Below are 72,089 nucleotides of genomic sequence, written 5' to 3'. Positions count from 1 at the left end.
AGCCATACCCACACAAGTGAGTACGTTTGACTATAGAGCTGATTTATTTTTAGGTGGATGAATTGTACTCCATCAGCCAAATTTAGAAATGTGCGCCTTCCTGACAGACATTTCTACCATTTAGAGGAACTGCAGTCAAGGCGTGTGAGTGTACTGGAAGTTTGCCGTAAGGTTACATCAAAAATAGATAAGCCGGCCGGCAATGTTTTAAAAGATTTTTTTATTTTCAGAAACAAAACCTCAAAGTGGATTTTTTTTAAAACAAAACAATGAACCCCTTGCTATGGTAGTCCCAGCCCATGGATTAGAGGAGTGTCTAGCATTTTTACTGCTCCTTACCGCCAGGGTTTTCTTGAAAAAGACCTTCAAATTCCCCCCATCTAAATCAGGTGGGTGGAAATGGAGGTCTTCCTCATATCCACAGTGCCATCAGAGGTGTTTAATTATGGCGGAGACATAGCATTCCCCTCCGTGATTAAAACTATGGTCTGCCTGGCCTGGTGGACCACTATAACGGCAAGAAGGAGGGAAGACTGTCACTACTGCAACAGTGTCATATCTCCGAAAAAATATAAATTAGGACCTATGAGATGTTACAGGGTGTCATTTTAACTATGGCCCATGTACTGACTTTGTAAAAAGAGCCAGAACACTTAGGGTCTGATTATGACTTTTGGTGGTGTGGGAGTGAGCGGCACAGCACCCCAATGACCCTGCACCTCATGCCCATCCTAATGGAACATGAAAGTGGTCTGAAGGGTGGGCTTGGGGCAGTCACGTGGCAGTGCCTATTTCAAAGGAGGCGATGGGACTGCACAACAAGGTTCCTGCATGACATGGACTTGAAAGTCCACGCCATGCAGAAACTGGTGTGCATTCACACAGGGGGCACATGTTATGCCTGCCTGTGTGCCTCTCTGCCACGGTCTAAATTGAGTAAGAACTAACCCTGGGCAAACCACTACACTACGCTCGCTTAGTTTGCGCTACTTCGCACTACGCAAATTACACGTAGCACAGTGTAAACACGTAGCTTAGTGCAGTGGTCATTTTTTGCTTGCTCGCGGTCCTCCACGTCAAGTTGTCGACTGTGAGCAAGCAAAATGACATCCTGGTGAGAATTTCTCCTCATTCGCGATCAGCCACATCAAGTTGCCGATCACAAGCTTGGAAAATAAACCTCCTGTGCAAGATTCTCAACGCGGGGGTCAGGTTTCTCATTGCAAGTGGTCACGTATGCTTGCGACTGGTCGCAATGAGAAACTACCAGTCCGCATTGAGAAAGCTGCCGCTCGAGTAGAAATCTACTCGAGCAGCAGAAAACGACATTCCGGCGAGTGTTTTTCCTCATTCGTGATCAGCAACATCAAGTTGCCGATCGCAAGAGCGGAAGGTAAACCTCCAGGCGGGATTCTCAACGTGGGAGGACAGGTTTCTCATTGTGAGTGGTCGCGTATGCTTGCAACTGGTCGCGATGAGAAACTACCAGTCCACGTTGAGAAAGCTGCCGCTCGAGGAGAAATCTACTTGAGTGGCAGAAAACGACTGCTTGCACTGTGCAAGGTGCAATTTGCACTGATTGCACAGCGTGGACAAGCATTCAGCACTGTGCAATCAGTGTGAACAGCATTTTGCACAGTGCACTACGCAGTTCGCGTAGCTATGAGTAGCTCGTGTAGTGAGAAGTGCACTTCACGTAGCACTACTTGCAAAACACACCTAGGCTTAGTAAGAACCTACATTACACTGACAGAGGAAACTGGTAATATGCTTGGCAGGACTGCAGCAACCTTTTTATTAGTATATTGCGGACTCTGACCACCGCAACTCCACCAGGGAATGGTGGTTCTCTGGCAGTGGCAGTGGTCCCAGGGTGGTTCAACTCATAATGTGGTGATTGCACCGCCGTTGCAGCGGTAGCTGGACGGCAACTCCCCCCGAGTCTGTCAGTCCTTGGACAGCCAGATTCAGCATCAGGGCCTAAAATATAGAATTGGAACTATTGCCGTATGTAGTCAGCATATCAAAATATGTAAAGCACACTTATTGACTCTGTCAAAACGTCGCCAGTAACTATAATCAAATTGATATTTCATGAATTCCCACAGGCAATGATCATAAAAAGTCTAGGTTTTATAAAAAATATCAACATTTGAGTCCTTCTTTAAACATTCTCCAGCTCACAAAATTCAGCCATAAAAACAACCACAAGAGGGATTGACACTCCTGCTGAAGAGCTTAAAGCTCTAGCTAGGAGTACTTTAAAAATATTGTAAGCTATCTTGGGGTGATGGATTCGATGACCCAGGAGACATGCTGTTTTTTTTTGTTTTAATGTTGCTGGGAGGCTGCCACGCTCCCTGCTTAGTGCAGGATCAGACAAAATCGATAAAAGAGCCCTTGCAGGGAATAATGGGATGCTCAACAGCCCCTCGCGGTGGGATGCCTGGCTTTCACCTTGTGGATACCCTGCCAGGTTATCTCACAGGGGAATACCAGGACAGGTTCCCGAAGCAAGCGCTTAGATACCGGGTCGGTGATTTGCGCTATATAATTACATGTTAATTCACATTTGTTTGGTGCAGATTCTGCAGGCCATTTATTATTCCTATTTCTTTTGTTTTCATTTTGGGGTGCCCCGATGCCCACGCGGGACACCCATATTATCTTTTATGCTGTTAGCCATAGGGGTGCACTAGAGCACACACACCTGCAAGTGGTCCCTGAAAACAGCCCCTTTGTCCATGCAGGAGCTGGCAGTGTTTGCCTTTTTTTAAATTGTGGGATGCCCATTGGAGGCCCCCCAAAGCATTTTTAGTTCTGTCTCAAGGCCCCCCCCGTCCTAAAGCTTTACTGCCTGCACCCATCCTAGTTGCAGTGGAACTAGGTATTGCTCCCACCCGGTAGGAGCAGTTTTCTTCTGCTTCTGCTGGGTGGGAGCAGTTCTAAGATCCCCTGCCACAGGGATCATATGCATGGAGAAACGTTTATGCTCCCACCTGGCAGGAGCAGCTTTCTGCTCCTATTGGGAGGGGACCCATTACACTACCGTATACCCTCTCCCAAGGCAGGGAATCTATGGTGCCATGGTGATAGGGGTCCCCTGAACACCATAGTGGAGCGGATCTCAAGAGATTGGGTCCCTCGACCTCATGGAGGCAGGTGGAGCAGGGCCACACACCATCTCCCCAATTAAGAGGTGAACACCATAAGATGGGTCCCCAAAGACTCAAAGAGGCTTGGGACGGAGAGTCTCATGCCCTCTCCCCTTTCTTTTAACATATTGGACTCAGTAAATGAGTTCCCTATAGCTTCATAGAGACTTAGGGAGGGGGGATGAAAACCCTGTCCCCTATATTTAAGCAACTTGCCCCCTCTCCTATTCAATACATTACACACCCCTGGGCCGTAGCCAATCCTACAATAAAAAAAAAGAATTATAGCAGATCCACAGATCCACAGCAAATTAGTAACATTTTTATTATTATTATTTTTGGCCCCAGGGGCCATCTGAGATCTCCACACCAGACTTAGAGGTCAGGGAATCAGTTCCCATTTCAGGATAGGGGTTGAGTCCCGAAGTGGCTGCCATCATATGGTTGTTGGTGTGATGGCAGCCACTCAGATCTTATAACGAGATCTGTTGGCTCTGTGGCTGAAGTTAAAGAACATTTATTAGGAAAGTTTTGTGAAGAATTGTCAAATGGCACCAAAGTTACAAGCACACCAAAAATTGCTTTTTCTATGGAAACATGTTCCTAGCTTTAACTACCCAGTCGTAGGAAAGGAAATTACACGCATACCTCAAATTACCTGCAGAAGAGTACAATCTATGGGGGAAAAGCTGATAAGGAGCAAGGTCAAAGAGGAAAAAGGAAGATGTTTAATAGCCAAGGATGGTTTTACAAAAAAGGCAGTAAGTGTAAAGTCTGCCAAAATGATGTTAGATTGAAAGCGGTCATTGCACCCTTCAATTGCAAAAAAAGGATTTAGACTGCCCTGATTTGTAAAACTGAGGGGCATATGTACAAGCCCCTATCACCACCACAACATCACTTATAACATTGTTGTGGTGGTGATAAGTTAGCCTTATTAACTTAAAAATAAGGCCCCTTTCACGCTATGCTTAGCATGAAAGGGGTGGGCAGGGGGTGCTGCGGTGGGCGTTCCACGGCAACACCCATTGATTAGGACGCTGCCCCCTATGTACAAGGGCAGCATACATAGGAGGCAGCGGCAAATTTAAGACCATGTAAAATGAGAAGAAATGCATTTTTTCTCCTCGTTTTTGCTTTTTCCATGTGTGCTGCCTTGTGCAGCACACATGGTAAAAGCAAAATGCCTAGGATTGTTCATGTACAGGAAGGTCTCCCTTCCGGTACATAAAAAATCTTTAAAAGAAAGATGCTATTTTTTGACCTTCATGTGTGCAGAATGAAGCAACACACATGCAAGTGACAACATGGCATTTTAGGATTGTTTATGTGCAGGAATGGACACCTTCCTAAACATAAACACTCCTTACCTCACGCAGACACCCTTGCACCATGCTGCACGGGAGCCAGCACTGGTGCTACACTTTTAAGTGTAGCAACAGCGCAGGGGGAAACATAAGGCTACACCATATCCTTGTCAATATGGTGCAGCTGTGTGTTTCTAAAGTGGCAGAGTGACGCGTTAATCCATGATGGCTAACACCTCATTTTGCCACTTCCTCGTAGATATGCCGATGAGTATGCAAAGTAGTTGTTGATGTGCCCCTGCCCAAAATCATTTATAAGACGTACCATCTTGCCAGTGCCTAAATGTATCCTCCAAAACTTAAAGGCAACAAAAAAACTCAGAGACCATTTTTCCGAAATATCCTGAGGGAGATGAGGGACTTGTATACATTAGGTGTGATTGATGGTGTACCCAAAATGATAAATGGGGGAGAAAGAGAAAATGAACTCAGATTATAGGATTCAAATATACGTTGATATTAGTGCTTTTTAATAGGGTTTTTTCTGAGTTCCTGCTAGGGCAGATAAGGTGATGAACATGGATAATGTATTGAGCCATTCTTGAGTTTGTGTTTTTGAGACATGTTGAGTGAGAGAAAAGGTATAGGGAGAGGTACATGTTTACAAGGATGCCAATACTAAATCTTCCTTAAAAGGGAAACATTGGAGGACTGGTGATTCAGTAGAAATTGTGAAGTTGAAAAGAGTCAAGCCACTGGGGCAGGTTCGGGGGTGATATTATGAAAGGACATAAGTATTTGGACTTCATTGCTCAAAAAGTATTTGATGCATTTTTATAATTTAAAAACATTTTTGTATGTATTCAGTTTAAAATGCTGTTCGGTGTTCAATTTAAGTGAGTATAAATAAACACTCACAAGCCATATGGCTGAGATACCCGCCACCCCCTCTCAACACAATCCCCAAGAATTGGGAAACCGGAAACAGTTCTTGAACTTTTGGAAGGCGGGAAGGGAGTCACCCTTCCCGGCCGTATTTATTAAAATATGAAACAAAAATAAAACATTAAAATAACAGTTTCATATTATGTACAATTTCATTTCCACATTACGATGTTTGGCTAACCTTAACAGATCTCTAATACAGAGGTTCTCCTAGCCGAACTAACATCCTACAAAACATTTGACTTGAAATTGTACATCCTAACGTTAAGGGCCAACGGCAAGGTCGTAACCGGTGTCAGATCCCTAAACCAGACATACCCCCCTCACTTGTGAGAGGAGCGACCGCACAGAGGCGTACCTCAAGTGCATCTACCAATTTCCCTTTGTACTTGATGGGGGCCCCAATAAACTCGAAGCCATTTAACGGTCGTTCGAGGACTCGTGTGAGGTGTCTAAAAGGTAGCGTAAACCCCATCCCGCACCCCACACAACTTACCCATCTGCCGTCGCAGATGTCCTGGCCCCGGGAAATTCCCCAGGAGGGGCCGTAGCCCCTCCTATCCAGGAAGGGGCCTTGACCACCTTTCCTTTCCTTCCGGCGGCCTCTCCTTAGACAGGACCGCCTCCCCGTTGAGGGGCCAATTGGCCACCTCCCCCGCGCGCTCCCATCCGTAATGGGTGACGCCCCCTCATAGGGATCTTCGAATTACTGCTCACCGATCATGACCTTACTGCCACAGGCCGGATAGTTGACCGGCTATCCGGACCCCCCACTACACTCCTACCTAAAGGTCATGCTGCAAACCCTTTAACCAGGCTAAGAAGTCTCCTATGAGTAACTCGTTCCCCACCCGGGACAAATGAACACCGTCCCCCAAATACATACTGTCCCCTTTGATACAACCATGCGAAACAGAATGCAGTGTATTTGAACGAAACAATCTACTCACTTTGTTATTTATCTTCCTTACTGAATGATTCAAAGCAGTAACTGAAATAGCCCCCCGCCACACTTTCCGTGGGATCATATGGGACCATGCAATTGTGCACCCTGGAACTCTTCTTGCCAACCAACTTACCGTGGAAAGCATTGCCTCAAGAAGAAGTCGTCTACCAGTGGCCACGAGATCGTTACCCCCAAGATGGACTATGATTATAGACGGCGGTGACCTCATCCGCTCTAACAAACCCTCAAAAAAGAATTGAAACTGGTCAATACAGAGCCCGCCCTTTCCGTAGAAGGACACCCTGTACCCGTATTCCCCAGCCACGTGACTCATATCACCTGCTTTGAATACGTCCGCGGCACGCCTCACGTATGAGTGGCCCACGACCCACACCTCCTTATTCGCAGACGGTGATTTCTGACCGCTGTCCCCCAGGAGTCGGGTCGACCGCACAGTCCGCCCCGCTTCGTAAGCTTGCGTAACTGAAAATCAAACAGAGACAAGAAGCGTGAGTATACATTACAGTGTCACAACATGTGCAACCGCACATACCTTTTGTAACAGTTAGAGGACCAACGCCCCACACGCTTCACTTGCTCCACACTCAGACCCCTGGCTGTAGCCTCAGTAGCAGCCCCTATCCGAAAGGAATGGGTCCCGAACTCGCCGGGGTTCAAGCCCGCGGCAGAAGTAGACATTGCAAGCACCCTCCGGAACTGAAACCTCGTCAGTGGGGTGGCGTCTGCGTGTCTCAACAAGGTCCCCCCCCATGCTGCTACCCTCTGTGCTAAATATTCCTCTACGCACACCACAGGGCACATGGAAGACCCGGGGACCCTCTGAATGATTACACAGTCCCCGATTGCATCCTGATCGGATTTGGACCTAACAAACAAGACCGTCATGGTCTCCCCCCTGACCTGAATGTGTTCTCGGCACAGCCCCCCCATCGTATCCCGCTTGTTCTTTGCCACTAATTCGCTCACCCGCATAGCCCCATGGAATGCTAGTGCAAATGCGGCTCGGAACAACACTGCTTCGTACTGGGATGAACACGTTGCCGGAAGTACGGACAACAACAGGGTCAACCTATCCAGACCTATCGGGTGCCTATCGTCTACTCTGCGACCCTCAAGGCGTTGCCACCCACGTAGCGCTTTCTGCACAACGAAAGACGCTGTCGGGTCCTGGATCCCATGAGCCTTTGCCACAAAGGAAATGGCGGCCCGATGCCTCTGGGCCGTAGCCACTGATTTACCTGCCTGACGTAAAGAGAGCAGGAATTTCACCACAAACTCTTCCTGACCCCAAAGCTCCCCCCCGGTAGCACCCAAAAAAGCCCAATATGAACGGAACGCCCCTTCATATGCCTTCCTCGTCCTGGGTGCTAAACTCTCTCCCACGAGGTTTTGTAGTTCGGGGCACCGAGAGACCAGAGAGCTTCGGGAAAGGGTGCCGCCACCGGGTCCGCTGTGGGCAGAAAACCCCAGAAAGCCTGCATACGGAAACGGGAAAGCGCATCAGCCGCTTGGTTCATCACCCCCGGCACGTGTCGTGCCCTAAACAGTACATTCAGTTGCATGCATAACAACACAATTTCTTTGAGCAGTCTCAGAATCAATTTGCATCGTGCTGCCTGACTGTTGATACACTCAACCACGGTCATGTTATCCGACCAGAATACCACAGAGTGATCCCTAAACCCTTCCGGCCATGTTTTCAACGCCACCAGAATAGGGAACAATTCGAGAAAAGCAATGTTACTCGTCAACCCGCACTCATGCCACCATGACGGCCATTTTTGTGCCGACCATTGTGTACCCAATATGGCGCCAAAACCTATACTCCCCGCCGAATCTGTCCAAAGCCCCAACTCCTCGGAAGACACCGCTGGTTTGTTCCAGACAATTCGACCATTGAAATCCGCCAGAAATGCGATCCAAATGCGCATGTCCTGACGAACCTCTGCCGAGAGTCTAGTGCGGTGATGTCCTTCCTTCAAGCCGACCATGGATTGCGCAATCGAGCGGGAAAAGGGGCGCGCCATTGGTATCACTCTTAAGGCAAAGTTCAATTGACCCACCACCTGTTGCAATTGATGCAGGTTTACTTTCATTGAACGAATACATGTCACAAGGGATGACCTGAATTTTAACACTTTTTCCATGGGTAATCGAAAACAACCTTCCACTGAGTCGAGCTCGATCCCCAGAAACTCGATCAAGGTCGAGGGACCCACAGTCTTACCTGGCGCCAATGGCACACCAAACTGATCCATTAGAACACAAAATTCGTGCAAAGCCTGTCCACACTCAGGATCCCCGGCTGCCCCCAAAAACAGAAAGTCATCGAGATAGTGCATAACATGTTGAAAACCTGTCTTCCTTGTGAATACCCACTGCAGAAAACAACTGAATTTCTCGAAATAGGCACATGAAATCGAGCATCCCATTGGCATACATCTATCCATGTAATAGCGACCCTGAAATTGAAAACCCAGGAGACGCTGATCGTCTGGATGTACCGGGAGCAACCGGAACGCTGACTCGATATCCGATTTTGCCATCAGCGTCCCGGGCCCCAGGCGATTTAACATAGCAACGGCTTCATCGAAAGATGCGTACCGCACCAAACACACTTCCGGGTCTATCGCATCATTCACGGAAAGACCACGTGGGGCTGATAAGTTATGTATCAGCCGAAACTCACCCGGGTCCTTCTTGGGGACCACCCCTAGAGGGGAACAAACAAAGTTAGCAACTGGTGGCAAATCGAAGGGACCGGCGACACGACCTCGAGTCACCTCTTTCCCAATCTTTCCCTGCACCACCGCCGTATGCTGCAAGACCGACAGTTGGTTCTTACAGTTCGGTACACCCCGAAAATCCCCCGCCGGGATGCTTCGTACTGGGATGAACACGTTGCCGGAAGTACGGACAACAACAGGGTCAACCTATCCAGACCTATCGGGTGCCTATCGTCTACTCTGCGACCCTCAAGGCGTTGCCACCCACGTAGCGCTTTCTGCACAACGAAAGACGCTGTCGGGTCCTGGATCCCATGAGCCTTTGCCACAAAGGAAATGGCGGCCCGATGCCTCTGGGCCGTAGCCACTGATTTACCTGCCTGACGTAAAGAGAGCAGGAATTTCACCACAAACTCTTCCTGACCCCAAAGCTCCCCCCCGGTAGCACCCAAAAAAGCCCAATATGAACGGAACGCACCTTCATATGCCTTCCTCGTCCTGGGTGCTAAACTCTCTCCCACGAGGTTTTGTAGTTCGGGGCACCGAGAGACCAGAGAGCTTCGGGAAAGGGTGCCGCCACCGGGTCCGCTGTGGGCAGAAAACCCCAGAAAGCCTGCATACGGAAACGGGAAAGCGCATCAGCCGCTTGGTTCATCACCCCCGGCACGTGTCGCGCCCTAAACAGTACATTCAGTTGCATGCATAACAACACAATTTCTTTGAGCAGTCTCAGAATCAATTTGCATCGTGCTGCCTGACTGTTGATACACTCAACCACGGTCATGTTATCCGACCAGAATACCACAGAGTGATCCCTAAACCCTTCCGGCCATGTTTTCAACGCCACCAGAATAGGGAACAATTCGAGAAAAGCAATGTTACTCGTCAACCCGCACTCATGCCACCATGACGGCCATTTTTGTGCCGACCATTGTGTACCCAATATGGCGCCAAAACCTATACTCCCCGCCGAATCTGTCCAAAGCCCCAACTCCTCGGAAGACACCGCTGGTTTGTTCCAGACAATTCGACCATTGAAATCCGCCAGAAATGCGATCCAAATGCGCATGTCCTGACGAACCTCTGCCGAGAGTCTAGTGCGGTGATGTCCTTCCTTCAAGCCGACCATGGATTGCGCAATCGAGCGGGAAAAGGGGCGCGCCATTGGTATCACTCTTAAGGCAAAGTTCAATTGACCCACCACCTGTTGCAATTGATGCAGGTTTACTTTCATTGAACGAATACATGTCACAAGGGATGACCTGAATTTTAACACTTTTTCCATGGGTAATCGAAAACAACCTTCCACTGAGTCGAGCTCGATCCCCAGAAACTCGATCAAGGTCGAGGGACCCACAGTCTTACCTGGCGCCAATGGCACACCAAACTGATCCATTAGAACACAAAATTCGTGCAAAGCCTGTCCACACTCAGGATCCCCGGCTGCCCCCAAAAACAGAAAGTCATCGAGATAGTGCATAACATGTTGAAAACCTGTCTTCCTTGTGAATACCCACTGCAGAAAACAACTGAATTTCTCGAAATAGGCACATGAAATCGAGCATCCCATTGGCATACATCTATCCATGTAATAGCAACCCTGAAATTGAAAACCCAGGAGACGCTGATCGTCTGGATGTACCGGGAGCAACCGGAACGCTGACTCGATATCCGATTTTGCCATCAGCGTCCCGGGCCCCAGGCGATTTAACATGGCAACGGCCTCATCGAAAGATGCGTACCGCACACACTTCCGGGTCTATCGCATCATTCACGGAAAGACCACGTGGGGCTGATAAGTTATGTATCAGCCGAAACTCACCCGGGTCCTTCTTGGGGACCACCCCTAGAGGGGAACAAACAAAGTTAGCAACTGGTGGCAAATCGAAGGGACCGGCGACACGACCTCGAGTCACCTCTTTCCCAATCTTTCCCTGCACCACCGCCGTATGCTGCAAGACCGACAGTTGGTTCTTACAGTTCGGTACACCCCGAAAATCCCCCGCCGGGATGCGGAAACCATATGAAAAACCGTTTCGTAACACCCCAGCGGAAGCATGATCCGGATATTCGCTGAGCCAAGGAATCATTGCCATGGTATCAATCGGGGTAGGTAAAGGCGCCCCTCGGACTGTATTAGACCTGTTTGGCGCCTCCCTTACCCCCGTTATCACCCGTTTTGGCTCTGCACATGGACTCAGGATGGGATGACTGCCCACACCCCCCACACTCATGTCTGAATTTGCATGACCCCTGGGGCCTTGTACATTTCCCTCTGTTAAAATTCCAACAGATCCCCCTTTTACCTGTGCTGCCACTCGGCTTCGAGTGGTACTCGCTACCCGCACCCGTCCGAAAGGGTGTCGCAGAGTTTTGGCGGGAAGATTCCCCCCCATTACTCCCTACCAATGGTACTTTCAACATTCCCGTACTCTCCATTTTTTGCCATGACACGGAGTCATAACAATCCCAAGACAACAATGGGTTGTGTTCTTTAGCTTTTCTAAACAGATTGTCATAGCAGAACCACTGATTGCCCCCATATGCCACAAAATACTCCATAATACGTGACTGATAAATGGGTAACTCGGTCAGCAACTCGGGCCTGCGCTCACCCATGATGGATGTAAAAATTCCCCACGCTCTGCCCCAAGTACCAATGTTCTCGTCGACCTTAAAGGCGGCCATTTTTGCGCGCCAAACACTCGGATGCATGAGCTCCTTTTGACTCTTTACATGCTCTATCTCATAATGGTCGGTAAGCAATGAAAACATATTTATATACTTATCCGCCCAAATCAACTCTTTAATTTCTAGCGGGACATGCTGTGCAATCTTTTCCTTTCGAGAAGGCACAGACCCCTCCCCCACAATCGGCAATGGCCGCTTACCTGAAGTAGACCCCGTGCTTGTCGCCGAACTTGGGCCTGCTGTACTTCCAGCCGCTGGAACCTGTAAGGGAACAGAAGATGTTGCCTTCGCAGTCTCCCTCGATTCCCGCAGCTGCCTCATTACTGCCCGTGCGTCGTCAGCCGTGGCGCCCTCGCTATCTTTTCCCAACCACGCTGCCAATTGTGCCGCTAACTCGGGGGGCATATCCTCCCTGTTCACGGGGGTGACCACCACAGGAATTGGATTCCCTTCTTTCGGCACCGGGATTGGCTCCTCACGTGGGGTATCAGGAACCGGGGTGTCTCCCCCAAGTGCTCCCCTTCTGGGCCTCTTGCTTTTTTCACCGGGAACCGCTCCCTGTAAAGGCCGTTTCGTTCCTCCCGGCCCGTCTTTAGCCTCCACCTTTTTCTTCAGATCGGCTATCTCCTTCATGAGAATGCGGAGCATCTGCTCGGTACCGACCCGCTTTCCGACTTTCTTAGGCATTCTCAGACGGGATATCTGTAAGACAAAAAGAAAGATTACAACGCTCAAAATTGGCTCTTCGTTCCGTCTCGAGCTCACGTGCAGCGGGGAGGTGCAGCTTCCGAGCACAGGAACAAGAGGATGCTTTCTTGGCTTCCGCTCCTTTTATCCGTCTTCAGGGTGGGCGTAAACCCGCCCCCGCCTGCCTCCGAGGGCGTGGCCGGCCGCGTCGGTGTCTAGGCCAGCCCACTCTAGGGCGGGAAAAAGGCGCGCCCCGGCTACGCCGCTTCGGGCATACCAGCCGAGACACGCCTCCCGCCCAAGATGGCTTCCCGGGGGGATCGTGGTACTCCACCATACGTTCGGGGGGACCGAATGGTCGCCCCTTTCCAAATGGAATATATTTAGGTAGAAGACATTCTGATAGATGTATGATATGGCACCTGAAATTGGAATAGGAAAATGACAGCATTATGTTTATATTGTCAACGTCTATACTCTTCAAATGTGTTCCACTTGAGAACTATGGGGCATATTACCAAGCAATAGCGATAATTATCGCTATTGCTTGGTTAGAGACAAACATTTACCGCTGAGCTGCGGCAATTTTTACCGGAAATAAACCTTGGTATTACCAAGGTTTATCGCAAATGCGATAAAAATCGCCGCAATGCATGAATATCGCTGAAAAGTCAGCGATATTCATGCATTACTGAGCTAATGCTCTTAGCCATGTTATCCACCTCCCATTGGATAACATGGCTAAGAACTGCTCAGGGCAGGTGTTAGCTTTTGGAGATATTCGCGCTTAGCGCGAATGTCTCCAAATGTTGGTAATAGGAGATAGCGATGTTAGAGACTGTTTTCAGTCTCTAACATCTTGGCACGCCCGCTTTGCATGTCATTAGTGATAAATATCACTGACATGCAAAGTGGGGCCCAAGATGGTCGCTATCTCATACTAGCTGTCGCTAACTGGTGTTAGCGACAGCTAGGTAATAGGGAGATAATTTTATCTCCGCTTTCTTGGCTTTTAAAGCCAGAAAAGCGGAGATAAACCCCCTTGATAATATGCCCCATTATTTTGTTAATAACAAGTGGCACTACAGCTAAGATGACAAAAGGATTGATGTGCAATACAGTGTAGTCAAATAACCAGTGTTGTGATGTAATGCTAAATTCTTACTTGAGACCCCTTTTCCACTAAAACTTACAAGGTGGCCAGTAAATATAATCAAACCTAGATGTAAATGATCCAGACACTCACAATGAATACACACAACTCATAGACCCGGTCCCATACTAATTTCACCAGATACCACACATCCTCAAACCACAGAATTGACATTTCATCTCATGCTCATTACAGCACGCTCTGCGGTACTCAAAAACACCAGATTTTGCAGACCTCACCAACCTTTCCCAAGCTTAATGCTCTCTTCATTAAACAAATATGGTTCATGGCCACATTCTTGCACATCCAAGATGACCTTCTTCCTTCAGGCTACATATTCCATCATGTGGATTTATTACATAAAAAATGAAGGAGGCCTGGCTGTCATCCATAATTCTTCCTGGTCCTCTGCCATAAGCACATCCATCGAGCTGTTATCATACCATTTCCTACTCTCTGCAACACATTCCTCCCCATCCACTACTTTTACATGCCTCCAAGGCATAACAATGACTTAATTGACGAATTCTCAGATCTCTTCACCACCTCGTACACCCTGCATTCCCACATCACCCCCTTGAGTGACTTCAACCTCCCAGACAACACAAATGAAAAAAAGACAAGATACTTTCCCCAATCTCATCAACACACTCAGGCTCAGATTCTCAGGGAAACACTGAATGCAGCGCAACAGGCAAAAATTGTATGCTGCATTTCGTGACAGGGAGCGAGCAGGAGAGTTCCATATTCACAGCTATGGCACTCTCCTCCCCTCTCCCTAATTACAGTTCTGTTTTCAGCTGTTGTGAGCTAGCCACACACCTTAGTACCATTGCTAAGGTGTGTGCCTGAGTCTCCCATAGGTTTTGTACAGGAGAGGTATACTTCCTCTACAAAATAGTATGGCTAGACAAGATTAAAACCTTTTGCTACTTTATATGTGTGCTGTAAAGTGCAGTATAAATGTAAAGTCGGAAAAGCAAGAAGAAATAAAAACATTTCTCCTTTAAGCGCCTGCTATTCAATGCATTATTGTATGGATCTAAACACTGTCTTGTAATGTTAGTAGATAGGGTTTAGTATCAAAAAGCATAGGTGGTTGCATGGGAACACTTATGTATCCATGTAATTCCTCCTTGACACTAAGTAACACAAAGCAGTGCCTCATGCCACTTTGTATTACTTTTGGGTACTTTACAGCACAAAACATGTTTTGCACTGGAAATTTAATCAGCAAAAAAATAATGTTGTGCTGGTTAGCATCACTTTAGTGATGTTCACATATGGCAAAATGTTTGAGAATCTTCTCTTCAGAAAGAAGACCATACCTTCAGATTGTTCAATACTTGTCTAAAGGCAACCTACTGCTTGAAATCATCTCTCACACAATCAACTCCATGTCCGATGACCGAGCACTACTAAACAACTAAAAGCTTCTAAGGAAAACTATGTGAACGTCTATGTCACAAGGGCACTTAAAAGCCTTCAGATATCTGGCACCCTATACTAAAGACCATGACAAAAATTATTGATTCATTTGCATATAGAAATAAATTATCTATTTGCATACAGGAAAGAAAATGGATGAAAAATAAAACTTCTGATAACTTCATGAGAATGAAGTCCTTCAGTGAAATGCGCAGAGCACTCATTACATCATCCAAAAGAAAATAATATAGCAGCACAACCAAAGAAGCCACTGAGAAACGTGGTTGTTAGTTGGCTGTGGTGTTTGCTTTGCTCAAGCAAAATCCACAATCCATGGCTGCTTGTACTACAAAAAGTCACAAAATTAATCTGTGCTTATCCCTGGGTAGTTTGTCACAAAAAGCAGTCAGGCTAAATTCAGAGGCAGTGTGTAAAGTATTTATACAGCACACACACAGTAATAATGTGGGAAAAAACACACACAAGAACAATCCCACACCAATTTAGTAAAATTGGGAAAAAAGGTATACATTATTTGACACTAAAAAGACAAAAATCCAATTAGTAGAAACAGAGTAATTCATTTTTTTACTTTTTAGTAAAAATTAGCACGTAAAAGATCAAAGCGCCAACCGTATACATCACACTTTGGAATCACAAATGGAAATGGTCAGGTCAAATTAAAAGAATATGGCCAACGTGATGGAGTGCAGGTCAGATACCAGATGTGGATTGGGCAAGGCCAGCGCTTACCTTCAACCATAGAAGGCATTTTTGAAAATATATTCTAAGAAGAGGCAGGAGGCTGTTTCCGATTAGAGTTCTGAGAGGCCAGATACACATTTGGCGAAGTACGGCTGAGGTGAAGAAGGTAGGACGACCGACGATGCATCTCGGGACGATCAACAAGCAGGTTGGTCTCTGTTTTCCCCACGTTCTCAGAGCATTATTTACTCAAAAACTCCCAAGTTTGGGGTTTTTATTATCTGGGCAATTTTAGCACCACCAAAACGGTCCAGGTCTGGTGGGGCACCACTTGGGAAGTTAGGACTCGCTCAAGCTGGGCCCAGGTGTGGGTTTAAGATGGTGGAAGCATTTTATGTTCCTGTGGTTCTGCTCAGGGGGCCAGCAAATTACCTTTGAAGTCACTATGGTAGTCCTGGGTTCAGGTGAAGATGCAGGGCTCAAGCAGCAGAGCACACCTTTGGGGGTTCAAGGCAGACTCCAGGCAGCAAAGTAATCTTTCCAGATTCAACAAAGAAGACTTGTGGAGTATACAGCAGGCAGCAGCAGAAAGCAGTCCTTTGAAAGTCGTATCGCAATTCCAGAAAATGAACTGAAGAGTGGGTCTGAGGATTCTATTTATATGCCTTGTGCCTTCTTTGATGCAGGAAACATTTCTAGAGTTTTCTCTTTGAAGTGCTTGGAATGTCATGACTCCCCTGCCTTTGTTCCAAGCTGGCTGCAGAGAAGGCAGAGCACTGACTATTCTGTTGCAAGTGGGGTTGTGCCAAGCTCTACCCCCATTTTGCCAGCAGATGGCCCAATAAGGCACTGTGACTGTCTGTTAGGAATTCACAAAGTCTAACTGTCAACTCTACCCAGTCATGTGACCAAGGCAAGGCTGCAGGCACCAAATAGCAAAGGGCAGGAAAATGCCAACTTTCTAAAAGTGTACCTTTCTAAATTGTAATCCCAATTCTGACTTTCCATTAAAGAGTTTTTTTTAATTACAATGCCATAGATCCCTAACACAAAATGGCTTCAAACCCAAACTTTCACCAACTGCTAAATCACTGGGATTAACCTTGGATACCAACCTCACTGTCAACAGACATAGTCCCATGAAACAAAGACAGCCTATTACCAGTTCTCACTTCTGAAGAAAGAGAAATAATTTGTTACAGAAAGCAAATTCATACCTGCTTTTCAAACACTCATTCTCTCATCTGAGTGCTGATTGGTTTGCTCCATAATGTCCCAGACTCTCCACTGGTATCCCTTAGAGACATACCACACACTGTAGTAATACTATACAAGATGGCCGTCAGATGAGGAGCTCCGGTCGGGAGCTCCCTGCCCAGGGATTTCCTTTTTGCCCCATGTCCCCTGGAATCTACCCCCTTTGGACCTTTTTTTAATCACCTGAGGTTCTTATGGACTGTGGCCGTTCAGCTCTGCAGTTCCCGTGACCCAGTTTGAGATCTTCCAATGAGCCTTGATTAGTGTGCTGACCGCGGAGCCTCGATCATAATGGCTGATTGCCCGGTGGAGCTGTTTAGGCAGCTATAGAGTAGATTGGCTCTGGCTCTTTCCCTCATCCATCACCTACCCAGCCGGAAATTGGACATGGTTTGTCCTCGTCTCTCCGCTGTGTTTTCCTCTCTTCCCCCGCCTTCCGACAAGTTGCCGAGGATCTGCTGGCAGCAGAGCCATTTCAGCGGCTGATGACCAGTGGGGTATGCCTGGGTGATTGGGGAGGGGATCAGCAGGGATCTACCCTCCTGGCCATCCCCTACCCTCCAGGTTTTGCTGTGGTTGCCTGTCCTCTTGCACTGCATCCCTAGCAACGATGGAGATGCATTAGTCCTGCTTCTCCTGGCAGGGGTTTTGCGGCGGTGAGGCCCTGCTTACCAGTGCCCCCAAGCTTGTTTTGCGTTTTGAGTTTTGGGGAGTCCCCGCAGCTGCCTCCACCTCTCCGGGGTTGTTGCCTGGCACACGAATCTTACTTCCCCTGTCTTTTCAGCATTCTGAATGGTGATGCTGCTGCCCCTGGAGCCCCGGGTGTGTGTACGTCGATGACCCGCTTTGTGATCGGCGGTGTCCTGACCTCCTCCCTCCATGGTTATGTGGCTGCCTCTCCCTTTCCGACCCTGCGTCAATCATTCGAGTCTGCTGCCTTATGGTTTTCGTGTTGGATTTTTGTAGGTTTGTGTGTTCTTCCATTTTGGGTTGATGCTGGTGGTTCCCATGGCCTGGGTCCTTCATCTTGGCAGTTTCAACCTATCCTCATTATTTCTGGACTGCTCCTTGTTCACCTTTCTGTTCTTTTTCTCAAGTCCTCCCCCTCTTTGGTCTCTTACTCCCCTCGCATCTTATACTATAACCGATTCACGGGATATTTTCGATTGTTAGTCCCCAGCCGGTTTGTATGTCTTTTACTGTGACTGTTTTGTAAGTACTTTCCCTCTTGCCGGTCTGCCAATTATGCATTCAATACCCCTTTTTACCATACCCCCTTCCTTCAATGGCCCATTTGACATGTACCTTGGCTATGTTATGCGCTAATAACCCGTGTTATTGTGTATTTACTGTTTTTCTCCTTTGTTACACCTGGCTCCTATAACTGATGTAATTTTGTAACTTGTAACTCGCTGATCCTCATGTAAAGCGCTCTGATACCTCCGGGTCTAGCCAGCCCAATATAAAACTCTGCAAATATAAAAAATAAAAATAAAACTCTCATCCAGACACTGAAGCAATATGATTACAGCACCCTTATCCTAATGGAACTCCACTGGCTCCCCTGGCAGGCTCATAACATCTTCAAAACAAGATGCATCAATTACAAAGCTATCCCGGCCAACACTCTCACTTATCTTGCTGTAAATCTAATTATTTGTGGTGGTTCTCAGCATGTCTGTAGCCAGGACACAATCAAACGGAAGTCTCAAACATGTATAAAAGAAAAGGCAAGGCGGCAGGCCTATTTCATCTATCCACCTAGGATCTGGAACAAGATGCCTGAATCCATCAAGAGGGCCTCAAAGCTGTTCCAATTTAGGAAAGAGTTGAAAACTTACCTCTTTAAAGAACACCACATAACAAAGTATGAACCATCTAGAACTAGGGCTAGGTGTGTGCTACAGAATCACGATAAATGTAGATACAATTATACAAATTTAGCTTCCCTAAACAAATGAAAAATGTAATGAGTATTTAACACAGCATTTCAACTTTGTTTTAATGTAAGTTGAAAAAAAAGCTTTTACTATGACAGTGCTGCTTTTAAACATTAATCAACAAATCTGACTGACTGATCCATGATGCAAGCATCTACTAAGGAATCCTCTCCAGAATGTGAAAATATATATTGTAAATGCATAACCCTGTCAGTAAAAAGTTACTCTGCCACACATTTCACTTTATTTTCCGCTGATATAGCTTGTTGAATTACTTCAAGTCCACAAACTCCATAGGATGCAGACAGAATGTCTGGATTATTTAATCAATAATGTCATTTGAGATGGCATCAGTGATGTCATATGCATGCTACTAGTGATGCAATATGTGAGGCCATAATCAGTGCACGATGGGGTGCCCAGCTATAACAAGCGACTTTCAGCGTTTATCTGTTTTTACACATTCGTTTTATCTCATTTCAACACCTAACTGTAATGTCACTTTAACCCTTGACTTTGTCAGTCAATTTCAGGTTTTTTTTAACGGAAGGAAAAATCTTATTACCATACTTAACTATAATGTCACTTTAATCTTTGTTTTTTTTTTACAAATTGCTGTTATTTTATCATATTTTATTGTGAGCATATGCATAGGCGGAGCTTCTGGGCCAGAGGCAGAGCTTGCGGCTTGGAGGCGGAGTTTCCGGCTCGGAGGTGGGTATTTAGCCATGGCTGAAATCTCCACCTCAGGGCCGGAAGCTCCGTCTCTAAGCCGCAAGCTCCGCCTCCGGCCCAGAAGCTACGCCTCTGGCCGGGAAGCTCCGCCCCCAAGCCAGAAACTCCGCCTCTGGGCCGGAATTTACGGCCCGAGTGCGGACGTAAAGTTAGTAGTCTTAGATCTATTCTGTGAATACCGAAAGTAGTAAGTTCATTCTGTGAATCCCGAAAGTAGTAAGTTCACTCTGTGAATCCCGAAAGTAGTAAGTGCATTCTGTGAATACCAAATAGTAGTAAGTTTAGGATTTAGTCTTAAGTTCATTCTGTGAATCGGGCCCATCATCATCTGAGTCCATGGGAAGATGGGGACCGCCAAGGACGTGTTTTAATCACAAAGGGGACACATGCACATGCCTCCAGGTAATAGGTAATTTTCCGGGGTTTGGCGGAAGGACCCCACTTGGTCCCAATCACAGCCACTCTCCCTGGGGCCTGGTGGGTCAATTCTAAAGCTTTTGGTGTCCTTTTTGGTTCCTGGTTGTCCACTCCTTCTAACCGGAGGGTTCTATTTAGGCTATGTGGCCTTCCCCAAGGCCTGAGAAGATGTCACCACCCGTAGGTTTGTGAATAGCATTTTTTAGTATGTGAGCAGTAATACCATAGTACTACTAAAAGTACTACAACATGCAATTTGCATAGTTGTTCTGCAGTAGGCGTCAGTGTACTGCATAACATAGCATCTGACAGGTATTTTCATAACTAATACTGCTGAGATTTACATTTGTTTTGCTTTGTCTGCTATAGTTCTATTTGAAAGGGTCTATTGAAACTGGCTAAGTCATTCACTTAAGGGCTATTTTCCTTTCATGAGTGTGCACATGTTGCACTGTTTACATTTTAATGTTTATGCTTGTGGATTTTTATTGACGGTTATACAGTGAAAAATAATTTTGAATAACATGATGTAAATGTGTCTTACTGTGATAATCACGCCTGTAACGTACACTAATCCCTCTACAAATGCATAGAACAGCAAAGGGCAAGCACTGGAGGCCTGGAAGGTTAGACAAATATGTACTTTATTTATAAGTGTAATTGCTAATTCCAGATTGCGACTAGCAGTCTTTGTTCAGCTCTGCAGTGCTACTAATTCGTCAATTAACATGAATCATCTCCTGAACAGTTACGGAAAAGGAGGAACAAAGCAGATGCCTCGATCAAGAAAAAAGGCAAGGTTATTATCTACCTGCAATGCAGTGCAATGCTACTGATTTAAATGCAGTTCTTCACTGTGGCACTAACTGTTTTCTTTCTTTGAAGATAACGTATACATTCCCTTGTAAAACATGATTTGATATGTGGAGCTAAGGACTCGCACACATCCAACTGGTGAAGGTATCTGTATAAAGTGAGCAAATATCATTCTCATAAGTAAATAATATGTTTATGTATTGGGTATTTGCTACACCTGTGACTTTGAAACAGACCACCTTGGTTTGCAGTTTAGCAATTTTCTAAACATAACGAAAATAAATTCTATACGTGCCCTACAGCAAATGGTTCAGAGTAATCAATATTTTATTTTATTTATCATTTGGATAAAGCCCAAAGCAACCGAATAGGTATCAGCGTGTTGTCCTGAAGAACAGGTGGGTTATATATTCCTTGCATACAAATACCAAGTAACCACTAAAGGCAAAAGGTCGAAAAAATAATGAAACCAGTTCAAGTCAGTGACAGTATTGTGCATAGATTAAAGAGTACAGTTGGGGGGCATGGTGTTTCCAAAACGTCATTTGAACACGTTTTCTTCGATACCTTCTTTGGAACAATTGACGTAAAATTAAATCAATTAAAGCCCTAGCAGTAGGCATTTCATCAATCACTGACCCACCTGAACCATGTACGCCAAAATAGACGGGAAGGGGATTTGTTTATAGCCAGGAGTGTACCAGTCCACTGTAACAGCTCTATTAAGTCACTTTTCTCTCCAGCTAGCATTTACTAAAACTGACAACAAAATTAACTATGTAAATTTTCAGAGGTCTTCATAATTCCTCACACGGTCTCCCAAATGGTGTTAATCTCTTTTTTGTAATGTTCTAACCTGACCCTCGATGCTCTAATGCTGCTGTATTAGACAAACCAACAAAGTGGCATGACCCTTGATAACTATACAGGCAGCTCATTCATGATACAAGTTTCAAGCCAGCGTTTCTTAATCTTCTGTCTGGCAACCTATGTGCTCTAGCAGAAAGTCCTTGGGACATATTTACTGAACTCACATGTTTGATGTCTAGGCAGTACTCTTTAGCAATTTAAAACATAGGAAATCCGACATAAAATCCCCTTTGACATGTCCATCCTTGCAGGGACATCAGAGGGCTTCTCCTTCGTGCTGCGCATTCTTTCATTATTTCCGCTTCCAGGCCCAGTGTCTTCTCATCTGTCTCTCTATTGTGCCAGGGTTTTGAAGTGGGATGGGAAAGTTGTATAAATAAGGCACCGATGGCCAATCCTAGGGTGCGACATATTATTTTTTTCTGAACCAACCTTCCTGCACAGAATCCTGGGGCAATCGAATGTGGTAAATTCAAGATGGGTGCACTCATATGTGCTTCAAGTTGTGTGTGCTTATATGTTCACGAATAACTAGGCCAAGGCCTCTTAACATTAGCTGCACCGCCACAGCCTTACATTGAAAGGCAGAACATGGCGGTTAGCACTCTGAGCCCACTTACAGTGACATCCTTCACAGACAACCATCCTTCAAACAATTGGCCAAAATAAGAACTTTAAAGAAAAAACAAACAAAACAAAAAACTTAAGAAAATGTGGCACCTGTAATGAGTACAGTCCCTACGGCTCACCCTTTTTAAGTACAGGCCATGCATGCAAAATGGAAGTCAGAGACTGTGGAGGGTGGAGCACAGGGCATCACTCATAGACTCACAGCCCCTCCCCACTGCACCTGGTGCAAGTCTTTGTGCATTGGGAGGGTTGGATGTCAATGGAAGGTGGAGACCAAGGCCGGGTACGCTACTCCCACATGCATGACCTTTAGCCCTCTTTGTCTCACTTCACTGAAAAAAATTTGAAGACAATGCACTGTGGAGGTTGGATACCTGTGAAGGAAGTGTTGCAAGGTCTATCCATATCTCAGGCCTTATGCCCAACGATGTGGTTCACACATTCAAAGGATGCCTGGTGACACTGTAGCTCAGATTCTGGCTTGCAGTATCCTATGGTCTACCCATGCTGCATAGAGATTACGCATGTTGAGGTAGGCCATTGCCTAGGTTTGGAAATTGTCTGCATATCTCATCGTTAATGTATGTACGAGGACTTTGAATAAATCATGCTATTTAGTCATCTCCCCTTCACATTTTTTATGTCCTGTCTTGTAAGAGTTAAACTGACTGATATAAGTTTTGATGGAAGAGAGTTCCAATTATTCAAAGCCATATTGCGTGAGCCATAAACAGAGATTGTTGTGCAAAAACTGGTCTAGGTTGAATCTGATAAAAAAATGAAAACTTGATTTCACTGGCAAAACAAAAAGGGTAAAGTGACATTATGGTTACGTTTGCTTATAACACCATAATGTATGTTTGAGCGATTTCCAATTGACTGAAATAAACAGTTAAAGTGCAGTTATATTTAAAAAAACAAAACACTCAAATTTACCAGTTATGGGTCAGAAAAGTACTCATAACCTCTGCTCCATCATGCAGTGTTTAAGACTTCACATATTACATCATTCATGACATATTAAATTACATACCTGGTGATATTACTGATTACATCATCAGGTGATGCAAAGACTCTGACAATGGACATGTACAGCAAGGTTTAAACCAAAGACCAGACTGGGTTCCTAACCCTCAATGAATGAATATCCCAAAATGCACACAGATGTTGGCAATGTGCTGAAGAGAGTTGGTTAGGAAGACTCCTTTTAAACAAGGCCACATTCACAAACCACTGAAGGTGGTCAACATACATTACTCCCCTGTGCACAAAGGACCGGCAACCACATCCTAACCATATCGTCTCTGAACTTTCTCTCCAAAAAAAAAGAATTGTGCACAGGTGTACTGCATAGCATGGCCGGCTGCCATGAACAGTGGAAAATGACCTTTTGCCAAACACTGCACACGATTCTTCTCTGGTAAAGTCTTCATCCATAACAGAATGTTTTCTTTGCACGGCTTGGTCATGTGCGAGCCCTCTACAGACAGAGGGTCCCACTCTGCACAATCTGTGTTAGTGTATTGGAGGCTGGCAACAATCCTCAGCTTTAAGCTAAAACCTGCATTTAAATATTTAATAGCTCCTACCTCACAATAGCTTTTAACATATGCAGCAGGGATAACTGTCTGTTCCCAAACCTTTATGTATAGCAAATCCCTGCTACAAAGAGTCTTCAGCCAACAGATGAGGTTGGTTTCACCTTGGCATGACCAACCTTTGCCTCCACTCCACTGCAGGTCACCAAATGAGGCAGTATGAAATGTAGGTCGAAGTGTTCCTATCTTGTTTTTATATTTTTTTAGAGTTCATAGAGTAATATGAATAGCAGTGTAATGGATCAAAACACATTGTAAAAATAGATATTACTCATATTACATGTAAGATAAGTGAATGAATATGTCATTCACATTATTAAAAACAAATGAACAATGTCAACATCATTAATGTGATCAGTGAAGCCATCCGTTATGTCATTTCACATGTTATTAGTGTTTTCTTCAATAATGTCATTGAACTTGTCATGTGTGATGTAATATGAGTTCATGGTAGGGGTGCGAGGTATAGTTAGATCAGTAAAATATAACTGGTGATTTTTTACCCCGCTTTATAAGTTATTTTTAATATTATTGTAAGACTTGACTATAATGTCACTTTAACCTTTGTTTTTTGTGAATTTTTAGAGTTTTTTTAAACATAAGCTAAAATCTCATTGCCTTACCTAACAAAACCTTCATTTTAACCGTAGTTTTTTTTAGTAAATGTAAGATTTTTTTTTCACTTCAAGAATTTTTTTATCACTGTATCTAACTATAATGTTACTTTAACCTTTGGTTGGTTTGAGAGAAGTTCATATTGTCTTGATCATTTCCATCCAATTATTTAACTGAGCATAGCTTTAGGCCATGCATGACATGGTGTTGACCCAAGAACCTGGCCGATGGCCAGGCCCAGCATCCAACATCCAGTGACCAGCTAAGCTGTTGCGTGGGTTTGGCTAACACCATGGGGTTGGCTACAGGGCTTGGCTTGTATCCGAGCCCTGTGCCCAAACCTAATCTGTGCATAGCCCCATGTTCAACCACCCACAGGCAGGTGCCTCTGCGGTAGTCCCACAGTACCACTGTTGAAGTGCTATCCGCAGTAGCGCAAGATTGTGCAGGCTTCACTTGCGTGAACTCATTTTGGCATGGCTCCTATGAGAGTTCTGCAGTATGACATAAGGGGGTCATACTGGGACACCCCCCGAATCAACAGGGGGTCAAGGTATCACTATCCTGCCCCAAACCATTTTACTTTTTTTCAATACTCAGAATGCAGGACACCGAAACCAAGGGCCAGATTTAATTTTCGACTGACATGTTACCCCAACACAACTGTGATGAATATCCCGTCTGTCGAAATATAAATCCTATGGGATCTCTATTTAGGAGGACAGGATATCTGTCACCATTGTGTTGGGGTAACCCATCCACAAGATCTAAATCAGGCCCCAAATCCTAACATGCTAGCTGCTACATTTCTGTTCATGTTGTGGCCAGCCAATTAGATTGCTCGGTTAGTCTCCTGCGACAATAGTGACTAATAGTAAAAAATGCTCTCACATTTCTTTTAATTTGTAGTACCCTAAGAGTATAGTGGAGTGGTGTGGCTCACTGGTTAGAGGCGGCAGACCCGAGAGCAGAGAACGGCCCGGGACCAGGGTTCGATTCCCAACGCAGCAGGGTCTTGGACCAGGATCAGCAGACTCGATAATTCTCGCATCGGTGCCTACTCCAACCAGAGATCACACTCTGCAACTCTGGGCATTAGCTTGCCTCATCTCCACAACGGCCCCTCACAAACGCCGGGGATGCCTGGTTTCACCTTGGAGACTCCCAGGAGGGACTATCTCACAGGGAAAGCCAGGACGGGTTCCCCAGCGGTCTATAGCGCTACGAGGCCTGGGGTGCGGGTAGCAGTGCTCTTTACAAGACACACACAATTACAATTAGTATCACCGGATTCCAGTCGGATCAACTGTTCAGATATCACTGTGTCTTGAACCTTAATTTCTCAAACATGACTGAATGAATTTATATCAAATCACCAAAAGTATGCTGTCTGAGTAGAGCTCTTGCTTTATGTCCAATATAGTTTAATTCTGTTCAGCTTTTTTTCTCAGCCCCCACTTAATATATCTACCCAAATTCTCTATTAAGGAGCTAAGGTAGATTACCTTTAAAAAAAAAGATGAATGAAGATTCATTAAAAGAAAATACACTGATTTACCCTGTATTTTTAATTCATATTTTTCAAAATATATTGTAACTACCACAGTACGTTTTAGGTACTAGCCTGGTATTGTGTACATTTTTCTAAAAATATATATCTAAATAAAATTCATTTCCCTACCTCTTCACATTTTAAGAAAGTGAAAATATGTAAAGAACAAACTACATGGCTGCATATTACTTTTGTTCTCCACTGCTTTATGATTGGCACGTTCAGCGTACACAGCAAAGTTACCACAAGTTCTTCACCTATTTACACCAGTACCAAAAATTACTCTTACCAGCCCATAATATTTATTCCTGCCACATTTTATCAGCATCTATTCATCCACTTTCACACTTTCAATTGTCTTTAAACTGCACTCTACTACATGACAAGCTACATCATTTTACGCCACTACAGTCAATACTACTCTCCACTCTACTACTCTCTACACCACTCCAGTCTCCTCTGTAACTCTGTGACTCCACTCTACCATACACTACTCTACACCACTCTACTGTGTGACACTCTAATCTATGCTATTCCACTCTATACCACTTGTCTTTATGCCACTGTATGTCACTCAACTCTACTATATTCTAATCTACTCCACTCCACTCTATGACACTGCACTCTACAACACTCCACTGAATGCTACTCCATTTACACTACTCTTTTCTATGCCAATCCGCTATACGCTTTTTCACTCCACTCCATTCTATGTCACTCCATGCTACGATATTCAACTCTACAGTGCTTCACTCATGCCACTCCACTGTATACCACAACACTATACGCTATTTCACTATGTACCACTCCACTCAACATCACTCCACTCAATGCTATCCACTGTACGTGACTGCAATCTACAGCACTCTACTGCATCCCCCAGAGCATGCCATTCCAGTGTACGCCACTCTAGTCTAAGCCACTCCACTCAATACTATTCCACTATACGCCACTCCACTCCATGCCACTCCACTGAACACCACTCCAGTGAATGCAAACCGACAGTATGCTAATGCACTGTGTGCCACTCCACTCCACAGTACAACACTTAACTGTATGCCACTCCTCTGTACGCCAGTCCATTCTGTGCCACTCCATGCTACACTATTTCACTGTTCACTATTCAACTCAATGCCACTGCACTCTGCACCATTCTTTGCCACTCCACTCTACGCTATTCCAATCTACACCATTCCGCTCTATGGCACTCCACTCTATGCCACTTAACTTTACACCACTCCACTCTACACTAATCTGGTACTTTTCACAACTTCATTGTACACCACTCTACTCTTCACTACTGTATGTCACTCCACTCTCCGATACTCCAATCTACACTGCTGCACTCTATTAAATTGAACTCTACAGCACTTCACTGTATACCACTCCATTATATGTGACTCCATCTATGCTATTCAACTCTGTTCCACTCCACTGAGTTCTAAACTACTCATGCTACAATATCTCACTCTATAATTGGCCCTGGTTGTAAACTCTGCCCCACTCGCAGAGTTTGCGGAATTCGGGCACTTAGCGCTGGAAGGTTGAGCATGGAGTTCCTGAAATTGACGCGAATGCACCACTCAAGCACCTTTTGTGCTTGAGAAGCAGCTGAGATGCTTTTCAAGTGTATTTTCTTCTCCAACAGTGCCTGCGACACTGTGAATGGTTGTAAAGATAGGTTCCAAGGGTACCCACATGGGCCCCATTCGAAGGGCCCTGAGTAAAGAGGGGCCTGCTAAGGGCCTCCAAAGTCATATTCTGACAGCCAATCCATGCCAGAACATTCAGAAAGGCTGTCCAAATCTGACATCTTAATTGCCTGGTCAGAAGCATGGACGGTAGACATCTACAATTCGGCTCAGACCGACTTAGTTACTCCAAATACCGTTCAGAACCGTGTCAGAAAGTCCGAGAGGTTTCTAACTATAGTAATTGGTCATTCAGGAAAAGTGTCCGATTCAGTCAGAAAGGCGGTTTCCGAATTGGACTCGCACAAACTGAATGCCATCGGAGCCTCTCCGAATCCATCATAATCAACCCCTAAATGTTTTTCTTGCTTGTCTGCTTTCAGGTGCACAAGAGAAAAGACATCACCTGCAATATTGCCGAACAGAAGGCCTGTACAGTCGCACAGTAGTCCTCCAATCTCTTCCATTTGTGCAGCTTGGTGCAAATGCAAACTGAGAGCTTTAAGATGGCCCCAAAGAAAGATGCTTCCAAGAAAGTGGCCAGGGAGAAGAAGCAGTCTTCCACCTGTGGCATGTCGCCCCAAATCTTTTTTGAATCCCCACATAGTGTGCATGCCACACCGGACACTGGGGAGCACCCCAACCTAAGCTCAGAACCATGTCTGTAAGCCAATGCAATCCTGACGACGCCAATGAACAGTGACACTGAATTAGATTTTTCCCTTCTGCAAAGTAGTACCCAATCGTTTCAGGAAACAGAGAAAAGTGGTCGGCAGCTGCAGCCAACAATAATACATTTTCCTGTTGTTGGAAAAGGGTAGGAGGTTGAGCTTCCTTCTGAGCAAGAACTTCATCTTTTAGAATCACTGACTCTAAAATCTCCAGCAAGGAAAAGAAGGGATACTTCTCCACTATCTTCTCCAAGTACCACCTCTGATGAGGATAGAGACATGGAGTGGACCCATGCAGAGTCCAGGAGACAGCAGTAGAGGCAAGGGAAGAGACAAATTATTGGAAGCCTTAGATGTATGAAAGGTGATAATGAGGGGATTATGAGGAGGGTGACACAGAGGATGATTGTAACATTGCTATTTAACTAGTTCTAAGGGATGTGGCACATGTAGCACCACCATGTCTCATATTTGCAAAGCCGCGGCTGAGACCTGCACCAACCCCTACCTAGGGAGAAGTATTCATTGCAAAAAGGCAATCGACAACATGCCCACCGACCTCCAGTTCTTCTTCGGGCATTGGCACAGTAAAAAAGTACTCCTCGTGAGTTCAGAACTTTTTAACGGTTAGCACACAGGAAATGCTTTTGCAACACACATGCTCATCAAGGTAAGCCTGGTCCACATTAAGATACTGGTGGCCAAATAACCCATATGAAAAAACAAGACTCAATCTGGTGGGAAAAAAAAGCTGAACAGGGTTGCGGTGGTGAGGAGAGCAAGAGAACATCAGCAACAAGTCCAATAACGGTGGGAGGTGATGATGAGGAAGAAGAGGGTAACGTCTTCAGGCAAATCAGCCCACTCCACATAAGTGCGCCAGCAGATTCACCCACCTCAGTGACTTACCAATGGCAAAAGAAGACTCAGAGTGAGATGGAGCCACAACGGCATACAGTGAGTGCCCCATTACAATGGACATTGAGTCTACCAACATCTACTTCTCAACTGATGCCTCTGTCAGTGGCCCCAGAAAAGAAGAAAATCCAGTCTACTATTGCGGAAGGGGTCCTACAAGTGGAACCGCACATTTGTCCAATGCAAAGCTGGCAAAAATGTTAGCGCTGGACCTCTTTCCTTTTCCTTTTGTGGAATGAATGGGGTTCTTAGAATTTGTGGCAGGCATCTGCCCAAAACGTGAGGTACGAAGTCAGACCTTTTTTGTCAGAGTTACTGTACCAGCACTGCATCACACTGTGCTGCAGTTGGTTAGACAAGCTTTGCAGCAAAGTGTTGTTCACCTGACAACAGACATGTGGACCAGTTGTCAGGCAGGTGACTGAATAAATGTGCATCATTGCACACTCGATCTCTTTTGCTCGGGTAGCGTACTAGTAGAGCACCAGTTAAAGCCCTGACACAGGAGGTGCCAGTATGTTGGAATTCGACCTATTACCTGTTGTAACTTCTGTTTTAGGAGTACAAACAGATCAATGACTGTGTCATTCAAAGAGGAGGGGATGCAGTTGAAAAAGCAATAACCATGGATGCGGCAACTGGGGCCTAGTCAAATGCCTGACACTGATGTTCCTCCCTTTTGAAGTTTTCATATGGGAAGTAAACAAGGAAGATGAGCCAAGCTATGTCGTTGCTGCATCTGCTACAGGACCAGTTAAAGAAAGTGTCTGAAAGGTTCACCCCTGCAATTGTGAATGAAAGTACAGAAGTGCATGCCTAGGTTGATAGCTTACTCTTACACTTGGCCTGTAATTGTAGACCGCAAAATGGCATCATCTTGTCCAAACAGTACATCCGAACCACAATTCTTGATCCATGTTACCAAAAAATATTGCCGCCTTTTATTCCTTTTTCTGAAGGAGATGTTTCAAAATACAGGAGGTGGATTGTTGAGCAAGCCAGAGACCTGGAAGAAGAAAGGCTGGGACTTAAAGTCTCACCTGGCAGTTCTTGGTTGCTGCCTTCAACTTCCAGAAAAATAAGTAAGTCTTGTCTCACAGCAGCCAACAACATCATCAAGCAGAACACCATCAAAAACAGCAACAGAAAGACGAGACACAACCTCTGTAACTTTCAATTGTGAGGTACAGTGCCGAGGCGATGGCAAAAGAGTTTGAGCAAGTGGAAGCACCAATGACCACTCACAGGATGTTCGAGGAGTATCAAAAGGTATAGGAAGATGTGCCAATGGCCAGAGCTCAGCAGGCTGGCAATAAATTATGTGCCTTGCCCTGTAGTCAGTGTGTCTGCTGAACATATATTCAGTTCAGCTGGTACAGTTGTTACAGTTAGAAGAACCAGTCTCTCACCTCAAAACGTGGAGAGAGGAACTATGATCAAAATGAACCAACATTTCATACCACACAATTATACCATACTTGAAACAGCACAGAAGGAGGAGTAGGATGATTGGTCAGAATCAAGTGTGTTAGCTGAACAACCTCTGGATGAACGTCCTGAGTTTGAGAAGAAACTTAACATCCCGGGTTTGATTATGTAAGTTCTCCCATGGAAGAGTTAAATTATTTCTCATTGAACTTCTATCTTTGCAAAAAAAGTAGCTGGGAACCAATATTATTTTTGCGTCAGATTTATGTTGCCCAAAGAAGCCTCCACAACACCTTCATGACATTTGAGACAATGCTTGCCCCCTCACATGCCTATCTTTTTTTGCAACACTTAGCACTAGCAGGGCTGCCTCAGAAGATCATTGATTTACATGAGTACTAATACCAAATTCCAATGAGCTGCCTGCATCACAGCAGAAGTGTGTACCTACTACCTAACCTACCAGTGCTTGGATTGGAAGAGGTAACTAAAACTATTGCAATGGCGAGTGAGTGATTGTGTGAGTGATAAGTGATTATTCATGTGGTGACAGACAGTGAGAGAGCATGTTGAACTGTGATTTGCGAGCTTGCAGGAGATGATTTGCAATGTTTGGGGCCTGAATGATGGGCAAACATGTATTCCCTGGAGGTGGTTTGCCCTTTCACAGGTTTACTTGCAGGGTCCTCTTCTTTTTGTTGGTTCCGCAGAGACCAGAACAACTACTTTACTTAACAAACAAAAACCTATTTAAAATACTGCAATTCTGTTTCTCAACGTATTCTATTCAACAGCAGTGCACTACATATCTATCTTGCTTGGGTCATGACGGATCTGGGACAGAATTAATTAAATTAATCGGAGTCAGGAGCGGGATTGAAGAACTTACAATGGGAGATGCAGGACTACCTCATCAACAATTAGACACAAGAACCTATCCAATTCAGATGGAAACCATGATTCTGAGGCCTAGTGCTCAGCTATGTGGAATGGGGAGAGGTGCATTGATGTGTGAAATGTTGCTCAGAGTGTGTGTGTTGCACTGGTAACAAAAGTGAAACTCAGATTCCCCCTCTTGTTATTTTGATTTATTTTTTGCTTTGCCTCTGAGTCTTCTGGATACTCTCACTTTGTGAAGCTTAACTTCCTTCTCTCCTTCTCCTTGACTGTAAAATACAGTTTTTGTTTTACAATTTGCAGGCTTTCTAGTTTCCTGCACAATCAAAAAGCAATAGCTTACCTACCGGACCAGTCCAGACAGGTGATCTAGGGTAATGAACATTTCCAAGGAAAATGCAGATGCACCACATAATTTTGCAATACAGTATAATTTTTCCTTTAACAATCATATTTCGAGAACTGGGTGGGTGGGTTCACTCCCTAACTAGAGGACAGAACATTAGCATATCTTAAAACTTGGGTTTCGGGGGCAGAAGGACTGTTTGCAAAGCATTTAACTATACTGTGTCATACTTATTCCTTTGTTGTCTTCCACAACAGATTGTTGATGAATGATGTGCTGCTCAATGCTCAGATGAATTTTGCGCTTGTCTTTGTCAAACCCTTCCCCAAATCCCCTTGCCTATCTATTCATCAAACCCCTAATCCTCTTCTCTTGGGCTGCGTGATTTTTTGAGATGTGAATTAACTTATACCATCAATGGGTCAAACAATTGGTGGGGTGAATGTGGTGAAAGCAATACCAACCTACTTCAGGATGTGCTCAGAAATACCCCACACCAGCCCCATTTACCCACCCATGCGTAAAAGTGATCCATATTCTCGATATAGAACAAAGAACATCAGTCATCAGCATCATCATTCAGGCATTGTGTTGCGTAACCATAAATGCGCAATTTAAGATTGTCCACTCCAGACTTTGAGTCCAATTTATATGACTCTAATATTTTGTAAATATTAGTAGTTCTCCATTGCTCAAATTACTACTATTGCTATTTTTCTGTTATTTTATCACTATCAGGAATTCTTTTTGTGTCATCATGTAGTAGTCTGGTCTCAATTCATTTTAAAGTTTTGATGTAACCCACTAACTCAGTGTTTTTAGTTCTATTTAGTTGCCTGTGATGGATAATCCGTGCGGTTAATCCTACAGTTAGAGCTCACCTTGCTCACCTTGCTTGTCAAGTTATGATGCCTCCCCTGTTATTGCCTCTTCTTTATTCAGGTAAGACAACTATGGAGTGAAGTGAACTTGTTAATCTAGTAAGTAATAAACTAACTGCTACTGTAAGTAATCATTTAGCTAGGTTGTTGTAGACAATACGGGTCATGTCAGCATCCCCTCTACTGGGCAATATAGTTAGAGAGGCACAACTCTATAACTAAGCAGTATATTACACTCCTACAAGCACATAAACAATGCAAACTCAAAGATAAACCAACTGCTTCAGGAATAACTTTTCCATTTATTTTTTTACAAACAGACCCACCTTCTCCACCCAAAATAGGTCCACCCTTTCCTCCAAACAAACTGACCCAAGCACCAATGTCCAAAAATCTGGAATGTTCAATGAATAAAAAAACCTGGTCCCAACTCCCTTCCCACCCTCTCCACCCACAACAAGTCCATCCAACCAAAACAACAAATTAAAAAAAGGACTAGAAGAAGGCATTATCCATTTGGATCCAGAGCTGGTCAAGGCTCTGCTCCATCCGGCAAGCCAGGTCTTTATAGCTTCAAGTCGTGCATGATGTGCCGCAGTAATGGCCTGCCCGAGCGGGAGGAGGTGGCAGCAATTGTGGTCAACTGGAGTTGGTGCCGGCGATGGAATGGCTGGGAGGCTGAGGAGGCCGCCTGCACTGAGGCCTGGCTGAGAGTCAGATATTTCTGCCACTTGTCCCTCCAGGACCACCAGTCACCTTATTCCTACTAAATATGTTCCAGCCTCAGCCGCCGTAGATGGGCTAGTATCTCCTGCCTGGTGGGTGGTATGGATGAACTAGCTATATTGAGAAAAAAAAGGATAAATACTGAAGAATACTCTCTGCAAATACTTGTGTAAAATTAGTGGCTGGCACAGTAGCAGTGCATTGATGCCCTCCTAGGTAATTTTATTTAATTATGATTAGGAGAGCCACAAGGCCAATTCCACGTTTTACCCACACATGCCTCACATAAAAAGTACTGCTTTTTCAGCAGAAACGTATTAGGGAGAACAAGAATAACACCTTCTAAAAAACAGTAATGTATTTATTTTTCTTCTAAAGCTTGTCAAGTAACTAAAAAGGTAATTTGAGTTCAAAAATCAAATTCCTCTCATTAATGAGTAAGGCACAAGTTGTATGCTGTGCTAAAATAACAGAGCCATACTCATTGCTAGTTGACACGTTTGTTTTTTTGCTACTGTCTGCAGCTGCCCAGTTGGCTATTATTTATCTTTGATTCCAGTTTCCCAGCCCTTCTACACATGCCTGTCTCTTTCTACCCTTACTCAAAATAGAAAGATAATATAAATAATATACTACACCACACACCTCACATATAAAATGCAGATATTATCCTGTCTGTCGTAAGTAGGCATTGGGGAAAATGATGCACTGCACTACAGGGAAATAGTGGGCTATATGGATTGTATTTGGCATATTTGTCACAGTGTATCCCATACACCAAACTTGATATCAAATCTTGTGCTTACTCACACATTTCCCACTGGCCTTGCCCACCACCACATATTATTTCCAACAAATTCATTTGCTGATCAGTAAGGAAAGGGAACTTGTCTTACTCTTCTGCAGGGTAGGGTAGAGGAATTAGGTGGGTAGGGTAGAGCCTTTGGTAAAGAATAGGAGGGTCACTACACAGATCATAGATTCGTCATCTTTGGCTTATGCAGTCATTGTACCAGTCAACGGAAGTCAGAAGGGAAAAATCTGAACAGGCGTTAAATAAATCTGTCATGTGAAACCATAAAATATATTTTGGAATCACTTCACATGGCTATAAACACAGGTGTTAAGTGCTAACAAGTGACTGAGAGGATAAAGGGAAATACACCTTGGTTGCTTGCGTTGCAATGCATTAAAAACTTTGTAAATGCCACATTAACTGAAGCAGACACTGCAGTCCCGAATAGTGCATACTGCACTTCTGTCATTGGTGGCAAAATGCTATGGGTGCTGCAGGTGATGAATGACGGGTGGGATACATCTGCCTCACTTAGCAAATACAGTCAGTCAAGTGAGTAGAAGAAAAATAAAAATAACCCCCACTTTGAACCGTAGCGTTGATAACCCTACATAAACAAAGTGAGCAAAGTAGGTGAGCAGCATGCCCCTCTCCATGAGAACAGCTGCCTTGCTTTTTCATCCAAGCAATCCAAATATTCATTCATCCTTTCATTCTCATTCAGCCATAGCCACCATGATTAAGCATTACTTTTTCCCATCCAGTCTTTCACCAATATCAATTATCCATACATTCAATACCCACCCTTTCATACAACCACCCTTTCACTCATCCATCCCGTATATTCCACTTTACCCCACTCTACTCTACACTACTCATTATTTTGCCACTCCACTGTACGTCACTCCACTCTAGACCACTCCTCTCTAGGCCACACCACTGTGCGCTACTCCACTCCACACTACTCCACTCCACCCTATTTTACTTTAGGACACTTGACTCTATGCTACTCTCTCTATGGTATTCTAATTTATGTCACTCCACTTTATGCCTCTTCACTATATGCCACTCTACTCTTTGCAACTCCACACTATGCCACTCTACTCTACACTATTCTAGTCTTTGGCAGTCGACTATGTCAGTCTACCCCACTCCAGTCTATGCTATTCCAAACTACGCCATTTGACTGTACACCACTCTATACCCCTTCAATGTTTGCTATTTTATTATGTGCCACCCCTCTATATGCTATTCCACTCTATAACATTCACCTGTATGCCACTCTATGCCAATCCACTCTTACTACTTCAGTACATTCCACTCCACTTTGTGCCATTCCACTGTATGCTGTCCTAATCCACAGTATGTGTACCACTCAACTATATGCCACTGCAGTCTATGTCAATCTGCTCTATGCTTTTCCACTCTATGCCACTCCACTTTATGCTACTCCACTGTAAGTCACCCCAGTCTAACCTATTCTACTATACACCAGGTCACTCTATGACACTCCACTCTGCGCCACTCCACTCTATCTCATTTCACTCTACGCCACTCCACTCTATACCATTCCACTGTATGGAGGATCTTTGGCCCTGAAGACTACATTTTAAAAAAAAGGGTTGCCACTCTTTCTAAAATAAGTCAGCCAGTGAGGGCCAGGACCTGAGTATTGAGGGGCTTGAATGTTTTTGGGGAGGGGGCATGTCCCCATTTCCTGAGCATTTATGAAGCCTAATGAACCCTTCCCCCTAGACTTTTTTATAAATAGGGGTGGGGGCAAGTGTCCCCGCCCCTGTGCTGATATTAGGACCCTGGGACCAAATTACCCTGGGGCATTCTAACATTTAAGGTAGAGGGAATGCAGCCTCCCTTCCGGAGTTTTTATGAGGCCCCAGGGACCCCATCCATTAACTACGTATTTTTTAAATGTAGTGGAATAGGATCATACAGTCCCCTCCGTGAGTCATAGGAGGACCCCAGGGACCCCATCCCCCAAAGTCAGTATTTTTTAGGGTAGGGGCCCCCATCCTCAAGACATAGATTGGCCTAAGCAACCCCATCACCCATGGGCCAATCCAAGCAGGGTCCCGGAGGTCCCAATCTACTGTGACACTGCTGGTTCTAGCCCAGAAGAGTATGGATATTCCCTACCTGCACTCCATCAGGCAGAAAACACAAATCAGGCACTAAAAAGAGATTCTACTGCCTGGGTAGGAGCAAATCAATGGAGCCAGCTCTCATTGGGACCCACAAAGATTTCTGGCTGGGGAGTAGGTTGGGGCTCCCCTTATGGCCCCCAACCATGAATTCATTGTGGGTGTCTCAGATGCGCACCAGGACACCCAGTGCAAGAATTCCGAGCCTCCTGTGGGCACCTATGCCCTCGCTATGCACTGCTAATTACCTGTCATATTACTTCTCTCATGAGATGTTCAATGACATCATTGATAACATCTAAAATGACAACATTGATGACAATATTGGAATCGCAGGTGCGTGTTATAATTAGGGTAGGAGTTACAGCTACTTGAGACAACTATAAATGTTGAATTTCAGCAGGTTTTGTTAGCTCAAACCGGTATGTTTTAACTGACATTTTCACCTAAGTCTTTTCAGTGGATATATCTATATCTATATCTGTATCTAAGAAGGGTGCTACTGCTGGTGCCCTCAAAATGCCATTCTACTACCCAAACCCCCATATGAGAGAGCCAGAACTCGTAGTCAGGGGATGTTCAACCTGTTTACTATATCAGGCCACTCGAGACCCAGAGAGCAGAGAGATGTGTTTTAACTGTGCAACCGCCTCTTCAACAACATCAACATTCTTATAATGGCAGTACGTACTCGACCCCGTTTTACGTTGTTGTGGCAGTCAGTGCAATTTGAGTCATCCTACGTTTATTCTTTGCTTATTGCTGATGTAATTTTAATTGTTCACTAGTCGCTAAGGCGCTTGCATTCATTTTCAAAAATAATATTTTAAGTTGCACTTGCCAGAGTCAGTATTTTCTTTTTGCTCCCCACTTACCTGTGAAGGAGGTGTGCTTCCCCTGTCCTGTTCCACCGCGGCTTGCTGTGCCGATTGAGTGGAGGGCTAGGCGCCATCTTGGGGGAAGTCCCGGATCCCAGCGGGACTGTTGGTTGCGGTCTAGCTGGGGGAGGGAGTTTTTGCATAAAATGCGCACGTTATCCCGGACGTGCAGTGGGTGCACCTCTGGTGCGCCCAAGGCACGCCAAAGGCAAGCCCTTCTGCGCCCGTCCGTGCCCGGGGAGCATCCAGTGCCAGCTATGCTGCCCAAGCCTCTGTTGAGATGCCGGATGGCAAGAGGGTGTATAATTGGAAGGAAGTTATGGCGCCTAACGCCTCAGACTGTAAAGGAGGTCTGCAGTGGGAAGTTCTGGACAGTCTTTCTAAATCATGCCCCTCCTGCAAATTCTGCCTTCAGCAAAAGATCTCTGATACCGCCCACCTAGCTATTAATAAGACTAGGATTTTAGCGGCTCTTATTAACGCACGTTCCATGGCTAAACACGCAGCAGATAATTTGGAGCTTCTCTCTGATGGTAAACTTGATGTTCTTTTCATTACTGAGACTTGGCTGAATGATTCCTGTGTCCCGGTGGTGGAGTATGCTATCCCCAGGGGTTACAAAATCATCCGAGCTGACCGGAAAACTGGGAGAGGTGGTGGAACGGCAGTGGTGTTCAGGGATACCTGGTCCTTTTCCAGTGAGGTGTCAGGTGAATTGGGGGACGGCGAGCCTTTGCATTTCACCCTCATTCTAGCGCCTCATTTTACGCTGGGAGGTACATTGGTGTACTGCCCACCTGACCCGCCTGGTTATTTTTTAAAAGCTCTGGACGATGTCATTGTCATCATACCGCATGTCCTCTGCTTCTCCAAGTTTCTATTTTTGGGGGATTTTAATATACACCTGGATGCTCATGAAGCCCTGGTTTCTAGAGTCCTCCTGGATTCACTTAACCTGGCTCAGATGATCCAGTGGGTAAAGATGCCGTCGCATCATTGTCAGATCATTGTCCCTAGGGCTTTACGCTTCTCCAGCTTTCTACTACTGGGAGACTTTAACATACATTTCGACTGCCCGTCCGGGGCCGATACGATTGAACTATCGGACTCCCTGAAATTGGCACAACTTACTCAATGGACTAACTCCCCCACACACATTGGAGGACATATCCTTGATTTGGTGTGCTCTAACTTTCCCCTGTCTGGTATCTATTCTCTTCAAATACCCTGGTCCGATCAGTCCCTGATTCAGTTTTCCTGGTCTATTGCTAAGCCTGTGGTTCTTTTAAAGTCCCCTTTAAGTAAACCCTCTCAGAGGATTGGTGCTTTCGTCTTCGGCAGGGTTCTGTCTAACTCCCGGCCTTCTGCCAATGTGACACTGGAGGGCGCTATAATTAATTTTACTAACTGGATTACCCAGGCGGTGGAGTCTGTCACTCCTCTCCTCCCCGATAAGCGCGTTAGAAATGCACCATCTAAACCCTGGTACTCCAGCAATCTTAGAGCATTAAAGCACTCTTGTAAAAAACTTGAACGTGGCTGGAGACTAAATGATTGTCCTTTGGCAAAAACTATACTCAGAAAAGCCCAGAGGGAGTATTATGGAGCTATTAAGGAGGCTAAAAGCCTTTTCTTTACTGAGCGCATTGCCAGCTCTAGAAATAACTCAAAGGAAATATTTTCCATTGTACAGAGCTTTCTCAATCCTGTTGCAGAGCGGATTGATCTACCTGTTTCGGCAGAATGGTGTGAGGAACTGTCTGACTTTTTTATTGATAAAATCCAGGCCATACAGGATTCTCTAGGGTCAGCCTGCATTGAGCAGACTGACACACATACCTCAAGTTCACCAGTTCCCTCTCTGCCTGCCCCCTCACTAACGGTTTTTAAGATGATTACTCTGAAAGGTTCTCTATCTATTCTTTCATCTCTCAAATCCGGATCACCCTCCAATCCATGTTTTGCTAGACTGCTTGCTGAGGTGGCTGAGGTAGTTAATCCGGAGGTGAATCCATTCATAAACCTATCACTTCAGACCGGCGTTGTTCCCAAGGTATGGAAGGAGGCCAAACTTATACCACTCTTGAAAAAGCCCCCCTTAGATCCTAACATCCTTGCCAGCTATCGCCCTATTTCTTTACTTCCGGCGGTGGCTAAGATGTGTGAGAAAGCAGTTTTTAGGCAACTATCCACTTTCGTTGAGTCATCAGGTGCCCTCCATCCTGCTTAATCCGGATTCATAGCCTCCTATAGCACCGAGACCGCTCTTGTGGAAATATCGGAAGCCGTAAGGGAGTGTTTAGACGGGGGTGGCAGAGCGGCACTGATTTTATTGGACTTCTCTGCTGCCTTCGATACGGTCCCCCACCAACTACTCCTCTCTAGGCTCTCCAACATTGGCGTGTCTGGGCAGGCCTGGAAGTGGCTTGAATCTTTTCTTGCAGATCGCACACAGCAGGTCTGGATGCCCCCTTTCTCTTCCACCCCCCCGCACCGTGGCCACCGGAGTCCCTCAGGGCTCGACTTTGAACCCACTGCTTTTTAACATTTACGTTACCCCCCTGATCTATCTAGCGAAGGAGCTGGGTGCAAAAGTCATCGCATATGCTGATGACACTCAGCTCCTCTTTACCTGGAAGGAGGGGGATACATCTCCTTCAGCTGCCCAGCGCTGCCTTGCAGCGGTCTTTGGTTGGCTGTCCCGGGCTCAGCTGAAATGTAATGAGGGTAAATCAGAGGTTCTCCTCTATGGCCCTTTTCCATCGTTCTTTAAGGAGACTTTGTGGCCCCCTGAGTATCCCCAGCCGTTGTCATCTGGCAATCCTGCAAAAAACCTAGGGATCTGGTTTGAGGAGGATCTTCCTTTTTCACTCAAAAAAAGCGATTGGCAGGGGTATGCTTCGGTATCCTAAAATCTCTTAAGAAGTTCTTCCCTTTGCTACCTAGTTCTGCTAAGGAAATGGTCACTCAGGCATTGATCTTATCCCGTATTGACTACGCCAATGGCTTATACGTCGGACTCCCGGGATACCAGTCAAAGAAATTGCAAGTGATTCAGAATGCAGCGGCCAGGGTTCTGCTGCAAATCCCTGGGCACACAAGCATGAAGCAGCATTTACGCGACTTGCATTGGCTGCCTGTTGTCCACCGCATTCAGTTCAAGGCCCTTACGCTGGCTCATAGAGCCTTGCATGGTCTTGGCCTGGTCTATCTCCAGAGGCGCTTTTCCTTCTACACACCTTCTAGAAACCTTCGCTCTACCACTCTGCGCCTGACCACTGTTCCCCGCTTCCGCAGGGTTCGGTTAGGGGGTAGCTCCCTCTCTGTTAAGGCTGCAGTGGCCTGGAATTCCCTTCCACTGGAGCTGCGCAATATCCAGGACACTATGCTATTTAAGAAACAGCTGAAGACCTTCCTTTTTAATCAATCCATCTAAATATGCTGCTTGTTGTTATGGTTCACCTCCGCGCCGGGACATTCTTGAGTATCCGTGAGCGATATAAATGTTTAATAACATAACATGGAACTATCAAAAAAGGACTAGCTTGGTTGTGTTCATAGGGAGACTCAGTACGTATGATGGCAAACCATTTGGTTTGGTTGTTAAGCCCTCACCCACCGACCTAGTCGGTGGCATGCTTCATCATCGGGCCCACCACAGTGACACTGAATGTGTCCCGGGTGTGCTTCGACTCCAGATTACTGAGGAGCTGGTATACTTCTCTGAGTGTGCTGTGAGGGGGTGTATAAGAAAGTGAATTAAAAGCTATGCAGTGGGTCCCAGTGCCCGAGGGTATGCAGAACTTTAATAGCTGGGCCCACGCTAGCGAATAAAAAGGCAAGCGGACGCAGTGGAGCGAATTATGAACTCCCGCGTCCTATGTGGTCGACATGTTTCAGCCAGGCCTTTTATGTTTTAAAACTGGCTTTCCTCAGGACCAATGAGAGTGTGGGTGAAAAATATAATTAATATTAAGTGACGTGAGTTTAAAATGTGTCGCACACGCTAAGGTGCTATACGTGTATGGAGGGGGATTCCCTCCGCTTTACTGTACACAAAACACAAAGGACGAAGACAGACGTACAGGGTAAAGTCAAATGAGTATATTATACTAGAAACACAACGCATAGCCGGCAAGTTTAAGGTGTGTGAACGACCTCTACCGGCGAGATTTAAATCGTGGCCATGAGAGTTTCATGGCACTGGTGATTTATAAAGCGTTTAAAAACGGGGTGGAGGTGGTGGACTAAACAGCGGGAAATAGTTAATGAGTGAGAATCAGGTAAGAACAATTCTTTTTCCTCACACTTGCTATTAGCTGTTAAAGCCTCAAGGGTCACCAGGCAGGGGAGAACGAACCCTAGATGTTTGGAAGGCAAAGGTTAGAACCAAACCTGTCAGGAGAGAAGGTTGCTTACCTATGTGGTCGTGATGGGTTTATCTCTATACTTACGAGATTACCGGTCTGAGAGCTCCGTGAACCTGTAGTCCTGCTGCGGTGTCCCGAGTGAATGAGGGTCAGGAACATACGGGTATTTATACTCAATCGTATAGGGCGTTACCTGCAGTGGGGTGGAGGAATGGGCGCGGCTGCGCGTGATTATATGTTAAGTGTCAAGTGGCGCATACACGCATGATCAGTGTAGAGTGTTCATAGACTACGCATGCGTATAGATATGCGGTTACTTCATGGGAAATATAGCACAGAAAACATACAGAAAGGGACAGAACCACGAGTCCAATCGGAAACAGGGCTCAACAATTCAATGAATTCCATGGTATGGAATCGTTAAGTCCGGTCAAGTGGGTGGAAAGGCGGTAAATCCACCGTTGTTCTCTTGTATGCAGAGTTCTTTCATCACAGTTATCAAATTTCTCAATAACTGTCCACGTGAAATCATTGGGAGTGTGGTTTTGGGACAGGAAGTGTTCTGTCAGTTTACTGATATTCTTGCCAGATCTCATGGTACTCCTATGCTCAGTCATCCTGGTCCTCACTTTTCTAGTGGTCATGCCGATGTATTTAAGGCCACAGCGACATATGATCAAGTATACCAAGTTGGTAGAATTACAGTTAGTAAACTGGCGTTGTGTCCAGACTTTGCCATCTTCCAGATTGAGTGTTTTTGATGGGGAGGTCAGGTGGCAGACACTACAATTGTTACCCGGTTGGTGTCCAGTTAGTTTAGGCAGCCCCCATGCATTGAGGATAGTGTTACTTGTGGGTCGTGGGTTTGCTCTGGGTATTGTCGATACTAATTGATCTCTTAAGTTCTTAGCTCTCTTGTAGGCAAAGCGAGGGAGGTCCCACTTTCTAGTTCCAGAATTGATTATTTTCCAATTCTTCTTGATTATGCTGGACACCTGGTTAGAGGCCGTGTTGTACGTAGTTACACAGGTCATGATGGGTGACTCCGGTGGTTTCGGTACAGTTTCACGGAGTGCATCCCTATTTTGATTTCGTGCCCTTTTGCAGGTCTTGGAGATGATTCTCGTCGGATAGCCACGATCTTCCAGTTTGTGGACTAGAGCTTTAGACTGTGATTTGTTGTCTTGAATTTTGCTACAGTTGCGCCTTATTCGTAAAAACTGGCCAAAGGGGAGGTTTTCCCTGAGAGGCCTAGGGTGGAAACTGTCAAAGCGCAATAAGGAATTGCGTGCGGTAGGCTTGTAGTGGGTGGTGGTAATCAAGCCATTCTGTTCTGCCTTGATATTGAGGTCCAGGAATGCCAGTTCAGTCGGGCTGCTAGTACATGTAAACCGGAGATAAGTATCCCGATCATTAATCCACGCCAGGAATTGGTTCAGGGTGTCCTCATTGCCCTCCCAGATGATAAAGATGTCGTCAATATAACGACGCCAGGTAATGATGTTGGCTGAGTAAGGGTTAGTGGGGGCCTCGATGTGGCTGCGTTCGAAATGATGGACGTAGAGTCCGGCCACGCTCGGGGCAAAAACACTCCCCATCGAGGTTCCATTTGTCTGGAGGTAGAATTTTCCTTCGTATTCGAAGTAGTTGTCTTTTAGAGCCAGGGCCGCACATTCAAGAATGAATTTTCGCGGGGTACGGTATTGCCAGGTGGTTTCCATTAGAACATCATGTAAAACTCGTAGAGTTGCATCCTGAGGTAAGCTTGTGTACAAACTCTCTACGTCTAGTCCGACAAGGAGTTGTGTTTCGGGATTGAAGGCAATATCTTTGATGACATTCAGCAGGTGTTTAGTATCCTGGATATAGGATGATGTTTTTTGTACAAGTGGATTGAGGAAAAAATCGCAAAATCGCGAGAGGGGTTCAAGCAGGGATTGGACACCTGATACGATTGGTCTACCAGGTGGTGGGTTTATGCCCTTATGCACCTTAGGCAAGGTGTAAAAGTACGGCACCCTCGCGTTCTTAGTGCAAAGATAGTCACCCTCCTGTTTGGAAATATGTTCCGCCTCAACAGCCTCTTTGACAAGTCGGTTTATTTTCAATTGGAGTTCCTCAGTAGGATCTCTGGTCAGAAGTTTGTAGTTCCGAGTGTCGCTCAATAAGCGGCAGCATTCCTTATCGTAGTCACATTTATTCATGACCACGATGCCTCCTCCTTTATCCGCGGGTTTTATAATACGGGTCGGGTCATTTTGTAGATGTTTAATAATTTCCCGTTCAGGGGAGAGTTTTGCTAAGCGCCAAACGGACCTTGGGGGCAGCGCTACTCACCGCCAGCCCTGCAATCATCCCTGGGGAGCCCACGCTGTTGTTCTCCCTCGCCGAAAGTCGTCCATTACACCTGAGGACGCCGCGGGGGGAACTACAGCTCCCAGGCTGCTCGGCGAGCACTTCCGCCTGCCAGCGCGCCCGGAGGCGCTTGAAAAGGAGCAGGCAGCCCCCGCGTCGCGGGAGCGCGCGGGCAGCGCCAGGAGAAGCCCGGGACAAGGGCGGGCCCTCTGTGGTCCTCAGTGGCCTGAGGAGTCTGGTCTGGGCCAGAAACGCTGCTCGGACTGGGTAGGCCCCTTTTGTTTTGTTCTGTTTGACGATATCTAGTAGCAACTGAGACATTTTAAACATTACACCTACATCCTGTATGGTTCTGCATTTGCACAGCTTATCTTTTTAAAGTGTGTTTATTTATTTTACGTACTCAATGTCAAAGGCTAAAGTAGGCAACATGCTACCGGGACAGAGTGCCATTAATACCTATATGGTAAAAAAGGTCGCCCAGATAAATAACGATCGACGTGCCTCATTAGGGAAAGGAGATACCACAGTATGTATACAGGATGATCCCTTGATTGTTGCACAAGACACAGAGGCTACTATCAGGGGTAGTCTGTCCAATTTGGAAATGCCCTCTCTGAGGGCACCCGACTCGCTACCAGCCAGCCCATCAACATGTATGCGGACACTAACACCCAACTCTGTAAACGTTGTGGCAATGGTACATTCAGGAGAGAGGGATCAATCCGATATAATTAGTGAAGCAAGCGAGGGGGTATCCTCCAAGAAGAGGCCATTAAGGCAGTGTAGAAAGACGGCATTACGTAAAGGGGGACAACCAACTAGCAATTCAGCGGTAGCAAACCCTAGCCACACTACTGATAACATCTGGGCTGCAGCTAATAATCCTTTTGTATTCACGGGAGCTGATTCAGGCCCCCCCAAGCAGAATGCCAGTGTTAACATTACTAATGAGCAGTTTACTGCCTTAATCTCTATTATGGAGACCAGCCTGGGGTTGAAGATAGAGGAGGCTCTCAAACCACTAGTGGAAAAAATCGATTCCCTTGTAAAAGAAGTACATAGGCTTGGGGGGCTTGTCTCCGCGCAGCAAAAGACCGCTGGAGATACTAGCACCATACTAAAAGAAATAAGGTCCACCCAAGCTGAACAGGGGAAAAATGTGCCAGCAGCAGTTAAACCGGCAGGAGCACAGAGTACATTAGGGAATATACCCCAGCGGCCACCACCTGTCAATCTCCCTCAACCTAAAGCAGGAAACCCGCAGCCACGTGTAGGCTCACTTTCAACCACAGGTAACAAGATAGATCCCAGACCTGACAGAAGAAATCGCTACCTAAATCTTCCTCCGGATTGTGCGCCCTTTGTGGTGGTCTTAACAAATGTCCCTGCAGTTGGCACCCATCCGGCATCTCCTTATGGCGAGTCATATGACTCATTAAAAAACAAGACAGTCTCATGGCTAAACAAGAACTGCGGTTTCCCCGTCGGGTACTCAGATCAGATAACACTAGTTAGAAGGGTAAACTGGGTAGGGCCTTCTAACAAAGTGGGCAATGGGGATTGCATTGTGGCTAATTTTAGACACCCCCAACATGTGGCAACTGTACTCCTGAGAGCTGCATCCCTGGTATACAACGAGGGTAGTATCTGTGTTCGTACACTGGGCTACTTTTATGCTCACCTTTGTATGGAACCCCCACATCGAAGCAGGCCAACACCTCGGTCGGACACCCAGACCCCGAACATTGGGAATAGTGGGATGCAATTCGCATACAATGTAGTTAATTCAGGCGGGTTAGGTTTTCCAACTAACCCAGGGAACAGATATGATCTCGGTGGGCAACGCCAGATGGCTTATAATGTCAACACACATAACAGATACGAACTTCTGTCCGGTCTTGATATGTGTGACTGACATAAAGTACCTGTGGGTAAGGATGGACTAAATGTAGCTGATCTAACATGCATTACTGACTCCACCAACCCACAGGAGCCCAATAAATGTGTGAATATGGTGTCCTGGAACGTTGCGGGTCTGGCAACCAAAATGGCAGATGAAAAATGGGTTTCTTTTATTAAACAATTTAAGGTTATCTGCCTCCAAGAGACATGGGATGTGGAGTGTGAAATGTTCTTAGAAGGGTATAAAGCATTCTCTGTGCCAGCAACTCCATCTAATAGAGGAAGACCAAAGGGAGGATTGGTGATCTTTGTCTCTGTTTTGATAACCTCGAGTATCCTCACCATTAATGTACAACGTTCATGTGTCCAGGGTATTGTTTTGTCTGCCAAAAGTAATAGGGTTGGGCTGGTTAATTTTTATAATGCTACTAATACCACCCTAGCATTTAATGCACTAAATGTACTAGACGAATATATTAATGTCTCCATGAAGAAACACAGCCTTAATCTAATGGTCATGGGAGATTTTAATGTGCACCTCTGTGGCGATCCCCTTAGGAAGTGTTTACGGGATTTAAACTGCGATAGAGCAGATGGGCTACATTTTGCACATACAGCAGAGGGTGAATTTTGCAATTCCATGATGAATGATTTAGTTCTAACAATGGGCATGGAAATTAGAGATCCCGGTAAAAGCTTTGACACCCCGACTTTTAAGGGGCATGGCAGAGGCACGTTTATTGACCACATGCTATTCTCTGAAGCTCTGTTGCCGTTCTTAGAATCCTTTGATATTAACAAAAGTGAGTTCAGTGATCACAACCCCCTTGTGGTTTGTCTCAGGGGTTTTGGTCTCTCAGATGTCATGCCCTCTCGCCTTGTAAGCAATCTGACAACGACTGATGGGAGGCGGCGCTTAAAGTGGTCAACTATTACCCCAGACCTTCTGTATAAAAATATAGAGGAATCCTGTGCAGATGAAATTGTTAATTGTACAGGGACAGATCCGGTGGGGGTGCTTAATGCCTTTCAAGCTTTGGCGGGGAAAGTGTCAGGGTTACTTACGAAACCATCTAAGGGAAACTCAGAGAAATGCGGGCCAAGGTGGTTTAACCAAGAGTGTTCAAAAGCTGCCCGTAATCTGAAGGCAGCATTGGCAGAGGTACCGCGGAATCAGGAGAAAATCCGACTCTGCCGCAAAGTATATAAGTCCTCCCTTAAAACACATAAGGAGACTCTGCGTGTGGAGGCCTGGAATGAGCTTTTGGACCCCGAGACTCTAAATAGTAGTACAAAATTCTGGCAGTTAGTAAAGAAACCATTCCTGTCAGAACAACCGGGGGACGGGCTGGAGTGCTGTATAATGAAAGAGGATTGGTTTCGTCACTTTGAATCACTGTACTTTTCGGCCGACCCTGGCATTGGTGTGAGCTTTTCTAGTGAATCTAAAGGAGTACTCAGGTTTGAGTGTGGCGAAGTACTTGAAGCCATAGAAGGTTTAACATCCAACAAAGCTCCCGGCCCAGATGGCATCCCCCCTGATTTATTTAAGTCCAGACCACACTTCTGGGCTCCTATCTTGCTGGCGGTTTTCAATGCTGCCACTGTGGTAGGTTGTCCAGTGACCTGGGGGGTGTCAACCATTGTCCCGGTTTTCAAAAAGGGAGATAGGGGTAGCCCACTGTGCTATCGTCCAATCTTCCTAATTGACTCAAAGGTTAAAGTTATCGGGAGAGTTCTGTTGAGGAGAATCACTAGTTGGGCATTCGCAAATAATGTCATGTCTATATCTCAATATGGATTCTGTGAGGGCAGATCCACGATAACTCAGTGTCTTAATTTATTCCTCATACTCAGTAAATACACGGTGGCCCAGAAGGGTACGATCCACCTCGCCTTCATGGACCTGTCATCAGCCTTCGACTGTGTTAACAGGGGGAGGCTGTGGCAGCACATGAGGGCGAGGGGAGTCGACACTGGGATTGTCGACTTCCTGGAGGATATGCACCATCAAACCAGTGCCAATGTAAGATATTCATCTAATGGGGACACCACTGATAAGTTTATGATAAAAAAAGGAGTACGTCAGGGATGTATTCTTGCCCCTTTTTTTTTTAATTTCTATATTAATGATTTGGATGCAGCACTACAATCTATACAGGCTGACTGCCCCAGAGTAGGCAGAAGGGGCATCCCCGTGCTGTTATACGCGGATGATGCGGTTTTAATCTCGCGCACGGAGAAGGGGCTCCAGGCACTTTTAACTGCTTTTAATGTTCTCATGTCTGATAGGGACCTAATGGTCAACAATTCCAAGTCCTATGTAATGCAGGTTGGCCAACGCCCAAGAAAGAACTTTGTATTCAAGCTTGATGATAGTCCAATTCCGGTAACAGAGACTTTTTCCTATCTGGGTGTGCTATTTGACTCGAAGTTAAGTTGGGCCCCTCATCTGGTGAAGAAGAAGAATGATATGTTGAGGGTTAATGGAACCATCCTTAATCTTGCGAAAAAGATAGGAAAGAAACCAATAACTGCAATGATTAAGTTATATAATGCCAAGTCTGTAGCCACGGCGGTATACGGCAGTGAACTGTGGGGCTATGTGTCCAATACTCAATTACAGGTCATCGAAAACACTTTCTTTAAACGGTTACTATGCGTCCCTGCGAGTACCCCGAACCTTGTTGTGCATGAGGAGCTAGGGTCACCATTTTTATGCGATAACCTAGCACTGAAGCCACTGATCTGCTGGGTTTCACTGTGGCTTAACAAGGAGATACCACTCACTCATCAGATTGTACGGGATGTAACATCTCAGGATAGCTGTATGCGCATCCCCTGGCTAAAATACTTGAAATCTTGCTTTGAAATGCTGGGGTGCGCCAATTTGTTCTCCCATCCGAGTGGCATTGTGAAGGGGGACATAACAGCGGTTAAAGGAGCCTATCTTGAGCTTAAATTGGCGGACAGAGAAAGTGTGGAAGTGCTGAAACCAAGTGTCAGAAAGTTTATCATGCTTAAGTCGTGTGGTGGAATGGAGCCCTACCTGGCTTGCACCTTCACCTCACATGAAAAGTTCTTGCTGACTAGGTTCAGATTTAACACTTTTCAGCAGCTTTTAATAAGACCCAAATCAGACATTTTTAGCAAACATGTAGCTCCCTGTGGCTGCGACGGGAGGTCTCCTCAGGATATGCTACATTTTATATTTTTATGCAGGTTTTATGATTATCCTAGACGCTACTTTCTTGTTGATTTGCTGAGAACACTGGATTTTAAACAAATTAGACCTGCCCTTATTTATTTGCAGCTCTTGCACAAGGATTGTGTACTCCATATTTTGTCGTTTTTAAAACTTGCACTGAGAATAAGAACTTGCTTAGACCTATGATCCTAACGATAATGATGCTTTTTAATGATATCTGTGTATAATGTTTTTAATAATGTATTGATGCGTAATTTGAAAATGTAATCAATGTATGTACTTTTTATGGTTTGAAATATTAACCGAAATAAAGTCTCATTTGATTTGATTTGATTTCCCGTTCATGATAGGAGAGGTTGTTGAATGTGTTCCTTGGTTGCAGTTTTTCAATTTCCGCATAGACAGCATTTTCAAAAGTGGTGATTTCCACTGGTATACTTGCTGGTGGAGGAGTGAAGGTGGATTTCACTTTCAGTCCGGTTTCATTTGTGTTTTCCCGATTGTCATCCTGTTTTTCTTGTTTATCAAAAAATGCTTTTAATTTCAGTTTCCGGAAAAACTCAGCGAGCTCCACATGGAGTTTGAACATGTCGAGTCTGGTAGTCGGAACGAAGGAGGTCAGGGTGTTGAAGCTGCAAAAAGGATATACCAATGGCATTAATTGGTGCCACTTTAATCCTCTCTGTCCAATCCATTTAACGTCTACATTTTGCAAAGCTAGGTCTTTGAAAATGCCTCTGCTTTCAGCATACCTTTTGCACCAGAACATATAGCTGTGTCCCACAATCCACACTCTAAGCATCTTGAAGGGAAGTCTGGGTGCACTCAGAAAATGTCTGTATGTGAAGTAGGTAGCTTGCATAATAAGATGTTTCTAAAATGGTGGATTAGATGCACTTTTGAAAAAAGAAGAGAAATGATTGGTTGATTGAGAACATTATACACTGATAAATAGGGTGAATGTGTCTGTATTTTAAAAGCATGTTGCTTAATGGTTAGTAAAAAGTTTCTGAAAGGTACATTAGATAATATAAGCTTGTACTTTGGAAAGTCAAGCATACTTGCTGTTTAAATGTGTAACATTGTGTGCTGAACTTGTGACCTGTGTGTTCAGTTGAGTGTTCATTGAACTATTACTATGGTAACATGCATTAAGCAGAATGAGGGTAGGGTTGAAAGTTATGTCAATTGGCAAGGGTTGAAATGTGTAACCAATAGAAATGTGTGTTAGCTTTTGAATTAATGTGAGTAGCAATTAGATTTGATAATACAAGTATATGTGTGCAGAATGAGAGGAAAAGTTTGCAATTTTTTGGTTTTGCTAAGAGCAGTGCACTACATTAATTTCATTTCAAATCAAATGAATTTGAAAGGTGAGTTATTAATTTGTGAGGTGTTGTATGTGGTGAATTTGTTTTTAAACATAAAATATGCTTCATAAAATGTGAAGTTAGGGATATATTTTCTAATCAAGAAATATGTATTGCAGTTTTTTTAAATGTGTTTAAATGTCGTTTTATATAAACTTTGCATAGTATTATGTGTATTTTGGACTTGGAAAATGAGACAGGCATTAAGACAAGCAGTGGTATAGTCAAATGTGTAGAATGTATGTGGTGCCTTAACCCCTTCCGGACTACTGCATCGCTCCTGCTAAAGTCCAGGGAATGCTGTTTCTTTTCTGGAGTCACACTGTGAGTCTGGGTCCACTTTTACAACCATTCTGACAGAAGCATGTGCTTATTTATTCTCTCTGCAGACACATAAGTGCTTATAAACTTATCCTGATGTCAAGTACTAGCAGTATCAGAAACCAGTCACTGCTTATGCACTTGGAGAATGAGTCGGCAATTCAGACAAGCACTGGTACCATTAAATGTGCACAATGTATGCGGTACTCTAACACCTTTTAGACTACTGATTCTCTCTTGCTCAAGTCCCGGGAAAGCTGTTGTTTGTCTGGCATCACACTGTGAGCGTTTGTACACTTTTACAACCATTCTGACAGACGCATGTGCTTATTTAATCTCTCTGCAGACACATAAGTGCTTATAAACTTATCCTGATGTCAGGTCCTAGCAGTATCAGAACCCAGTCACTGTTTATGCACTTGGAGAATGAGTTGGGCATTCAGACAAGCACTGGTACAGTTAAATGTGCACAATGTATACGGTACTCCAACACCTTTTAGACTCCTGAGTCTCTCCTGCTAACGCCCAGGGAATGCTGTTGCTTGTCTGGAATCACACTGTGAGTCTGTGTCCACTTTTACAACCATTCTGACAGAAGCTTGTGCTTATTTAATCTCTCTGCAGACACATAAGTGATTATAAACATATCCTGATGTCAAGTACTAGCAGTATCAGAACCCAGTCACTGTTTATGCACTTGGAGATCGAGTCAGCAATTCAGACAAGCACTGGTACCGTGAAATGTGCACAATGTATGCAGTACTCTAACACCTTTTAGACTACTGATTCACTCCTGCTCAAGTCTAGGGAAAGCTACTTGCTTGTCTGGAATCACACTGTGAATCTGTGTCCACTTTTACAACCATTCGGACAGACGCATGTGCTTATTTATTCTCTCTGCAGGCACATACGTGCTTATAAACTTACCCTGATGTCAAGTATCTAGCAGTATCAGAACCCAGTCACTGTTTATGTACTTGGAGAATGAGTTGGGCATTCAGACAAGCACTGGTACAGTTAAATGTGCACAATGTATGCAGTACTCTAACACCCTTTAGACTACTGAGTCTCTCCTGCTAAAGTCCAGGGAATGCTGTCGCTTGTCTGGAATCACACTGTGAGTCTGTGTCCACTTTAACAACCATTCTGACAGAAGCATGTGCTTACTTAATCTCTCTGCAGACACATAAGTGCTTATAAACTTATCCTGATGTCAAGTACTAGCAGTATCAGAACCCAGTCACTGTTTAAGAACTTGGAGAATGAGTCAGGCATTCAGACAAGCACGGGTACAGTTAAATGTGCACGATGTATGCATTACTTGAACACCTATTAGATTACTGAGTCTCTCCTGCTAAAGTCCATGGAATGCTGCTGCTTGTATGGAATCACACTGTGAGTCTGTATCCACTTTTACAACCATTCTGACAGAAGCATATGCTTATTTAATCTCTCTGCAGACATATAGGCACTCCTAAACTTATTGGGCTATCAACTAGTAGCAGCCTGGGAACCCAGTCACTGTCTATGCTTTTGGAGAATGAATCAGTCATTCACACAAGCAATGGTACACCTTGCTGTGAACTTGTAGTGCTCTAGGTAGTCATTTACTGTGTATGCATTTGTAAAAAACCTATTCATTCTAATACTTATTCAAATGGTACCTGTGTACTTCAGTAAATTAATTGTGATTACAAAAGGAAGTGTTTAAATGGGTTTTATATCGAATGTGTTTGTTTAGTAATAGAAAAGTTTATAGATTTAATAAAATAAAGTTGTATATATTTGTTTTTTACAGATATTATTTATCATCATTTAAATAAACATTTCATGACTTAAAAACAGAAAAGAGAAAAGAACAGAAAAATGACTATTATTTGAAGAACATTCACAACAAGGATTGGATGACCAACAACATGTGGGGAAAAAGAATAAGTCTTCCGGTAAGAGAACCAAAGAATTTATTTAAAAACTTGCAAAGCCTAAAAACAGTGTGCATATTGTGGAAAGTACAAAGAATGTGTCAACCAGAAAAAAGAATAGGAATAAAAAAAAATGTAAATTGAAAATTACATTCAAAGGACTTAATGTATGGTAAAAGGAGTCAGAGTCAGAATAAAGAAATAAGAAAGAAGATGTTTTACAATAGAGTTGTCTTTAATTTGTTAAAAGATGTGAAAAAATACAAAAGAAGAGCACAATTTTATAAAAAGAAAAAATACATTGAAATTATTATTGAGAAGGCTTTTGAATTAAAAAGGGAATTATTCATTTTAGTTTTAAACAGAATTCACTGGATAAACCAATCCATTTTATGGAGGCCAAAAGTAAGAAGAAAAGAGTAATTAACCGAACTAATTTTTGTGATTTTTCCGGGGTGAATGGAAACACAGTTCAAGTTCAGAGCCATTCTTTAATGAAAAAAGTTATTTTCAGACCAATACTTTATTGCTTGGAGTTGATACCAGTGGTCGAGCTTATGAGGTTAAAAATGGTTGTCCTATTGAGAAAGAAAAGATGGTTTCTAGAAATGTAGAAGAACTAATATCTGATGAAGTTCTAGGGAGACGTCCTAAAGCCCCAGTGTATACTTGGGATTGCAGTAGTATATGTATTATACGGTAGGAATCTATTGATATTTTACTCAATTTTCTTATATAAGACAATATAGTAAAAAATGTGTTAAACAAAAGATTAAGATGTTGCAAGGACTAGATCTTTGCAGATTGAGAAAAAATACTGGTTTGGAAGGTCATTCTTTGGCTTGTCTTTCTAGGAAAGTATGTCAAAGTGTTTTTCGTCATTTCAGAATGTTAGCAGTACATCATTCTCAAATGCGGAAGTTAGTCAGAAGAGTGTATTATGCAAAAAGTCCAGCACTAATGTTTAATGAGTTGTACAGTGCTCTTTTGCGTGGGTCAGTGTCAGATGTGAAGAAGATTTGTGATGAAAATGAGTTTTGTTACTTTGGTTCTGAACAAGAGAGTGCAGAAACTGACACATTATTAGAAGAAGATGTTGAAAATCTGGCAAGAATTTGTGGAGGTTGGGAAAGTGCAAAAGACAACATTACATTGATAAAAAAATGATTACTACAAAAATGTGTATGTGGAAGAAATACTTTTAGGAGATGATGGTGAAACGTCAAGTGTTCAAATTGAAAAAGTGGACATGTCATAAAAGTGAAGAAATCAATGAACATTATAGTGTACGTCCACTTCATTTGAAAGAAGTGATGGGGGATACTATTGAATTATTCCAAATGAAGAAAGCAAAGGGTTCTCCCATCAGTATATGGGAAAAAAGTTTAGAAGCTCGTTGTTTCCCGTAGCTGTTTCCAACTGGAAAATGTGGACGATATAACGAACGATCAGTGCAGATTCCTGCATCAGAATATCGAACAACAAGATTGTATTCAGAAGATCCAAGATTTCCCATATATATTTCATCTTTTGTTTATCTGGACTTTCATATGCAGTTAACCACATATTAAAAACAGGAGTACATCTTCAAAATGTTCCTGCAAAGGTATTTATGGATAAAGTACATCAGAGAGACGATCATTTAGAATCTCAGCTGATTTATTTGATGGCATGACAGAGTGGTACTGATGAGTATTGGTACCATCGTCATAGAGAACATAAATGTATGCTAAGGAACTTAGGAACTCCTTCATGGTTTGTTACCCTAAGCTGTGCTGAATACGCTTGGGATGCTTTCTTCGAGAAGCAAATTTGAATATAAAAAATATTGAATACAAGACACCTGGAGAATTGTGCTCTTTGGATCCTGTTAATGTATGCAAATATTTCATTCATAGGTTTGAAGCTATGATGTCTTTTATCTGCAATAAAAAGAATCCTCCTCTTGGAGAAGTTGTGGATTTCTTTTGGAGAAAGGAGTATCAAGCTAGAGGTGCTCCTCATATACATATGCAGTTAGGGATCAAGGATGCACCCAAATTTGGAACTTATTCAGATGACACTGTTTTGTCTTTCATTGAAGAATATGCCACATGCGCTACACCAAAAAGAACAGAAGAAAACACCTTAAGGCAACAAGTCTTAAGATTCCAAAGTCATTGATGGGGCAAATACTATCGACGAAAGTACAAGTCTAACGAAAAGTTTTATACCAAATGTCGTTTTGGATTTCCACATCCACAATATCCTAAGGAAGAGTAAACAGTTTTATGCCAGTTTTATGCCAGCTGTGAGACATACCACACTAGAAAATCTCCCAAAAATACATACAATTTGTGAAGAAGTGAAGAATCAAAATATATCAATGGTTACAATCCAGTTATTATCTCAATGCGGAATGCTAATATGGATATCCAGTATGTTGCAGATAATTCCATTGCTGTGGCCCAGTATGTGAGATCTTATATAGCAAAATCAGAAAAGACGAAGTTGAAAGAAATGTGGGAAGAAATTTCTCATGTGAAGAGTCTTAGTAAGAAATTGTACAGTTTCAGTTTGCAAATGTTATCCCATCGAGGAATTGGAGCGTATGAATGCTCAGATCGGTTTTCATCTGCAAGCTTATACTCAAAATGTAGAAGAATCATTTGGGTGAGTCTAGGTCTTGCTGCAACGCGAAATCGAGTACTTAAATCTATACAAGAAATCAAATATTTATCAGAAAATGAACCAGAAAATACAGATATTGTCAAAACAAACATTTTGGACACATTTAATCCAAATAGAATCATCATCTTGAGAACATATGTCTCTATGAAATGCTGCAATATTACACTTTTAAAAGGAATACTACAGAAAACATAAATGAAGGAAAATATGCAGTCATTGGTTCCGAAGGATGTTTGGTAAAACAAAGGAAAGGAAATTGATTAATCACAGAAAACTGAGTTGTGATACTCCAGATAAAAGGGAATTTTACTATTTAGCACTTTTGCAACTCTTCAAACCGTGGTGTACAGAACTGGAATTACTTGGAGAATTGTAGAGCTATGAAGACTCCTTCAATGCTTGTAAATATACCATAGAATGTACAGTTTTTGCAAAATATCTCAAAATGATGACTGATGAAATTGATCAAAAAGCTACTATTGCAGCTGAGATTGCTAGAGACAGTTCTCAAGACAGTGAAAGTTCTGCTCCACTGAGTCAAGATCTACTAGGACCACCAATTCTTGAAAATGAAGTGGCAATCGCCATGAATGAAGTGGAAACAGGTATGCATCAAGCTCAAGAAGATATTATGGACTTAGGAAACTTGGAAGAACAACTTAATGTTGAACAGAAATAAATATATGAGCAAGTGAGACAACAGATTGATCATGGATTTCTTCATGAAAAGAAAGAATGCACATGCACATCATTTCAACCTATCCGAATGTATGTCAGTGGCCAAGCTAGAACAGGAAAAAGCTTCTCAATTAAAGTATTGACCAATTGTCTGCAGAAAACAACTGGCTCACATTTGTCTATTGTTGCAACTGCTCCAACTGGGTTGGCAGCACAAAACATTAAAGGAATTATATTACTCTGTTTACTTATGCTACCTGTAGAGCATGAAAATAAATTGGAATATAACAAACTATCTGGAGAAGCTTGCTATGAATTTTTAAGAGTGCTAAATAAAATTAAACTTCTGATTATTGATGAGGTAAGCATGGTCTCAAACTTAATGCTTGCTTTTGTGCAGTTAAGAATGCAGTAAATTCTTAAAACAGAGTATGATGTCTTATTTTTAGGAAAACATGTGATAGTTTTTGGAGATCTACTGCAACTTACTCCCGTAAAAGGACAACTAGTATTTAACCCCTTCCATGCTGGGCCGATTTTCCTCGTGTGCTAGGCTTTTAAATAATCAATGGCTTTATGACGGCCCCCAGCCGTCATCAGCACACAAGCACTGTAATGCATGACGGATGGGGGCCGTCATCAGCATGGAAGGGGTTAAAACATAAAAGGAATTTATCCTGAGCTAAATAAGTACATCAATACACAAGTTCCAAAAGGTGAATAGTCTTCATATCTTCTTTTATTATTGTTGTTATTCTTCAAAAATCACCCTAGCCGCTGCCAACATGTGTTTCGTCTTTGTGTGATTAACCATAGACTTCTTCAGGTCTATAGCTAGGATTCGTACGTAAGGATCACGCAATACTCTCCATAGTTTGTGAGAGCGGTAAGAAAGTAATTAGTTCTCCGGAGGCTCCTAATTCAGTATAAGCATCAAGTTCCCAATTTCTCCGTATTCAGCCCCCGGTGTCCTATAACTAGGATTCGTATGTAAGGATCACGCAATACTCTCCATAGTTTGTGAGAGCGGTAAGAAAGTAATTAGTTCTCCAGAGGTTCCTAATTCAGTATAAGCATCAGGTTCCCAATTTCTCCGTATTCAGCCCCCGGTGTCCTCAAAGGTGCAAGGTAGAGTTGTACCACAGCTTTCTTTCCATGCACATCTCTACCTTGCATCTTTGAGGACACCGGGGGCTGCATATTCACCTTTCGGAACTTGTGTATTGATGTACCTATTTAGCTCAGGATAAATTCCTTTTATTTCTTGTATGTGGTTTTGTGTGAACATTACCCACTTAGGTTGATGGTGGGTGACCATAACCTTATCCTTATGAGCTGTTGACAGACTGTAAACTTTAAATACTGTCGCATCCCAGCGCAATTAACACTCAGTCACCTTCTCTACTGTATTGTCAGTATTTAAAACACTTGTACATGAAGACACCAAAAAGTCTTTGGGAAGTGTTGGAAACATTAACATTTGGTCATATTTTGAATACAAAGAACTCATTAAAAATATGCGACAGGCTAATGATGTTGATTATGGAACTATTCTTCAAGATATAGGAATTGGAGTACTGCAAGAATATGGCAAACAAGCTTTGCAAAGTCGACTACTTACAAACTTGATTCCACATGAAAATATAGTTCCTAAATAAATATATGAAACAAATGCCTACACTGCGTGAGTGTTCTATATTCAATGAAGAACTTTTGCAGCTAGAAAATGAACAAATAATAAAAATGGAAGCCATTGACAAAATAGAGCATGAAGGAGTCACTATTATTTTGACTGAAAAAGTTAAAACAAAATTGGATTCTTTAGAAAAATCTATGTCAAAAACTGCTGGTTTAGAAAAGAATTTATATCTATGTGTAAACTGTCGGGTAATTTTATGGGGTAATTTGGATGTAGAAAAAGGTTTAGTAAATGGAGGAATGGGTAAAGTTGTTGATTGTTTTTTAATTATCAAAATAGAGATGGAATTGAATTTTTGAAAATCAAATTTGTTTAGATTGAATAAGAAAAACAAATTTGTCATTGTTCAGTTTGTTTTTTGCTCGTTAAAGATTTCCATGTTCGTAGAAAACAGATTCCTCTTTCTCTGGCATATGCATTAACTATTCATAAATCTCAAGGTTTAAGTGTAGATAATTCTTTGGTAAAATTTGGAAGTACCATTTTTTAGGAGGGTATGGCATATGTTGCTTTGTTCCGAGTCAGAACTTTATCTGGATTGTATTTGATAAATTTTGATGAGGGAAAGATTAGTGCAGATGCAAACTATGTAAAAGAGTATAATTGGTTAAGAAGAGTGTATGCTCCTAATTAAGGTGAATATCCTGTATATGAAAAGCGTGTAGTAGTTCAAAAAAGAAGATATAAGAATATCTGTGGTGAAGCTATAGAGAAGGAAAACAATTTAGATAATGTTGAGATTGCAAGCAAAAAGAAAAAGGACACTATTGAAGAGATTGTCGGGTATTAGTTAGAAAATAGTTCAGGTATCAATTGCTATGCTAATGTAGTGGTTACAGTTGATTTTTTCTAGAAAGTTTGCAACAGCAAATTATGCAGAATTGTGAAAAAATATGTTGTTCCTTGTTGCATTCTATTTATGAAAAATTGAGAACTGATAAAAGGAAAATACAAAGTGTTTCTGATATTCGTAATCTTTTGGATATATGTTCTGGTTCTACACAATTTACACAGAATATTCAACAAGATGCTCAGTAATTTCTAATGTATATGTTTGCAGTGTTGGAAAATGAAGGAATAGAAATTGAAAATCTTATTTGCCTTCGTTATAAATGGGAATATGAATGTGAAAATTGCACTAACATAGACACTGAAAATTTATATATTTGACATTACCAGACTGTAGAACAGTGTCTTTCAACAAACGAGTTAAAGCAGCAAATCAAAACATAGAGTGTAGACAATGCAAATCAGAAATGTTATCAACATTATTTATACAAACACTTGCACAATACATAATTCTTTGTACAGCTGATGAAAGAAAATTGGAAACTTTAATTAAACATTTTGTAGCAAGTCAACTGGAAGAACTTTTGTAGCAGTAGCAATTATTTTCCATGATGGTCCTTCTACAATATCTGGACATTACACTGTCTATATAAAATGCAATAAAGGAAGGACATATTGTAATGATGCTCATTTGGTTTTTAGACATTTTTTGCCTAATGAATTACCAAATTCCTACCTTATATTTTTAAAGCCAAAGTTTTAAGAACATAATTCGGCCTATTAGGAATATGTAACATGTAATAAAACGATTACTATTGGACAATTTCATGATAAAGGATTTCAGGAATACCATTTGGCCTACAGGAAAGGTATACATTTCAATTAAGCACTTTTTCTTGGACATTCTCACAGCATATATTTTTAAAGAACATCATTTATAGTATATGGAAATTATAAAGAATTGTTCATTGAATTGTTATTTGAGTTCTTTCATAATGAAGAAAGAAAATTCTTTCTCTTAGAAAGAAGCATTTTATATATGTGTGATTTGTATTATATGGTATGTTATTGAGGATGTTGTTTTTATAGAATGTGCAGAGATAGTTGACTATATTGAAAATATTTTTTATACAGATTTGGGTTTTTTGAAACAATCTTATTGATTGTTTTTTTTTTGCCTGCTGTTATGTGATGAGTAGCATTGACATCACTGTTTGTAGTGACATTCAATATATTCTGAGAACAACAACAAAGGGAAACAAAATAATTCATATAATGTTAAAATTATGTTGTGTTGTAAAAAATACATTATAATATTATATGTTGCAATTGTATTTTGTCTTCTCTTTCACAGATCCTAATTGTAAAGTACAACATTTTTTAGAAATGTGAATGGTAAATACAACTAAAAAAGTTTTAAGTATTTTTTGATATGTACTGCTGTCAAGGTAAGATTAAGTAATGCAAACCTTATCAAGGCACTACTACATTCAGCTGTGCACTATACATATATATACACTTCTAACCAACTACTAAGTAAAGTAGTAGCTATGCAATTTAGGAATCCCCCTGTCTATATCATGCACTTTTCCAATCACTCATCTAGCACTCTCTACATATTCTATCACTTCACCAAAACCTAAGCACTTCATTTCAGCATACATTCTCTTTGAAGAACTGAAATTACTCCAGTCACAACTCATATACTCAAAATATGGCGCTAGACACTCCTACATATTTACAAGGATTGAAAAAGCCACCTTGCATAACTTTTCTTCTCCTTGTAAATACAATTACTTCATACGCAGCACTTTGCATTGAAGGGGCGTTCCATAAGAGTTGTGGTGGATGTTTCCACACAACACTCATAGAACAAGATGCATCTACTGATTTATGGAAATCATTAATCTGGAGATGTGTGTGAATGCTGTGGCATGCTAGAGTTAGTGTAGCAAAGCACAACGAGGAGAATTGTTTTAATTTCTCCTCGTTATTTTCTCTTTTAATGCATGCTACATTCCACAGCATACATTGAAGGAAGAAAATGCATTTACTGATTGTTTTTGTGCAGGAGAGTATCCCTTCCTGCAGTAAAACAATCTCCCCCAGACACAGACATCCTTGCACCATGGTGCAAGGGTATCTGTGTCACCACATGGCTGCACTTTGTGCAACAATGAAGAGGGAAGCATAGAGTTGCAGCACATTTATGCAGCTAAAGAGCTTGCACTGTAACGCTGCAGTACTTCCTCATAAATCTTCACTTATAAATTCACCATACACTACTAATACATTCTTTCAGTCATTCATGCTCTACACATAAATTCAACCAAACTTTCACACGTTACCATACAATTATAATTCTTTCTTTAACCAAATAAGGTAGTACTGAGTTTTTTTGGTGTTTTTTTTTAAAAAACAGGAAACTTCAGGACTTGTTTGTTATTCCAAAAAACCAAAGCAAACAAAAAATTAGCAACAATGGTTCCGTTGCGCAGCACAAACTGATTCCACAGGCTGCTCCCCATAAGATATCGTTTTTTTGCAGTTCACACAGTGCTGCTCTAGGAAGGCAAACTCTGGTCTGGTGGAGATGTGCTAGTTGGTCCGGAAGTACTTGTCACTGTAGTTGGGTGATTCATTGCAGCTCGCTTGCATTCCTCCTGAGACAGATTGAGTGGATATATTGTCTTCATGTGTTTGTACATTGAGGCAGTTCCACACAAATATTTCTTCTCACTACTACCTCTTGACAATACTCTTTGGCAGATGCGGCAGGTCACCTTCGTGGCATTAACTTTCTTCTGTCCGGGGGGAAAGGTGAAGAATTTCCACGCTACTGACTCTGACTTTTGAGGACGTGGAGCCTCCTGCAAAAAATCTTCTTCTGAAGAATGTTCCTCCTCCTGCTGCTGCTGTCCTGAAGCCATGTTCTTGATTTTTTTTTTAAAACACCCAAAAAAATGCTGAAGTAAGGGTTCTTGCAAGCACAGAGATGTCTCTCGAAAGATGCTCCAACAAGAATGATTGAAATGGGTGGGGTCTTTCAATAGTTACAATGGGAATTGTTATGAACCAATCAAATCTTTTTTTTTCAGGTCACATGGGATCCGCGCACCCTACGTTTACGAAGCATGCACCCAACACGACTTTGCAAAAGTACATTTAAAAGTAATATTTGTTTATTTTAAGTACAAATATATTATTTTTATAAGTATCTTAGATAATGTATTGCCCTAATATGTATATTAAAAATACATATATATCATTTTAGACATTAAAAAAATGTGCGGGAGTCACGCATCCAGCGCGCACCCGCACGTATATGATGTCACGCGGGACCCGTCACAGCGCAAGCATCACGTACCGCATGTGTCCTTAATGCGCGGGACCAAGAGTCATGGATCAGTTGCATACCAATTGCACATATCACGGCATGTTAAATGTAAATGACATAACTAAAAAAAACAAAGCTGTCGCTTAACGTACGCGGGTCCTTCATGACTTTTCTAAAATAGCAGCTAAAATCCACGCTCCCATCGTGAGGGGTACACTTTGGATGCGCGACTCCCCAAAAAACTAACAATTAAAGTATATTAAATTTTTAAAAAAATAAAAAAATTAAACAATATTTCAGTTTGAATTGTTTGTAAAAACATTTTTTTTGCAATTTACATAAAAAATATATAACGTTACTTAATGAATTAATTATTAAAAAATAATCAGTTAAAAAACTGAAGAAAATCAGATATAACTATTATTACATATATCATTTAAAAAACTTTGAAATTCACTGAAAAAAACATAGCTTTCAGAGACATTTTAGTTACAAATTAGCATTTAAAAAACCTTTGAAATTCACTGAAAAAACCATAGGTTTCAGGGGCGTTAGAGTTAGCTGGACATTTCACTCATACAAAACCATAGAAATTCCCCCATTATAGTTAGTTCAGCTAACTATAACTTGTGCACCCGCAATGCACTGCTGATGACGTCACTCAGGACATGGTCAGTGACATCACTCATGACATCACTGATGACATCTCAAATGATATCACTGATGACATGATCCTTGTGATAGAGTGGCAGACCTCCTCTCACCCTAATATAACCTTTCATACACACACTCAAAAATACAAACTAACATTTTCAAAACAATGGACATAGCAATATCAGTTACAACACACCTATTTAGTAATTCCAAGATCCACTCATTCACCAATAGTCCTATACAGTCACTCATACATGTGCTACTGATCATATGTACTCATACACCTATACATTCTGTTACACACCACCACTCATACATAGAGTTACTCACACATATAGTCACACATGCAAACAAAGAATCAAACATCCATTTACTTGCAAATACAGTTATGCACACACTACCACACTTACATTTACAGAAACTTACACATAAACTTAAACAATCAATTATAGAAACACCTATTTATTTGTACAGGACCTCTTCCAATCTCTCACTCTCATATATACTCACTTATATACACCAATGCTCACATATACTAGTTCAAAACATATGCAGTTACTCATAAAGAAACTATTGAGACGGTCATTCACTCACTAACACACTCATACACACATTCATCCACCCAGTCCTGCACACATGCTGTCTTCATGACATACAAAGAGTGAGTCACTCATTCATGCATCTATGCACTACGTAATACCCCCCACTGAACCAAACAGACACCCAGAGACTCATACTGATACTCAAAATAACAACTAATAACCTATATACACACTCATGTAGCTATTCACCAACCCATGCAGCCACTTACACACAAAGCAAAAGACTGATACAGATATTTATATATTTGAACATTAACTCACTAAGCTGTGTATTCACTAAGATACCCTCAATCAGTCAGTTATACAATCAATTTTTCAAAAAATAAATCATCCATTTATTCTTCCATCGACCTTGAGATATACATATATAAAAATATTTAATTTTCAGAAAAACACACATTCACTGGATGATGTCATCAGTGATGTCATCATTGATGTCATTTGGGATGTCATCAGTGATGTCACGAGTGATGTCACTGACCATGTCATTAGTGATGTAATATGTGACTTCATCAGCAGTGCATTGCTGGCGCGTGCGTTATAGTTAGCTGAACTAACTATAACGGGGGAATTTCTATGGTTTTGTATGATTGAAATGTCCAGCTCACTAAAACGCCCCTGAAACCTATGTTTTTAGGTGAATTTCTAAGGTTTTTTTAAAATGCTAATTCCTAACTATAAAATGTCTGAAATCTATGTTTTTTTCACTGAATATATATATATATAACAACCAATCCGGCTTCCTCAGACCCAACCAATGAAGTAGGCACGGACACGAGGCTGTAAGTATATGGCTTCTTTAATGGGTCAGGTCACCCTCCATCCAGGGACACGAGAGACGCGTTTATCAATCTGAATGGCGCCCTCTTGCAGTAAGCATAAATACTGTTTCCTTCTGAAGAAATACTTTCAGGTAAAATGCATTGATATACATAAATGTACACAATATGCTAATTACACAGCTATAATAGGAGGTAAAATGACATATATTCAGATGGAGATTACTGGAAATGCCATAAATCCACAGGATTATGCAAAGAAGGGGTTTGGCCCAGAAGGGTAAAGGAGGGCAGGTAGGGCCTATTAACAAAAGAACTGAATATATACCTTAGCCTCCAATTTATTTGAAAGTGTAGCTAATACTAAGAAAAAGTGTAGTTAGATTCTTGGACACTAAGAGTTTTGTATAAATTCACCCTTTCAATTGGGGAACATTATGTGTCGTTTAAATGTGTAAATGTGATTTGAAGTCATATACCACAACTGTTTTTTCTTGTTGTTTTTTTCTGATTCATTGTCATCATATTTGTGTATTTGTTATTAATGTGTATGTATTTTTTGATAATTTTTTTGTTGAATCATTATAGGTATTGATAATGAGATTGCACATAATGGGACTGTCTGTCTAGTAGATTATGTGTTCTTTTTTTAATTTAATGTAGCATGAACAATAATTAAATTCAACCAGGCAAAATTGATGGCCAGGATAAACACATTCATTTTCGTTTATTTCTTAGTATTAGGTACACTTTCAAATAAATTAGAGGCTAAGGTAAATAATTCCACAGGAGACAGGATAATAGCGAACGTGTCCCCAGGACTAGACAGAAATAATATCATATTTGAATGCTTGCAGTATCAAGCACACAGTGCGTGCCTGTATTCAGATCGGGACTACCATTCCCATAATGCTTCTCGACAGTAACATATAAAGCAGCAGTTATATATATGTATATGTATTGTAGTGTGTAGTGTGAGTGGGTGTATGAGTGTCTGTATAGATGATTTAGTAGATGCATGACTGACTGTATAAGTGAGTGATTAAATGTGTCTTACTGAATGCATGGGTTAGTGAGTAAACTGTGTAAATGTTTGCATCAGTCTGTCAGTTGGTGTGTAAGCTGCTGCATGGGTTGGTGAGTAGCTAAATGAGTGTCTATATGGGTTATTAATTGATTTTATGAGTATCTGTATTGGTGAGTGAGTGTCTGTGTGGGTGGGTGGGGGATGTGTGACTGTCCATAGATGTGTGAGTGGGTGATTAACTGGGTGTATGGGTTCAAGTGTGCATCTGAGAAGGGCTGTATGGGTGGGTGAATGTGTGTATAGGTCTGTTGGTGAGTGAATGGATATCTCAGTGATACATGTGTGAATAACTACATATATCAAAGGCAGTATATGTGAGTACTGGAGTATCTAAATGCCTATATGTGAGAGTGAGTGATTGTGAGAGTGACTGTATGAATGAGTGTGTGCTTGTATCAGTGATTGTATAAGAGAGTATGTGTTAGTATCTGTATGAATAAGTGAGGTGGTGTGTGTATAACTGTATCGGTGAGTAAATGGGAGTGTGATTGATTATTTGCATGACTGACTAGGTGTGTGAGTAACTATGGATGAGTGACAGTGTGTCAGTGTCTGTATAGGTGTATGTATGCATATAATAATGCAGTATTACTGAGTGACTGCATATATGAGTGATTGTATGGGTGAATAAGGGGATGTGTGTTTGGACTTAGGAATCAGTGAGTGGGTATGTAGTAACTGGTACTGGTGTGTCTATGGTTTTGAAAATTGTAGTCTGTATTTTAAGAGTGGGTGTATCAAAGGTTATATTAGGGCAGAGGTCTTCAAACTTTTGTAGGCTGAGCCCCCCAGCTGATTTTTTTTTACATGTGAGGCCCCCCGGCACCTGACACAAATTTCTGGTCTCTCGTACACCACATAACCGACCGCCACCTTCATATCCTGGGCCATATACGGCAAATAATGTCCAACACAATAAGTGTGTTAGGCTAACTGCAGGTTTGCGAGTGGGTGTGGTTAAATGACACCTGCTTATTACACAGCTCAAAACTCAATCTTTCAGCAGGTACATTAGTCAACCGGGCCCTGATGAACCAAACCTGCATATGTGATGCCGCTTTTATTGTTGCCTAAAGAATGCTTGGTATACAAGGAACTTTGCAGTGTCAGACCCCAGTAACTAACCCGCCCCCACCTTTCCAGCCTCTCAGAGAAACGCTGGATACTCGGTGCGGCCAGTCCGCCTTGCTACCGCCCTCCAATGGTGCCCCTCATCTTCGCGTAGATCGTCCCTCATGGGTATTTGATTTATTTTATAGTGCTACTCATCCCAAGTATGCACGGCAGGGTGTTGGAGTGCTTTACATCACACACATATTATATAATGATAATGACTCATAGAAATGTGAAAGTCAATGTTCTGAAGATAATGGGGCTACAAGGTGTAATCATTCTTTCATCCATCATTCAGCCTTTCACCATTCATTCATTTCACCATGTCCTTCCATCTGTGTGCCCATCCATGGCCACACATATTCAACCATTTGCAAACCTATCCATCATATATCCTTCAATCCATAGTTTCACTCATCCATCCCTCCATCCACCCTTTCACCCTATCCATCTGTATACTCATCCATCCATCCAACCATTTACCCTTTCACCCATTCTTTCACTTAGTCATCCATCCAGTCACTCACCCTCCCATCTACTCATCCACTCATGAATCCATCCATTGACCCTATCACTCATCCATCCTCTCTCATCCATCCACCCTTTCACTCCTTTACTCATCTACCCTCCCTTTCACTCACTCATCCATCCTTACGTCCACCCTTTCATTCGTCCATCCACCCTTTACCTTATCAATTCATCCATCATTTCACTCATCCATCCACCCATACATCCATCTATTTATCTTTTATCTCATCCATCCATCCTCCCGTTCACCCATACATCCTTTCTGTCATTATCCACCCATTCACCCTTTCATTCACCATTTCACTAAACCACTCTGACATCCACTCATCCCTTCACTTACTCACTCACTCACCCACCATCGAAAACTGGGCAGCACTATATGGCCCAGCAGTATATTAGGTTGCAATTCCATTACAAAAGCCCACTTCACTTACCTGTTGGTGATCTTCCAAGGCAACAAGAGACCAGCAAGCTACTTCACTGTGTGAAATGAAGTGCTTCTTGTCAAAATAAAGAAGATCCAGCGAAGCAGGTTTGAAGATAATTTGATGATTTATTTAGGTATAATGAAGTCACCACTGGAGTGCGTCATTCCTCCTTGATGTCCATCGGAATCTATAAGTTGAGACCGTTCATACTTGAAGGAGGAGGTTGGAAGCACAAGAATGCTTTTTCAACACTTGCTTGTTAAAATAATAATTACACAGCATGCGCGTATAACAACTATTGCGCACATGCCAGTAACAGAATGAACACACATGAGAGCTCGTGAAGATAAAGCAAGCTTAAACAATAACTAAGTACAGAAAGTGTGTACAATATATATTACACTACGCTGCAGTAAAACCACGAAACAAACAGCAGGAATGAAGAAACAACTTGGTGTATGCAGCAGTTACTTGCAAGCAAATTTTGCGGCACTTCCTGCTATCTATGCTGCTGCAGCCTCATTGGTGGAACGTCAGTGGTGACGTTCCTATGTGTTGATTGGGCTGCTGTTCCGCAGCTGGCCAATCTAAAATCCCCATTTGAAATGGGTAAAGAAATACCAGGAAGAAAATGACTTGTGACGTAGGAAACAATGGTAAGAGTTTAGGATGGCATCACGCCCCGCCTGGGATGGCGTCTCAAACCCTAAGGGGGGACCCCCCACAGATTGAAGAACACTGTATTAGGGTGTGAGGAGGTGCATCAGATAATCACGTAGATAATGTCATCAGCGAGGTTATTTGAGATGTCATCAGTGATGTCATCAGTGTTGTCAATGACCATGTCATGAATGATGTAATATGTGATGTCATCAGCAGTGCATTGCGGGGGCACGAGTAATAGTTAGTTGAACTAACCATAATGACTGATTTTCTCTGGTTTTGTACGAATGAAATGTCTAACTAACTATAACGTTTTGAAAAGTGGTAAGTGTGTTCTCCACAGAAAATCACATCAGTTTTTCAAGATTAATATCCATTCTTTTCAGATCGTGGTATGGAGGACAGAGACATTTTTGTTTGCAGTGAAGTTTCTTTATTTTTATTCATAGAACAAGGACAGCCGATACGTGTTTCGCCCCCTCTTGGCGATTTGCGCCGGGGCTTTCTCAAGGCTGTTGAAGGGGATAAGAGAGAATGTTTTAGTTGTGTGGTCTGAGAGCAGTTGACCCCAAGAAGAACAGAGGAAACACCTAATGTGAGGAAGTGGTTAAGGTGATTTTGTGATACCATGGCAAGAAAAAGGCTTATCTTCATGCTCAAAGAGAGGTGGTGATTCTTAAGTCAAATGCAGTGATTTGGAAAGTTCCAGAACCGCGCAGAAGAGAATTCAGAAAGAAACGATATAAGTGTTTTTAGAGTTTTTTTAGAAAGACGGCAAGATCTAGTAAGCGTAGAAAAAGGTGTCACGATATTCAGTTTGTCAATCAAGAAAAAGGTCCCAAAGTGCCAAAACAGAAAGGGTAAGTGGGTAGAAAAAGGTGCAGTGTGGTAAATGGAATACAATCATAATACCTAGGTTGGCTAAATCTCGTAGACAGTTGTCGTTTCCATATATTTACAGTGTCCCAAATACGAAAATATAATTCTTCAAAGGTAAAACATTTTCTGTCAATTCAAACAGAACAATTCATAAGTACGATTGTTTTGACATCCGGTCTTTTGCATAACATGTTTAAATAAAACATTGTGAGAAGTACAGACAAGCTTGCACTATATAAAAGTATCTATCTATAAAAAAAAAATTTAAACATGAATATCAGGGTTCGTGATATCTTTCATGAAGTTTATCTAACCCATTGGCGGTAGTGCCTATTATTCAATTAGTTTGAACATGGCTATTATGCCTGCATCACGAGGAATACCATCCAAAGGATCATATATTGGCAATTAGTTCAAAATGGTGATGGTCCTAGTGACTTACATTGGGTTATATCGTGCATGTAGCAAAGTCATGAGTTGCCTCTATTAAAATGAGTTTGCTTAATTTCTATATTCAGAAGACACATGATTAAAAAATATTAGCCGATCTATACATCTTCATTACACATTTTTTAGCATTGTTTTTAAAACGGAAAGTCATTCCTGTATTCTGCTGATTTCTCAAAAACTGACATTATTTACATAGCGGTACAGGTATTACTGAGTTCATTGAGTTGCTGTTATTGTGGCATAGACAAATAGACATGTGGTAAGTGCTAAGCCACATTTCTGTACAAACATAAAGGTTGCTTATAAAAGGCAGTGTCGCCCTGATAAGTACGTCTGTTTGTATAGATAGTTTATAGTTGAAGGGTAGAAGTGCCGTTCGTCGTGTTAGGATTATACAAGAAATGAGCAGGGGATGTGAGCAATTTAATGGGCTGGTGACACGCGGAAAAGCGGGACGGCGTGCAGCGGTAATTAAAACAATTGTACACACCAAATGAATTGGCGTGTTGTTGATGTATACAGTAATTTCGGACGCTTCCGTCCACAAAGGAGGGGGATGGTATACATCCGTGATTACAGAGAACGCATAGAGCAATTTGAACGGCATGCACAAGAGACTTACTTGTTAGGCTGATGTCCCTGATCCTAAAGTCCTTCCGACATGGTGGTTCTTGGGTTCAATCCCAGCGCTTCCCACAGTCGCGGGAACCCGGTAATTAAAGAGAACGACCCGGAAGTGGTAACCTCAAGAGCGGGTTAACCTTTGATTAATCTACATTTTGGAGTGTTTATTTATTTGTTGTGGTTAAAGGAGCAAAATAAACGTGCGAAAAATACACCGTGCTAATTTTAAGTGTTTAACAGCAAAAACGTTTAAGCAAAAGGAAAAGGGGTATTTAGCTACGGGATTTGTTCGAAATGGTGTCCCAGTCGGCTAGATAAAACGGGCGCCATTTATAAGAGGTGTGGATACCTGCTGAGCAGAATGTCAAGTTTTAACAGCTTATGTACATTTTGGAGTGTTTATTTATTTATTGTGGTTAAAGGAGCAAAAATAAACGTGCGAAAAATACACCGTGCTAATTTTAAGTGTTTAACAGCAAAAATGTTTAAGCAAAAGGAAAAGGGGTATTTAGCTACGGGATTTGTTCGAAATGGTGTCCCAGTCGGCTCGATAAAACGGGCGCCATTTATAAGAGGTGTAGATACCTGCTGAGCAGAATGTCAAGTTTTAACAGCTTATGTAATATAGGCGGGTAACGTATGTTCACCCGTATATCTTGTTCACATTTTAAGCACAAGAAAGATAATAAAATGATTTGTTCTGAATAACAGATATGAACTTTCAGTTTTGAATTACATTAACACCATCTGTCAAATGGCAGTTATGGCTTAGCCTCAAGGCATGCAAATGCAGGGATATGAACACACATTTTTGAGCACCTAGGATTGCATCAGGCTGGGTCCACATCTAATGATCGTTTTTTAAGAGTGGTATAAACTATTATCGTTTTGTAACATCCTTAATATCTCATTTAGAATGTATTGATACATTAGGTCTCAGCATTTTCAAAAAAACTAAATGGATTTTGTCAGAAAAGTGATCAAACATAGTGGCTATTTCTAGAGAGAGTACACAGTTTTGCAAATCCAGATGTAGTTGTACATCTCATCTGTTATGTATGCAAATTTGTCCATGGCATTGTTTCAAAAACTCACATACGGGAGAGTGAGAAAAGTTATAGTCTATAATTTCTCTCAACTGTTATAGACCTCTGTCTATGTCCATGAGGTTATTGCATCATCTCACAGTAAGAAACGTGAGATCAGTTACAGCCAGTGATGCCACTCATATTCCTGGTTAAGCCCTTTTGTTACAGTTTCCATTCCAATGATTAATGAGCTCTCTTCTCGACGAAGCATTTGGTCCAAATCTCCTCCTCGTTTGGGGATTTTTAGTCTTTTTAGGCCAACAAAAGTGAAACTCAGGTTGTTCTTATGATGCTGTAGGAAGTGATCTACAAGGGACTGTCTAGTGTCTGTACCATGGATATTCCGATAGTGTTCCTGTATTCGGACTTTCAAAGGTCTTTTAGAACTGCCAATGTAATGTTGTCCACAGGGGCATGTTATTAGATAAATAACATAGGTACTTTCACAGTTGATGAGATCTTTGATCTTATATTTGTTGCCATTGATTAGGACCTCTTTAGTTCTAGATTTGCCCAATTTGCAGATTGAACAGTTCGTGCAAGTGTAAAAACCAATGGTCTGAGGTGGAAATGCTCTTGGTTTTGGTTGGATATCTAGAAAAGATGGACAGATAATATCTCTTAAGTTCCGGCTTCGCGAGAAACCCATCTGAGGTTTATCTTGGATTGTATCAGACAGGGTTGGGTTATCTTTCAACAGGTGCCAGTGTTTTTGTAGGGTCTTACGAATATGTTGGTGACCGCTATTATATTCAGTTGTAAAACAAAGCGTTTGTTTCTTCTCTTGTAGTTGGTTGTTGTGCAGTAAGCTCTGTCTATCAGATGTTTTAAATTTGGTAAGTGCTTTAGTCAGTGGTTGTTCTTTGTAACCTCTTTGTCTCAGGCGTTCGGTTATGTTTGCTGAATGCGTTTCATACTCTTCCCGCGACTGTGGGAAGCGCTGGGATTCAACCCAAGAACCACCATGTCGGAAGGACTTTAGGAT

Source organism: Lissotriton vulgaris, chromosome 2_1, assembly GCF_964263255.1.
Source record: "Lissotriton vulgaris chromosome 2_1, aLisVul1.2, whole genome shotgun sequence".
Lineage (NCBI taxonomy): Eukaryota > Metazoa > Chordata > Amphibia > Caudata > Salamandridae > Lissotriton > Lissotriton vulgaris.
The sequence above is the reverse complement of the archived record's forward strand: the minus strand, read 5'-3'. Positions refer to the sequence as shown.